The 67,232-nt window shown below is 37.6% G+C and overlaps 2 protein-coding genes across 3 annotated transcripts; one reads left to right on the forward strand and one right to left on the reverse strand.

Annotated features, from left to right (window-relative positions):
- The first annotated feature begins 33,995 nt into the window (after positions 1 to 33,995).
- LOC143575036 (proteasome subunit beta type-6) lies at positions 33,996 to 37,358 on the forward strand. Its single transcript, XM_077059501.1, has 8 exons — positions 33,996 to 34,146; positions 34,256 to 34,332; positions 35,141 to 35,196; positions 35,438 to 35,510; positions 35,630 to 35,741; positions 36,834 to 36,907; positions 37,016 to 37,090; positions 37,191 to 37,358. The coding sequence occupies exons 1-8, from the start codon at positions 34,032 to 34,034 to the stop codon at positions 37,320 to 37,322; spliced, it is 714 nt and encodes a 237-aa protein (XP_076915616.1). The 5' UTR covers positions 33,996 to 34,031; the 3' UTR covers positions 37,323 to 37,358.
- Positions 37,359 to 41,619: 4,261 nt separating this feature from the next.
- LOC143575037 (uncharacterized) lies at positions 41,620 to 43,671 on the reverse strand. 2 transcript variants are annotated; one of them, XM_077059503.1, is made up of 3 exons: positions 42,655 to 43,671; positions 42,493 to 42,529; positions 41,620 to 41,848 (listed from the first exon to the last, which is right to left on the reverse strand). In XM_077059503.1, exons 1-2 carry the CDS (start codon positions 43,494 to 43,496, stop codon positions 42,493 to 42,495), a joined length of 879 nt encoding a protein of 292 aa, XP_076915618.1. In that variant the 5' UTR covers positions 43,497 to 43,671; the 3' UTR covers positions 41,620 to 41,848. The 2 variants fall into 2 exon arrangements, with proteins under 2 accessions (XP_076915618.1, XP_076915617.1); XM_077059502.1 differs by lacking the exon at positions 41,620 to 41,848 and having other exon boundaries at positions 41,998 to 42,529.
- Between the last annotated feature and the right edge of the window lie 23,561 nt (positions 43,672 to 67,232).

Below are 67,232 nucleotides of genomic sequence, written 5' to 3' on the forward strand. Positions count from 1 at the left end.
TCAACACCTCAGGGTCTGATGGCAATGTCATCCACGCTTGTCTCATTTGTATCGACTGACCAAAAATGTTAAATGCTGCCAAAAACAAGGGATCTATAGGCTCTAAGCCAACTAATTTCAACTTATCATAACATTCGTCAGTTGATGGCTCTGTGCTTTTCACCATATGCTTGAGTGCTTGTTGCATATCTTTCACTAAATCATCTAGGGTAATGGTGGTTTTAGAGGTTTTGGCTTTTTTGTTACACCTAGCTTCATTATGATTAGAAGTTTGACCCTTATTATTGGAAGGAACTTCATCATCATTTTGAAAGCTTTGTTCATGAGAGTCTCCATCATCATCTTCCGGATTACAAAAGCTACCATCTTGTATCTGAAGTGTTTGGACATGTGGGGATGATGAAACTCCAGATGTTTGCGTAGATGTCCATTGATTACCACCTGTAGCACTAAGCCCTTCGAATAAAGCTATGTGAAGGTCAAGATGAGGCAACGGGCGTGTTTTTAATGACATTGCCCTCGGGTGACCCTGCGCCAAATTAATATGGACTATAATTTATACTTTTCACTCTAAAATATAACACAATACTAAAAACATAAAGAAATATACACCTTCTTAAAATCTTCCCATTCCTGAGGCGTTAAAGTGAACATGTTTGTTTCTGGGTTGTAAAGATTTCCAGTCTTGTTTCGCAAATAACACCATCCTACATATTTTGATTTCATGGTATCAAAAGCATTTCTAATTTGCTTTTGACTCAAATCCATGTGAAATTGTTCCTTGAGTTTCTTTCCTAATATAACCCAAGACTCTCTGCGCAAGCTTTGTCCATTTCTACCTACCCGCCCAATTTCTTCAAGACATGTTTCTAATAAACATTAATTGCGTCATCCGTCCATTGTTGTCGACCATCATTAGTTTCCATCTACAATTATATATATTCTTAACAATCATTTGTTCACAATACTAAAATAGCATAACAAAAACAATCAATGGTTCACAATACTCAAATACCATAACAAAAACAAATGGCTTAACAAAAACAAATCAAAGGTGGTTTGGGTCAAATACCATAAACCGACACACTCTTTTTTCTTAAAATGTATTTTCCTAAAGACGAAAGTTTATGGACCAAAATAAAAGAAATCATTTATATATGTTGACTTCTCTGAAAACTACTACCAATCTTGCCATATATCTCTGAAAACTACTACCAATTTCATAAATCTTCAACAACTCTCAAACAAAAACAACCAGACAATCAAACTCTAAAATACACACTTATAGCACATCTGGTACACTAGAATCTATCTACTGATTACAATAATCATAAAGACTAAAACTGGAAAACAAACGGATTCAAGAATCAAAACCCTAAATTAACAGAAGATGAACAAAATTGATGTTTGAGAGAGAAACTGAACGGATTGTATGAATCACGATAAAACTTCTCGACTCTTTCAATTTATATAAGCAGACCAAATCAGCCCAAAACACAACCACCAGAACGAGGTGGTCGAACGGCGGTGGTCGAACGGTTTAATGATGAAGCAGCGGGGGGTCGACGGAGGTGGTCGAACGGTGGTTATGGCGGCGGTATGGCGACCGAACCAAGGGAGAGAGCAGGAGGCGGTATGGCGGTGGTTATGGCGACCAGAACCAAGGGAGAGAGGAAGAGAAGGAGTGTACTTGGAGGAGCAGAGGCGGTGGCGATGGCTGCCGGCGAGTGGAGGAGCGACGGAGGCGGTGGCTAGGGTTGGAAGGGCTGGACGACCGGTTGTGGAGGATGAAGACGTTTGAAGCATGTTTCAATAGCTTTTGTTTTAAGAAGTTATAAGCTGTTTGCAGATCTTATTCTTTTAAAAAAACAAACTGTCTTCACAGCTGATTGTCTGCGTGTCTGCAGACATTACTCTCCTGAAGATGTTTGAAGCAAAAACAAACATCACCTTAGTGAGGAATGTTGAAAAATATTGTTTTTAATTTGTCTTTAAATTCCTTTACATTTAAGTTGTCAACCTAAAACAACTATGATGTTTACTTCCGGTTAAAATAAATATGAAGATTTAGTAGTAGAAATCAAGCATGTGTGTCATGGATCGATACTTGGTTCTTACCCATACTTACTATACTACACATACGATAGGTACAATTGCTTATTTGTGTGTGGTCTAGCAAAGATAAAAATCATTCTTATAAATTTAAAACTTGACTTTGTTTGAAGCAAAACTTTCTGAAAAACTAACAACTTTTTCATATTACAATACTACTTGCACACGCACATCAGTTTCGTTTATATATATATATATATATATATATATATATATATTAACTAAAGTTTAAAGTAGGGATGAGCTCGGGATGGTACCGGTACAGATCCTGAAATTCGGAAATAGTTGGTACCGTACCGAACCATACCAATACCGAAAACTCAAAACTTGGTACCGATTCGGTACCGACAGTACCAAATCGGTACCGAATTCGGTACCGGTACCGGTACCAATCGGTACCCGTACCGAAAACGCTCATCCCTAGTTTAAAGTGCTAAATTTGGGTAGGTCATGATTTTATATATTGCTTATTTAATTTGCTTCGATATATAAAAATGAAACCGTCCAAACTTTATACACTTCTCTATACGGAATTTATCATCGCAGTTTTACGTTGTCATTGCCGCCTGCTTTCTTTTATATAGCAAAGCGTATATTTTTTTAATGTATACGAAGACATATTTTATGACATAATAAAGGCAATAAGCACTAGAGGTGCACAAACCGGTTTAAAACTCAAACCGGTTTGGGTTAAAACCGGTTTGGTTTAATCAACAAAAGTCAAAGCCGATATATAATCGGTTTTGGTTCAGGTTAAAACCGGTTTCTTACCATGGTACGATCAGTTTCGGTTCGGGTTTGATCGTTTTCTATTCGGGTTTTGACCGGTTTCGGTTCGGGTTTTGACCGGTTTTGGTCGGTTTCGGTTCGGTTAACCGGTTTTGGTGGAGAAAATTACAAACCGGTTCTGAACATACGGTTTCAATCAGTTCCAAATGGTTTCTACATAATCGGTTTCAAACTAGTTCAGTTTTCGGGTCGATTCGGTTAACCGGTTTATTTGCCCACCTTTAATAAGCACTATCTCAAACACCGTAAACACGTAAACATGTTTTCAACTAAAATGGTGCCTTGTTATCCACACTAAATTGAGTTTCTTGTCACATAATATTCATGTATGGAACCGTTTACAAATGGCTTAAAGTTTATTACGAGTTTCACTTTTCTTTTGATTTTTCGATTAACAACTAAATATATAAATGATTTTTTTTTTAATTTTGTAATATTTTCAAATTTTGCAATCCTTAAAATACATAATAATGTTTTTCACATTTGATAACCTAAGATATTTTTATGATTTTATAATATTATATTATGAAACTTAATGCTTCACAATTTTTTATCTTTCTACTAGCTAGAGACTCGTATAATATATAGAAGATAACTATAATATTTAACTTTCTAAAAACATTTTCCAAGCTAATTATAGTAAAGAATTGAATAATTCTTGAAGAGTAAAGCGTTATGGGCCATTCCAACCCGGCCTAGTTTAACTCATACAAAATTACTCTTTTGATTTTGTGTATCTTCGTGCAAATATTTAGATACACTAATTGATGTAACGTGTGTTCATTCATTGTAGAGGGGTGACTGTGTGACTAGATTGTGCGTGAACTTGTTTCTTTGAAAGACTTACCTACAACAAATAAAGAGGCCATGAAAAAATATGGGGTGACATTAGTGTTTATGGAGACAAGTACATGTCAATACTGACAAATTTAATACAATTTTATAACCTATATAAATTTTGTCACACCCCGATCAATGTTGGCGGGACATGTTACAAATTCAATTGTTCTAACGAATGTTGCAAATTAACGAATGTGACAAATTTTTTAACGGCATACTAATTGTTCTACTTTTAGTAACTAGAACTAACAAAATGTCAAATTCAATTGTACATGAAATGATCATTGCAGTGGAATAAGTAAACCAATCTAGGATATGAATAAAAAACAAAGCATTCATCATGGATTTCATAAGAGGAAATTGCAGAAGGTTATGCCCCTCATCAACCTTCGCTCATCTTCTAAGTATAAAGAGATCTATTCAGTTTGTACAAGAACGACTGATAAATCATGGGACTCTCATGATCTATTATACAATGGGGGTTGCGGCGCAGCTTGTTGCCCGTTTGCCTGCCACTTTATTGTAATCGTTTTATAGTAAATTATATAAAATGGGTAAACTACTAATGAGCTATAGTATGAAAACAACATCTACGTGATTAACAAACTTGATTCTCAGTTGTTATAAAACAAGTTATCATCTTACAAAGTGTGTTGTCACATCGAAAAACTAATTACAAAGTAAATAAACTAAAATAATAAGTCAATTGAGAACAAGTTATACGATGTATATCAGTTTTTTTTATACATAACAGTTGTTGTATCTTAATTAGTAGTTCTTCAATTTTCAGTTGTTTGTTGTAAGTAGGAGTTCTTTCTTTCTGTTTTTTTTCTTTGCATCAATTGTTTTATAGAGGGGTGTAGTTCTTTCAACACTTATTATTTATTTTAGTACATAACAACTTATTTTAGGATCAACTGTTTGTTCTTTGGCTCATTAGTTCTTTTTAGGTTCAACAATCTCCTTCTAATCTAATGATTCCAGTTATTTTTTGACTTCACATTTCCTGTGATCAACCTTTCCTTAATTTGTCCTTTGAGTTGTAACTAAAAGTTAAGATCTAAAGTGTCAATTTCTTCCTTTTCCAAGGGTAGTTCCAAAGTATCATTTTGTTCTCCAAGAGTCAGCCCAAGTAGTTCATAGTAATTCACAGTTATTGAACCTTTTAGACTCACCATGTTGCCATTCAATAGTAATAGTGGATGCAACTTTGTTACTTTTTCATTTGATAATACTTGGTATTTATAAGTCATGACTTGCATTCCGAGAACTTGGTGTATGTTTAGCAAGTTGGTCTCAAACTTCAACGGTTGCCTTGAAGCATATTCTATATATTGTATACTCTTTTAAACTTCTTCTTTAGTTGACCCCTTTCTTTTTTTATTATTCTGGATAAGTAGCCCATTTCCTTAAAACAAGTGTTGATTGCTATGTAGCAATAGTTTTCTTTAGACTTTTGGGAGCAGTTTTTTTTTAGGGATATTTATAGTGGATCCTGAAAAATATTCACATTTTCAGGCTGTACTTTGTTACATCCAACGGATTCCTATAATTTTTTTTTTCTTATCATCCCATCTTACCATTTGACTCTTAGAAGCCAGATTGACATTATCATTTGCATCTTCATCATTAACTGAGTCTTATTTTTGTCATCCACAACCACATATTTGCCTTGTGTTTCCCAATTAGGTGGTGTAGGCATAATGTTTGGATCTATGGATGTAACACCCCGGCTAAAGCAGAAATGCCCGAGTGTGGTATACAAATTGTTCAAGACGCATGCGACACTATTAAGTGACAATATTATCATTATTTAATTTACAAGTCAAATACAAAAGTTTGCAACAAGGAATACAAGGAAAATATAAATACAATAAACACTTTGTCCATTTGTTTAAGTAGCCTAGGTCTATTGTCTTCTTCGTGTGTCATCTTCTAGTAACCGTACCTGTAGCATATGCATAAAATAATGTCAACTATATGAATAGTTGGTGAATTCACACAGTTTGATATAAATATATAAAAACCATACAATTCATGAACAAGTGATAAACGACCAAGTAAAGTCCTTTCTAGTTGGTATCAACCAACGTATTGGATAATCACGCAAGTAAGGTCCTTTAGAGTTGGTAACAACCAACATACTCGGATAATGAGGCCATTTTCCACTCGTAACAAAATGGTCCTGAGTGCAAAGGGGAGCGTATGATCATACTTATTGAAGCTACCACATGCAAGTAAATTCGAGCAGGTAATCAAGTAACACACAAGTTCATATAGTGAATTGTAGTTTGTAAGCGGAATCATAATACTTTTGAATTTATAATAAAATACATATGCAACCCCCAAAAATATTAAAAAAAAAACGTTTAAAATGGGGGTGTGAGAAACTCACCTTGAAGTTGAAAATAACTTGGAATAAAATCGAAAGTGTGTTAACGAAACGAAAGCAACCAAACTTCACGAACTATAATTAAAACAAAACGAAGTCTAACTAACGGGATTGAAAAGTTGTATATATATATATACACTTTATATAATACATGAGACAAGGGTAAATTAAGACACTTGATTTTAAGAGTTCTACAAATCCTAATGCATAAAGTATATGTGTAAGAAGGGATAAACTTGTCTTTTAACCACAATTCACCTAACTTACAATTTTGCCCCCTCATCTTTAACCATATATGTTTTTAATTTTAATCTTAAACTAATTTCCCACCACGATTTTTAAACGATCGTAATTTTTTTGTACGCTAATATTTTTGTAAAAAAAGTGCAACATAAAATCGAGAATTTTATTCTTTTTAATTTGAGTATGATATTGTTATAATTTTTTCAATTTTAAAAAATTAATAAGTTACGTAGGGGTGCTCGATGTCGGTTTTTTATGGTTTGTAAGTTAAACTTGTGAGTGATATGGTCTAAATTATATATATTTTTATATAAATATTTCCTACACTTTTAAATACTTTGAGCTAGGTTTTTGTTCATACTTATTCTTAGTTGGTTCATATGTGGATTTTAAAGGTTTCAAGAGATAAGGAGCAAAATTATAATATATATCTTTTACTTGGTTTAAGACGAACGGTTAAAGATTTAAACAAATTCTATATGTTGATTTTCTTTTATGCTAATTATATGCAAAAGAAAAATATATATTCTTAATCATGCTATGATGCATAATTACATATTTGAATGAATTATTATTTAATGTGAATTCAACTCACTGATGTTCGTTTAAACATGTGACATAGAATTAAAGAATCTGAAAAATAAAGTGGAAAATTACTAGCATAATGGAGCTGAAGTTGTCCCACATCACAAAGTTATGGATCGTTTATATTTTTTTGTTATTACTTAGTGGCCTAGTAAAAAAGAAAAGAGGGGCCCGCTAGTGAAATAAGAAAGCCCACGTGAGTTCTGGACCTTTAACCGACTACCAATCATATATATATATATATATATGAGACTTGGACGAAAAAGGAAGAAGGTTCCAAGTAGAGTTTCGCAGCCGCAAAGAAAAGAAGAAAGGAGAGAAGGGCATATCGGTTCAATCAGATAGTATCCGGGTTCAACACCTATTCATCCAAACATTCTTATTATTTGGTTTGAATTTATTATTTTCGTCATGAATTTATTGTTTAAAACCTATTTACTTTCTTTTGTTCTTGAGTATGGTTGTTGGCTAAACCATTAGACTGCCTAGGTTATTATGAACCTACTTTGATGTTTTGATTTGACTTGGGATTATTTATCGTTATGATTTTTATGGTTTAGTAAAAGATTTATTTATATTAAATTGATGCGTATGAATACTTAAGATTGTTTGATGAGTTTTATTCCATAGCTTTCTTTGATTATTGTTTATCATATGATAGGTTGCTATTAGGTCAATTACTTTGTGTTCTTGATTATTTTATGATTGATGTCATGATAAGATCATAGGAATAATATTGTCAAATAAACCTAAGTGTGTTGCTAACCTAAAATCTGTAAAGTGCTAGGTTATTGATAGATCTTAATTATTTAATCTTGCTAGATTTAGTTCTTCGTAAGGAGTACGTCTAGGGTTGATTATTTATTATTGTCTATTGAATCAATTAAATATTGTGAATTGCCTTTGATTTTCGCGCTGTAAGGTAGGATTTCGTATAAAGGAACTAAATCATAAATAATTAGGTGACCGTAAGGGAACTTGATTTTTAATACTGGTGTGCATTAAAACTTGTTAGAAACCAATAGGTGTCTCTTGAGAAGGGTCAGAGGTCCTGCTCGGGTTTTCTTTTAAGTGTCTATTTTACGATCCCAGTCGATAACTAAATGTTTTCCCGGTTAAGTCATAACGGAAATTTAGGGGATTCTAGCCTAGATAGTTTTCTCATCACCATCTTATTTATAACAAACTTTTGCTTTCGCTTAAATTACTTGTTTTCTTAACTAGTTTTTAATTATAGTATTAAATTAGTATTTTAAATAAAACCCCCAGACAAATATAAATTAATAAGTCGTGTGTAGTCGAGCCTAATTAGCTAATAAACGTAATTTAAAGAGTCTCGTGGGTTCGATATCCGGACTTACATAGCTTTACTAGAGTCGATCGGTTCACTTGCCGGTTAGTAGTTTAGTCGAGTTTTAGAGAGTCTGGAGTATTACTTAGTGTTTATTTTTAGTTAATTTAGTTAATAAATATTAAACTACTTTTAGCACATCAAGTTTTTGGCGCCGTTGCCGGGGATTCTTGGCGATTACGTTATTAGATTTGTTTAGACTTGCTTGCTTTATACGTGCTATTTGCTTTATTTATTGTTTTGAGTCGTAGGTGTCTAATTTTAAGTGTTAGTTATTTTATTCTATTTTTAGTTTTTTTTTTTATTTTCGAGTCTTTTATTAGAGTCTACCAATTTTGTTTTGAACACGGGTAAGTAGCTTCACATCTTCGTTCGCAAGGACCGCCGTTGAATTGTTTTGGACCTACTCCGTTGAAGTCCGAGGCAAGTTCGTCAGAAAAGCAACCGATCACCATAGATACTTCACCAAAGTCATCACCCGCCAATTCACCCGCAAATTCACCACCACCAAGTCCTAGACCCGTTCCGATGGCCGAGAATAATCGCACCGTGTACCAGCAAGCTTTTGAAGGGTTCCATGGAGATCACTCACCCATTGTCGCTCCTGACATTAATAACCCTAACTCGTGGCAGATCCCATCCTATTTCATGAACAACATCACAAATCACCACCAGTTCGCAGCCCGCTGGAACATTCACCACATGGGAGGCACTTCGCAATGCATTCCTCAAGAAGTACTTTCCACCTGCTAAAGCCTCTCGCCTCCGTGATCAGATCCACTCCTTCCACATGGAGCCGGATGAGGCGTACTACCAAGCTTGGGAACGTTTTCAGAATTTGCTTTCCCGTTGTTGTCAACATGGGCTCACCCCTTAGGCCCTTGTTGAGAAGTTTTACAATGGGCTTACTTATGAGGCTCAAGCAAGGTTTGATACAGCTGCTAGGGGCAATCTGATGGACAGGAAAAACGTGACTGAGTGTAACGAGATGTTTGAAAGTTTCGCGCAATCTGAGTACGCAAAGAAGCTACGAGGCGGGAATTCAAATCCCGCCACCAGCACACCCTCATCTGCTCGAGGTGTGCACCAGGTTAATCTAGACACTGGTATGGCTGCTGCTTTGGAGAATCTCACCCGAGAGATAAAAGAGATAAAGACTAAGGTGGATAAGTGTGAGATGTGTAGAGGTGGTCATGGTACGCTGGATTGTCCGTTGATGAATAATCAGGATGTTGATTTTGTGGCTGGTCAGAACAGGTTTCATAATGCTTACAACAGCAACAATCAGAACTGGAACAGCTACAAGAATCAGAATCAAGGTCAGAATAACTCGAGTTGGCGTCCGGCCGGTGGGCCACCTGGCTTTCAAGTATCGATTTTTCGTTGACCGAACCAAAATTGAATCGTTGAAAATTGAAACCGAGTCGTTACCAACTCTCTTATATATAACAAAATAGGAAAAATGATAATTTTAGCTACATAAATGATAAAGATTAATGGAACACCTATGATACGAAATTATAACAAGAACGAAGATTATAAAAAAATCATACTGGAATTAGGTTAATTTAAAGTTGCAATAGCCATGTTTACTTGTATTAAAAAAAACTTTGTTTATTTATATCTTAACTATATCTAATATATATATAACAAAACTTGTCAAATACCAAATAATAAAAGAGATTAAAATGCATACAACATTTAAGTTTAGTCTGATTTCATATGGCTGGTTTTCAGCATAATCCGTGAACCAAACCTTTAGCTATGGTTTTAAAATTTTGAAACCAACCAACCGAGTGAAAGTAAAAAAAAAACGACCGTGCAACCAAACTGATGACTGGTTTAAAAGGTTTAAAGGCTTTAAACCGAACCATGAATACTCTTAATTGTTATGTGATTCTCAGGGTTTGCTTTCGAACACCCGCCGCATCATGCGGGCACCTGCCTAGTGTGTGTGTGTATCTCAAGTTTCGTTTAATGTATTTTATATTCGTTGATTTTTATTGAATTCGATAAATAGACCCGATTTATCATTTACGCGTATTCTTATTCATTATGCGTCATTAATATTATATTCACGACGAGTTACGTTCGATTCCTTTTCATTTTATTCAATTTACGAAACTCTGGGATTTAAAGTTTCTAGTTAATCGATCCTCTCACAATCGGGTATAATATAATTTATATCCAAGTTTCATAATCCTTTTATTACGTTTATAACATATTTCGAAGTTTGGGATACAATTTGTAAATTATATTTAGTTTTCTATCCTAAAACCATATCAAAGTACAGGGTCTAAAAGGTATTTATATTCAAATTCTGTTACTAAAGAATATGAAAGTTTAGGGACCAAACATGTAATATCAATTTAAAACTTTCCAGCAGCCCAACCCCCCCTCCCCGAAATCCTTTTTTCCGGCGTGGAACGTCGTCCGGCGACCTGAGACATTTCCGGCAAGCACAGCGATATCCGGCGACCATATCACCCCCCAAATCTCGCCCCTTTTGACCAAGTAAATTCATGAAACAGCTTTAGTCTTCAATAATAAATAATAATCAATAGATTAATTGAGCTAAATCATCCAAGAAACACCCGTAATCACCGCGGAACTGCTGGAATCTATTCAAAACGCAATTAACATTAATTAAACGACAAACGATCCAATTGATAGTATAAATATACCCATAATATCAATCTAAACTCGTCCCAATCTTCTATTCCATCTACTATACTCTTGATATCACTTAATTAATCCGTTTTAAGTTCGTATTCCGACAACTATGGTTCATCATCAAATCGTCACTATTACAGGTAATTGATTTATGCATTATGGTTATTTTTAACAGTAAATCAAAACAAAATGGAGCAAACATGGAACCAAATTGAACGATTAAGGATCCTAGATGTAGAAGATGAATATGAATGTTAATATATATAAAAATGTTTCCATTCTTAATCCAAATAAACAGCCTGGTCTAGTGGTTAAGACATAAGACTGTGGTCCTAGGGACCCGGACCCGAAACCGGGTCTGGACGTATTTTTGGTTCCATTTTTTAAGCCTTTTCTTTTATAATATAATCAATTAAATTATTAAAATCATAATAAATCGGAAATAATTATTTTTAACTTAAATAAATTTTTTATAAATTATAATTTATCATTTTTAACTAAAACCCAACGTCCACATTCGTTAAACCATTAAAATCAATTTGTATTTTCGTTACTTTAATTTATTAGTTTTAATCCGTTAAACGTTAATTAGATAATTTTAAGTCGTTGAACTTGAATTCGTTAAACTTCAATCCGTTAGCTTATAATTCATAAACTTTAAACCGGTAGTTCATAATTCGTAAGCTTCAATCCGTTAGCTTTAAATCCGTTAAATATAATTCACTTATATTTCGTTTAACTTTAATTCAATAACATAGTTGTGATTGTTCGAGATAAAATTCCATTTAAAATCCGTACATTATAATATCGTACTCTCATATTAGTTATAATATTAAAATAATACAAACCGTTAAAATTTCCGTTAAGACTTAGAATAATATTAAAATACTCCGTGCATTAAATAATAAAAGTTAACTAAAATAATATATATACCCAATAAAATTAAACAATAATTAACTTTAATAATCCCGTTAAATTAGTTTTTGAATTTCGTATTTATTGTTTTATTTATAGTTCTTGTGGATCGTTTGTTTCGGTTCCTTTGACGCATTTCCAGATTTCTTTTTTGTTTTCCGCGTTCATCATCTATTGCAAAGGTGAGTTTCTCAACCCCCCCCCCCTTTTTACTCTTTTATTACCTTTGGGGGTAGCGCAATTGAGGAAGCGAAGCGGGCTATTTGTCTTGCCTCGAGCCCATAAGAGAAGTACTGCTCTAGACTAGGATGGTACTGTATTCTACAAACTTCAAGCATTTACAATTTCGCTTACAAACTACAATTCGTTACATGGACTAGTGTGTTTACTTGCTTACTTGCGCTGATTTCAATTTCAAGTTGTTGCCTTAATAAGTATGATCATACGCCCCCCTTTGTACTCAGGACCATTTGTTTCGAGTGGAAAAGGGCCTCTTTATCCGAGTACGTTGGTTGCCCCAACTGGAAATGACCTTCGTTTATTCTTTACACTCAGGACCATTGATTCGAGTGTAAAGAACCCTTATTTGCGCTTTTCACAAGTTTCATGGAATTGTATGATTTTTATGTATCATATCAAACTGTGTGAACTCACCAGCTATTTATATAGTTGACATTATTTTATACACATGCTACAGATACAAACATTAGAGAATGATACTTGGAGAAAACACTAGACTTAGGTTATTTAAACAAACGGACAATTTGTATAGTTGTATTATTGTAATTCTTTGTTAAAAACTTGTGTATATGATGTTTAAATCAATTAATGAAAATATTATCACTTAATAGTGTCACATGTGTTCTGAGCAATCTGTACATCACTCTCAGGCACTTTCGCTTAAGCCGGGGTGTTACACGAGATTTAACTCACAAGTAACCAATAGCTTTGACTTCTTTAAACACATTATGCGGGAGAACCCGTGTTCCCATTATGCACTCTATCATTCTGCTTCTACCAAAGACATCAAATAGTTATCAAGCACATCACGTGAAAAGATTTAGACTTTCTGTGGAAGCCGCTAAGTGTTTATGAAGAAGATCCACCAAGTCTTGCATACGAAATGCACAAATCGAAGGAACTTTGCATGATTGGGAAGTTAAACACCACAATACTTGAGCAACTTCATGCCATTGGCAAGTGCTCTTTTTAGTAAAATTGTTCACGATATGGAGTCAAACTTTGACATGACAAGTAGACAAAAGGTCATTTTTGAGTGTCTACGAGCACCACATGCTCAAGATTTTCTTCTTGCTATCCCTATAGATGCGTTAGGCCAGCATATGTCTCCAGCGGAGTATCGTACTATCCTTAAGTATCGCCTCATGATTCCTCTATTCCCGGTTGATGAGATATGTCATGTTTATCGTAAGCCGTGTGTAGACTCATATGGGGAGCATGCGGTGCATTGTAAATAGCTCCCGGGGTTCAAGTACCGACACGATCTGGTTAGGGATGTGCTCTTTGACATATTCAGGCGGGCCAGAATTTCTGTTAAGAAAGAAGCACATGTGAATTTCCTGACTGACCCGTCGGAGGGAAGATCATCTCTTCGACCGACTGACATTTTGGTGTTTGGATGGATAGGAGGAAAACATGCTTGTGTGGATTTAACAGGGGTTTCTCCTCTAGTGGGCTTAGGGAATAGTGGTTTCACAGCCGATCAAGCTGCTTTGAAAGCTGCTTCAGGGAAAGTGACCAAACATGAGAAGGCGTGTCTTGACAACCAAAGTGTGTTTATTCCTTTTGCTTTTGACACTTTTGGTTTCCTCGTGCCTGAAGCTGTGAAGCTACTTACCCATGTTCAACGGGTCATGCATAGTAATGTTATGACTCCAAGATCCGCAAATGTAGTTTTTAAAATATTAGGTTTTGCAAATTCAAAGGGGATAGCGGCGCAGCTTGTTACCCGCTTGCCTTCTATTTCGATGTAATTTAATTTTCAGTATTTAATCATGTATGCAAATTGGGAAATTAAACATCATGTTTGCGAGTCTTTCTACCTGGTAGGGCAGATGGCAAAACCCCGGCGTTGAAACCCGGATGTTGGTAACACCCGAGCGTTACGACTATGAGTCGACACGAATTCGGTCAGTACCAGCTGCTTTCGTTACGATATAGACACCGTTGGAAAATTTGAGGGTTAAAATCCAAGCGTTGTCGGTCCCGAGCATTGAAGCGGTAACTTTACACGAATTCGATCAGTTTTTATTTCGTACCTTACGGTACCGGAACGAAAAAATATAAAACTTGAGGTGGACCAACGACCAAATTTTTTTTTGGGGGGGGGGTCGCTTGGTAGCGTTGTCGGTCATGGGCTTTAAATAAGGTTGTGAGTCTGTGCGAAATCGGTTGGTTCCTTTTAGATTTGTCATAGTCTGAGAAATAAAACAAAAAAAATTGACGTTTAGTCGTTTTCCATTACGTTTATTATGGCAACTGAACTAAAAAAAATTCACCGACCAATACATTTATTATGGTAACTGAATTAAAAAAAATACCAATCAATACTGTGCCGCCAAGTGACCCAATAAGTCACTTGCGGAACCAAACTTGTTAAATATATATGTTAATAATGTGTGCCGTATATTCATGCCATTAAAAACAATATAAATAATATTTGCAGCATATATTTATTTAACGCGCATGTTTATTTTTTAAACGGATACATAGATGTTTTAAGATGAACTAAATTGCATGTATAACACATAATTATATATATATATATATATATGGGTTATGTTCAAATAAGAAGTTTGATTTTCCTAAGAAGGCTAGGAAGGAGAGTATTTTAGTCTAACGCTTTAATATCAAACCCACTTACTTTAATCTCAAAATCCACTTATATTAATTTCAAAAACCCATTTACATAAAACCCAATTACATCTTCACTTATCTCCTACAACCACCACCACTCCACCGCCCACCGCCACCACCTCGCCGGAAAAGTTTGAAAAAACACAATGGAAAACACTATGAAAAACACAACGTAAAAAACACAATAGAAAAACACTATAAACAAAAACACAATGATAAAAACACAATAAAAAACACAATTGTATGATACAATGTAAAAAACACAATGAAAAAAAACACAATAAAAAATACTATTGTATAACACAATTTTATAAAACACAATTTTGGTAAAACACAATTTGTAAAAACCCACTTATTTTTTTTCAATTTTTATAAAACAATATGATACTCATATAAAAGATAAAAAGACACTCGTTAGTACGTTGAATTTGTTTTTCAATAAAAACGTCGTAAAAAAAGTTATGGACGTTTAAAAATGATGGGGGAATTTGGCATGTGCCTTGCATGTGGAGAGAATGTCAACAAATGTGGTATTCCTTTTATACCATTTCCCTTATTTTCTCACATGGTTTCTACCTAAACTAATCTCAATCCTTCATGTTTAAAATCAATGGACAAGATTACTTCTTATCCTTCCTACAAAAACTATACTTCCTATTATAACCTAACCCATATATATATATATATATTACTTTCTTTATTATATAATTATCCCATAATGATATCAATTAGGTTTAATATAATTCTCACATTTCTTTGCACATATTTTTTCACTTAAGCTACACCATTTCCCATGACCACTGGTCACAACAACAACAAAGTTGTGTATCATCTTTCGTTTTAACACACTGTACAGGATCACAGCTTTTTGGTGGTGATACAGCAAAGGATATGATGTTACTAACTTCATCTTTTCACCTATAAATCCAAAAATGTTAGATGCTGATTAGGGTGTTATAAAAGCATGACTTGAAAAATACTTAGACTAATACATAATGCTAGAAAAATAAAGCAAATATTGTAGCTTCATGAAATTTGAAATCCCTTTACATTTAAAAGGCATAAAAACAATCTCTCAGAATTATAACTTGTGTTTGAAAAAAAATGAAGTGCAATTGATGAATTAGTTGAAAAGCTTTGATCAAGTAAAATTTCATAAATGTATAATTTTTGTTGACCCCGTCTTCTCTCTAAAATGCAGGAGGCCTATTGCTTTCTTCCTCTGTCAAGTAGGACGAGATTTAATATTTTTCTTTTTTGTAGATCACATTTTATCAAACAATGTGACGTGATAATTTATTGATTTGTAGGAATTGATTAGTAAAAATATATAAAACAGTCTAAATCGTATAAAGGAAAGATAAAGTAAAGCTAAAGTTGTATATATTCATATAAGATCATACATGTTTGTTTAACTCCATCAACTATAAATTATTTATTTTATTGTTCTTAGTAACTTGGATGAGTATATCTAAAAAAATATTCAAAATTGAATTTTACTTGAAAAGTTGAAATAGTCTGAGGTGTCTTCAATTGATAAAAAATAATTAATAAATAAAAAACTTACACTGACAAGAAACCAACAAAACGAGAAAGATTAAACACGATACCAACAAATGAGCCATGAGTCTCACCATTGTTTGATGTATCTTTGAGATTTTAGTTTGTCTAGTAAACGTGAATCTCTTAAAGAAGGGACAAAATTATGATAAAGATACAACTTATATTTATACACACATTGGCTATTGAGGTGATGGTCTATTTTACCCATTTTAAAAGACCTTAAGTCACTAAATCATTTATTTATTTGTGTACTGTTTTTTTTTATTAGTGTATATAGTGTACATGCATGTATTTATTATTAAAAGTATAATTGACGAATACATGCTTTTTTATATAGTATTTTAATATTACAAATGCTAGGAATATACGAATTATAATTTTATAAAATTAAGTTATAAAAAATGAAACGAAGTTTATTTCGTATTTGTGTTTCAAATATATCATGTTGCAACAAGTTATAAATATTTCTAGAATATTTTGTAACTTCTTGTTTTGATATGTTCACATCACGAATTGCTAAAACTTTTAATAAGAAATTGTTCATATATGCATATTTTTTAACAAAACAATTGTGAATACAAAATAAAATATATCACACACACACGCATTTTGGTAGGTCATGATTTTATATTTTGCTTATTTAATTTGCTTCGATATATAAAAACGAAACCGTCCAAACTTTATACACTTCTTTATACGGAATTTATCATCGCAGTTTTACGTTGTCATTGTCGCCTGCTTTCTTTAAAATAGAAAAGTATATATTTTTTTAATGTACACGAAGATATATTTTATGAAATAATAAAGGCAATAAGCACTAGAGGTGCACAAACCGGTTTAAAACTCAAAACCGGTTTGGTTTGGTTTGGTTAACAAAAATCAAAACCGGTTTATGATCGGTTTCGGGTTAAAACCGTTTTCCTATCATGGTACGATGGGTTTCGTTTCAGGTTTGATCGGTTTCGGTTTCGGGTTTTACCTGGTTTTGGCCGGTTTCGGTTCGGTTAACCGGTTTGGAACCGGTTTTGGTGGAGAAAACTACAAACCGGTTCCAAACCTACGTTTTCAATTGAATCCAAACCGGTTTCTACATAATCGGTTTCAAAGCAGTTCGGTTTCGGTTCAGTTTTTAGGTCGGTTCGGTTAACCGGTTTATTTGCCCACCTCAAATAAGCACTATCTCAAACACCGTAAACACGTGAACATGTTTTCAACTAAAATGGTGTCTTGTTATCCACAAGAAATTGAGTTTCTTGTCACATAATATTCATGTCTGGAACCGTTTACAAATGGCTTAAAGTTTGTTATGAGTTTCACTTTTCTTTTGATTTTTCAATTAACAACTAAATATATAAATGATTTTTTTTTAATTTTGTAATATTTTCAAATTTTGCAATCCTTAAAATACATAATAATGTTTTTCCATTTGATAACTTAACATATTTTTATGATTTTATAATATTATATTATGAAACTTAATGCTTCACAATTTTTTTATCTTTCTACTAGATAGAGACTCGTATACTGTACGAGTTTCAATAGAAGATAACTATAATATTTAACTTTCTAAAAATATTTGCCAAGCTAATTATTGTAAAGAATTGAATAATTCTTGAAGAGTAAAGCGTTATGGGCCATTCCAACCTGGCCCAGTTTAGCTCATACAAAATTACCTTTTTCATTTTGTGCATCTTCATGCAAATATTTAGATACATTAATTGATGTAACGTGTGTTCATTCATTGTAGACGGTGACTCTGTGACTAGATTGTGGGTAAACTTGTTTCTTTGAAAGACTTACCTACAACAAAAATAAAGAGGTCATGAAAAATTATAGGGTGACATTAGTGTTTATGGAAACAAGTACATGTCAAAACTGACAAATTTGATACAATTTTATAACCTATATAAGTTTTGTCACACCCCGACCAAAGGTGGCGGAACATGTTACAAATTCAATTGTTCTAACGAATGTTATAAATTAACGAATGTTACAAAACAATGGCATACTAATTGTTCTAACTTTTAGTAACTAGAATTAACAAAATGTCAAATTCAATTGTGCATGAAATGATCATTGCGGTGGAATAAGTAAATCAATAAAGGATATGAATAAAAAGTAAAGCATTCATCATGGATTTCATAAGAGGAAATTGCATAAAGTTATGCCCCCTCAACCTTCGCTCATCTTCTAAGTATAAGAAGATCTATTCAGTTTATACAAGAACAGCTGATAAATCATGAGACTCTCGTAATCTATTATATAATGGGTAGACTACTAATGAGCTATAGTATGAAAAAGGCATCTACTTGATTAACAAACTTGATTCTCAATTGTTATAAAACAACTTGTCATCTTACAAAGTCTGTTGTTACAACGAACAACTAATTACAAAGTAAATAAACTAAAATACTAATTCAATGAGAACAAGTTATACGATGTATATAAGTTTTTTAATACATAACAATTCTTGTATCTTAATTAGTAGTTCCTCAATTTTTAGTTGTTTGTTGTAATTAGGAGTTCTTTTCTTTCTTTATTTTATTTATTTATTTTTTGCATCAACTGTTTTACAAGGGGTGTCGTTCTTTTAACACTTATTATTTATTTTAGTACATAACAACTTATTTTAGGATCAACTGTTTGTTCTTTGGCTCATTAGTTCTTTTCAGGTTTAGCAATCTCCTTCTAAACCTTTCCTTAATTTGTCCTTTGAGTTGAAACTAAATGTTAAGAGCTAAAGTGTCGTTTTCTTCCTTTTACAAGGTAGTTCCAAAATATCATTTTGTTCTCCAAGAGTCAACCTTTTAAACTCGCCATGTTGCCGTTCAATAGTAATAGTGGATGCAACTTTGTTACTTTTTCATTTGATAATATTTGGTATTTATGAGTCATGACTTGCACTCTGAGAACTTGGAGTATAATTTTAGGAAGAAGATGTGTAAGTTTAGCAAGTTGGTCTCAAACTTTAACGATTGCCTTGAAGCATGTTCTATTATATATTGTATATACTCTTTTATACTTCTTCTTTAGTTGACCCTTTTTTTTATTATTCTAGCTAAGTAGCCTCTTTCCTTAAAACAACTATATTGATTGTTATGTAGCAATAGTTTTCTTTATAGACTTTTGCGAGCAGTCTTTTTAGGGATATTTATAGTGTGTCCTGACAAAGATGTACATTTTCAAGCTGCATTTTCTTACATCCAACGGATTCCTATTTCTTATCAATCCATCTTACCATTTGACTCTTAGAAGCCAAATTGACATTATCATTTCCATCTTCATTATTATTGAGTCTCCTTTCCATCATCCACAACCACAGATTTGCCTTGTTTTTCCCAATTAGGTGGCGTAGGCATAATGGTTGGATCTCGGGTGTTCAAAAAATCCGAATTCGTGTCCGAAATATTCGGAAATCAGAATTATCGGAAAATTCGGATATCCGAATCTCGGATATCATTCGGATTCGGATAGTAATTTGAAAATTTTTGGATATTCGGATATCCGAATTATACGTAATATTTTTTTAATTATTAAATAATAAATACTATTTATAAATTATGGATAATTTGAGTATATTTTGGATAAAGTTTCAAATATTTCGGATAATTTTACGGATATTTCGGATAAATTTTTTATATATAGGATAATTTTTCGGATATGTTTTGGATATTTCAAATATTTCATATAATTCTCAGATATTCGAAATATTTTTTAACTTATTTAGATTTTTTTTGTAATTTTTTTTTTTAAATCCGGACATCCGGGATTCAAATATATGAATTCTGGATATCCGCTTTTAAACACTCCTGCTTGGATCTTTTTCATTTTTGTTATTCTTATGAGCTCAGCTTCAATATCTTTGGAGGTCCAATTTTTAAATTTTTAGCATAAAATTTGTATTTGTTGAGGCCTTAATCAAATCTAAAACATCATTTTTGACAGCTTGTCTCAGTTTTAGGTCTTTGATTTTTGTTATCTTTGATAGTTCTTGACATTTTTTATATGCACTTTGCTCCATCTTTTTAACCTTTCGTAGTTCATTAAAAAGAATTTGAGCAGTATCATTATTAGTCTTTACTTAGCACTTATGCCCTGTTTATTTGTCTCTGCTTCCTTCAACTTGATGTATTTCTCAACATTTTTGGGTTTCTTTGCATATGCTTGTTTAATTGGAGGATTAGGTCTTTATATGCACTTTGCTCCATCTTTTTAACCTTTCGTAGTTCTCCTCGAATAATCATTTTTCTTTTTCTTTTTTTGTATAGAATAAGACCTATCTTCTTTTTCCCCACAGTTGTTAGAACAAAAGCAACTGGTATGGTTGGTATATCACCTGTTGTTGTCTTGTAACATCCCACATTGATTGGGGAGGGGAACAAAACCTTTTCTATAAGGAGGTTGATACGTTTCTTATTATAACGCTTTTTGGGTGCTTAATGGTATTGAATGAGAAGATAACTTCATAATTAAGCGTACTCAGGTGGAGTAGTATTAGGACATGTGACCTCTTGGGAAGTTTCCACCTGGCCAACTAAAAGCAAATCCGTGAGGTGATGGTGGTTCGTCCCGGCCAAAGTGGACAATACTATGGTGCGGCAATTATCTGGGTTGTTACAAGTGGTATCAGAGCCAGCGTCGGATCAGTGGTGTTAGGTCCCGCGAGGACGCTGGATCCTAAGGGGATGGATTGTAACATCCCACATCAGTTGGGGAGGAGAACGAAACCTTCTTTATAAGGAGGTGGATACCTTCCTTGTTATAACTCATTTCAGGCGCTTAATGTTAGTGGATAAGAGGACAACTACACAGTTAAGTGCGCTCAGGTGGGAGTAGTATCAGAATGGGTGACCTCTTGGAAAGTCTCCAGCTGGGCAACCAAAAGTAAACTCGTGAGGCGAAGGTGATTCGTCTTGACCATAGCCGACAATATTATGGCGCGACAGTTTGCTGGGTTGTTACATGTCCGAAAAGCTGGTGTTGTTGGGACAAGAGCTATTTGAATGTGGTTAACAACAAATGGTGTTTCCTTAGCAGACGGTGGAGCAGTTGTTTGCTCAGGAACAACTATGTCACTAATAAGTAATAACAATTGATTTGCCCTTTTTGGTTAATAGTTGTGGTTTCAACAGTTACCGTAACAGTCTTTTAACACTAGCCTTTGATTTCATAGTCCTCTTTTTCTTTAGATTTGAGGGTCCAATCTCATTAGGCTTTTCAAACTTCTCTCTAACTATTTCCTTTTCTTTGGACTCAGTGTTTTTCTTTAAAATACTTTTGATTCCAACTTTTTTGCTGCAACTTTTGTAGTTTCTATATCAACAGTTTCATGCAGTGGTGTTTCGACAGCTCTATGAGCATCATTCATGGCATTCTCATTTTTTTTGGTATCACCATGGGGTGGAAACCATGGAGCAGGAGGAGGGATGCCTATCAAGTGTGCAAGCTGGTTTTTTGAACTAGCATGCGTTTCTTGAACGTACTAGCCAGATGATCAAGAGAATTTGGAAGCATGGTAAAATGGATGTTTTGTTTTAGCTGATAAGGATGTTGGTCCTGTCCATGATAAAGCTCAATAGCTCTAAGAAAAATGTCTTTTAGCTCTCCATTCCCACGAAATGAGATGGTTTAGGCCTTAGGAATCGTTTAGCTTTATGTAATTGGAGCATGTTTGGGATTGAGTTTAAAAAATACTTATTGGCTTATTGGTGTTTTTAGAAAACAAATAAATTAAAATGTGTTTGACAATCACAAAAATCTTTCTTATTTTAGCTTTTTGAAAGGGTTAAAAATCAGTTTCCAAAAGCCTTAAATCCTGGCTTTTCAAAATAGCTTTTTGAAAAAGCCAATACGTCCATAAGCATTTTTCAAACTCAATCCCAACCATGCTCTTGGTGACTTTAATTGAATGACTATGGTGTTTATTGAGTTACAAAATTCACTCTTGAGAGAGGCCAACATATGGGTTTGATCAAAGGGCCGTTGGACTTGAGCTTTAGGCATGTAGGTGATGATCTTCTTAAGATTCAAGACCTTAGCACTCAACTTATTATCTTTATCTGTCAATCCTTGGTAATTTGAAGCATCATCCAACTTAATGGAATATGTGCATCCCTACCACTAGCAGTTGCATTTGTAAGATTATCAAAATTATGTTTGGGAACCAGCTTCCAACTATTTCATATGTTACCATAACATCATCAGTTGTTGCCATTGGTGGAGTCTTGGCTATAAAACTATATTGTCCTTATAGAAATGATGTACTAAAAGTAGTTATAAAATTATAAAATAAATTTACGCTAATCTAGACACTAAGTAATAATTCTAGACTCTTAACTTAATTAAAACTACTAACCGGCAAGTGAACCGGTCGACTCTAGTACAGCTAAGTAAGTCCGGATATCAAACCCACGAGACTTTTTAAATTATGCAAACTAGCTAATTAGACTCAACTACAGACACGACTTATTTGTTTATATTTGTTTAAGGGGGGTTCTGTTTAAAATACTAAAACTAAACTAGTTTGTAAACTAATTTAAGAAAACAAGTAAATTAAACGAAAGACAAATTTGTTGATTTTAATCAAATGATAATGAAGAACTACCTGGGCTAAAATCCTCTAACTTTCAGTTGTCAATTAACCAGGAAAATATTTAGTTATGGAACTGGGATCGTAAATAGACGCTTAAAAGAAAACCCGAACAGGACCCCTGACCATTTTCAAGAAGACACCAATGGGTTTCTAATAAGTTTTAACGCACACCAGTTTTAAGAATCAAGTTTTCTTACGGTACCTAATTAATTATGAACTAGTTCATTTATACGAAATTCTACCTTATAGCACGAAAATCAAAGGCAGTTTAATATATTTAATTGACTAGATAGACAAAATTAACCAATCAAACCTAGACGGACTCCTTACATAGAACTAAATCTAGCAAGCTTGATCAACAAAGACTTATCAATAACTTAGCACCTTACAGCTATTTAGCTTAGCAGCACACTTAGGTTTATTTGATTAAATAATATTATTCCTATGATCTTTTTGCAAATCAATCATAAAATAGTCAAAACACACAAAGTAGATGACCTAATAGCAACCTATCGAATGACAAACAATAACCAAGGCAACTATGTGACATCTGACCCGATCCGACCCGACCCAGGTACCCGTTTCTCTGACCCGATCTCTCTTTTATTAATTAATATTTATACTTATATTTTTACTTTTAATAATAATATATATTTTCCTTCCCGCCTCTTTCTCTCTCTTTCTTTCCGCCGTCCCGTCCCTCTTCCTTCTCTCTTTCCGCCTTGTTTCCCTCTTTTTCTTCTGTGCTTGTCCTTTGTTCCTTCCCGCCTAAGGTTGTCTGCGCAGCTCCACGCAAGGAATCCTGCGTGAAGACCACCTGTTTCAGCGATACGCGAGACGAACTCTTCTCGCAGCGCGCTAGGAATTGTAATTCTTCTCGCAGCGCGCTAAGAACGGTAGTTCTTCCCGCGACGCGCTAAGGATTGTAGTTCTCGCAGCGCGCTAAGAATCGTAGTTCATCCCTCGACGCGCGAAGAATTATAGTTCTTCCCGCGGCGCGCTAGGAATTTTAGTTCCTCCCGCGGCGCGCTAAGAAATGTGATTCTTCCCGCGGCGCGCTTAGAAATGTAGTTCTTTCCGCGACGCGTTAAGGATAGTTCTGTCTGCCTTCGCGCTCGCGCTCTCTTGACCTTCTGTGTCTGCCTTCGCGCCTTAGCCTTCTCGCGCTGAATCCTTCGAGTTTTCTTCTGTTTAAATCTAGCCGTTTGCTTTTGTGTTGTCTTATCTTTTGTGCTGTTGACCTAATCTGCTGTCTGAAAAGTTACTTTCGGCGCAGCATGCGCACCAACCCCATTGGTTGGCAGAAAAAGTGACTGACATTATCTTTTGAGATCTGCTTTTGCCATGCTTGACCAGTACCTTTATCTGATCCGCCCATGCCTGTTACTGTTCCCTGTCAGCTTTATCTTGCCCCCTGCAGCTGCCATATCTTTCCATATCTTTTGCTTTTGGAATCTTTTACTTTTTAAGATCTTTTCCCCTTTTTCTAGGGATTGTGTCTCCTAGGGTTTTTCTATAAATAATAATAATATTTCATAACACATCACACACAAAACACTTAATCTCTCCTGCTTTCTTGCTCCTTGCTCTCTCTGCTGTCTTCCTCTCTGCCTCCGTCTTCCTCCTTGTTCTTCCTGCTTTTCCGGTAATATATATAATAATTTACTTATTAATTATGCTAACTTATAATCAAGACTTAAAACCAATCGTTAAAACAATAATCTTTAATTATAGGTTAACTTTGCTTGTTTAAGAGTTGATTCTTGCATATCTATCACCGCATCGTTTATCAAGTGAGTTATCTCGTATCTAATCCCTTTTTATTTTAAATGCTTTGGGATGTTCATGTGTTCATACAAAACTTGAGTCTTAAACTTGTTTTTGAACTTTAGTCGCGCAGTATCCCATGTGTTGAGGATGTTTACTTGGCTGTTTATTTGTATGTGTGTATCATTAACCGCTTTGTTCGGCCTATTCCGCAGTTCCGTTGGTACCATTAGTTGAACACGGGAGACCTATCGTTTACGGTTTTCTTTGTTTACACTTGCACAGATGTTTTCTCGTTTTTATGCTCAATTGGGAGCATGGATTGAACTATGATCTATGAACTATCTTAGGCTTGATCACAATCTGATTACACCCTTGTTAAACTCTAGACATACACGTGTTGCGCGCAGATTTACTGTGATTATCTATGATTATCTATTAAACTTGATTTCTCACCAACACGCAAGTGTTTGACGTTTATTTTAACACATGTTCAGGTTTGCAGTAGCTGTTTTGGAGCTTGTGGACACGTAGGACGTTTTTACTTTTGGACCTAGAATTAAAATGTATCAAGACAAGTTAATGTTGTTTGAATGTTATAATTTATAATATATTGATTTATGTTTGATTTATGTTCTTTATTTTCCCCGCTGCGCGTGCGCGATAAAATGTGTATTAATAAATATTGACACCAATAGTGTCGCGAGTAATGAAGCAATATGTGGCGCCCCGATGTATAATCCGCCTTTGGTCGGGGTGTTACAGATTGGTATCAGAGCTCGTTGACTTTAGGATAGGTGGTTAGACGTAACGGCCTAGAATACCTAAGAGTCCCTTCTCGCGCATGAGAGAAATCTCATGTTTGCGCGCTTATTGTTAATTACTCGTTATTTATGAATATGCTCGCACTTGCGCAGTATATAAATTTTATGTTCTATTTCGCGATATTTCGATTTTTGTTGAATTTCGATTTTTATTGATTTTACTTACATATTCGTTTGTTGGGATTTGAAGATCCGAAAAGTCATGGTGATACATGAATAGTTGATTTTCAATTTCCATTTACGATTATGTTCTGAGGTTGGAGACTTGAAAAGTCATGGTGATACATGAATTGTCAACCTCCAATACTCATTTTCTTGTATGTTTTATATTGAGGATTGAAAAGTCATGGTGATACATGAATTGTCGATTCTTGATTCGAATTTGTTACCTTTATTAAGTCTGCATTTAGGATCATTTATTTTACTTTAACTTTTGATAGTATCTAACTCCGTGAAACCAAGCTTTATAAGATTAAAACTTTGCGCTAAAACCAAGATATTAATTAAAATTTAAAACTTTTATAGAATGCCTCCGCTATCTCGCCGATTTCAGAGAAGAGAAGCCTCGCGCATGCGTAGACAGCAACGTTCCCAGGAAATGGCCGCCGCGATAGCCCAAGCCTTGAGCCAAAACAATACCTCGAGTTATAACATTAAATCCTTTAACGCGGGTAACCCTCCAAAGTTCACAGGTCTTGAAGGAGCCACCGTAATGCTCCAGTGGCTTGAGAAAATCGAAAACACTTTCCTCCACACCCAATGCCCCTCAGACAGACGAACCCTATATGCTTCCAGTGTCCTGGAATCCAGAGCGCTTACATGGTGGAATGGAGTAGCTCATGCGCGTGGCGCAGAGGCTGCTTCTAGCATGACATGGGAGGAATTCAAGGAAATTCTTACGCGAGAATTCTGCCCTCCCAACGAAGTTAAGCGCCTGGAGGAAGAATTCTGGAACTTGAAGCAATACAGCGGTGAAGCGCGCGAGTACGCGACGCGCTTCCACGAGCTAAGCTTACTGGTCCCTCACCTTGTTACCCCTTCCCGCCGAGCCATAGAGAAATTCCTTGGGGGTCTCCCCATGGAAATTCAAGATTCTGTATGGGCCAGAAACCCAGTTACCCTCTCTGACGCCATCGAATTGGCCGCTGTGCTCAGCGACAACCATGTCAGAGCAGGAACCCTGTTCCTGCGGGGAACTGAGAAGACCAAACCCAAGACTGTCCCTGAACCAACAGAAACCAAACCAGAACCCTCAAACCATAACCAGAAATGTAGGCGCAGACAAGCCTATGCGCTTACCAACCCGCCCATTACCCAACAACCCATTTACCAACCTCCAGTTTACGCGCCTAACCCACTGTCAACCTACCCAGCACCTCCTGTAGTCCACAACTATGCCTTAACCAATCCAGCACTTACTGCCCCGCCAACTAAGAAGCCTTACACAGGAAACCAACCCTTTTGCCCAACCTGTAGACTTCATCACCCACCTCGAGTCCCGTGTCGACAATGTAACCGATGTGGCCGCGTAGGTCACTCCGTTGAGTACTGTAGAACCCCTCCCTCCAATCCGATTGCGCCAACACCACCAGCCTACCCGCAGAACCCACAGCCAACTTACCAAAACCCACGACCCAGATCGTGCTTTAACTGCGGTGATCCAAGTCATTTCCGGAACGCGTGCCCAAGGCTACAAGTTCAGATTACTCAAGCGAATCCGGTGAACCAAATTTCGAACCAAGTGACGCGTGGCCGAGCTTTTAACATAACCGCGCACCAAGCGCAGGCGAATAACGACGTAGTTAATGGTACATTTTTGCTTAATGGATTTTATGCATCTATGCTTTTTGATACTGGCGCCGATCGAAGTTTTATCTCTCGCGCCTTTGAGCGGAAGCTTGCGCGACCGCGCGATAACTTAAAAAGAAGATTTTTCAGTTGAATTGGCTAATGGCGAAACTATTTTAATAAACGCTGTGATTAAAGATTGCACGCTGAACCTTAACGAAAACGATTTTCTAATTGACCTCATCCCTATGCCTCTTGGAAGCTTTGATGTTATTATTGGTATGGACTGGCTCTCGAAGCATCGCGCCGAAGTTATTTGCGCCAAGAAATTGATTCGCATACCTCGAGAAAATGGTGATCTTCATATTTACGGCGAAAAACCCTCCAGTGGTCTTAAGCTTATGTCTTGCGCCGAAGCCCAAAGACTCATGCGGAAGAAGTGTATTGCATTTCTAGCCCATGTGGTTAAACCCGATGAAGGAAAGAAGCTTCGCGATATCCCTGTTGTGCGTGATTTCCCTGAAGTTTTTCCTGATGATCTTCCTGGTATCCCTCCCGCTCGTGAAGTCGAGTTTCGTGTTGATCTTGTCCCTGGTGCTTCCCCCGTTGCTAAATCTCCTTATCGTCTTGCACCCGCTGAGATGCAAGAATTGGCCAGCCAACTTCAAGAGTTGACTGCTAAAGGATTCATTCGCCCTAGCTCTTCGCCCTGGGGTGCTCCGGTGTTGTTCGTTAAAAAGAAAGATGGATCGTTTCGCATGTGTATTGATTACCGCGAGTTGAACAAACTCACCATTAAGAACCGGTATCCCTTACCGCGTATTGACGACCTCTTTGATCAACTCCAAGGTGCCTCTTGTTTCTCGAAGATTGATCTCCGCTCTGGCTATCATCAGTTGCGTATCCGCGATGAAGATGTTCCGAAGACTGCTTTTCGAACTCGTTATGGCCATTTTGAATTCTTGGTCATGTCCTTCGGTCTAACCAACGCACCCGCCGTTTTCATGGATCTTATGAATCGGGTGTGTAGGCCTTTCTTGGATAAATTCGTGATCGTGTTTATCGATGATGTTCTGGTGTATTCTAAGACCAAGGCCGAGCATGAGCAACATCTCCGATTGGTATTGCAAAAGCTTAGAGCCGAGCAACTCTATGCTAAGCTTTCCAAGTGTGAATTTTGGTCTGATGAAGTACAGTTTCTTGGTCATGTTGTAAACAAGATGGGTATTCATGTCGACCCATCCAAGATTGAAGCAATCAAGAACTGGATTACGCCATCCTCTCCTTCTGAGATCCGTTCCTTTCTGGGCTTAGCTGGTTATTACCGGCGTTTCATTTCGAACTTCTCAAAGATCGCTTTGCCTTTAACAGCTCTTACGCACAAAGGTAAACCATATATTTGGGGCTCGAAGCAAGAAGAAGCCTTTCTGACGCTCAAGCGTTTGTTGTGTGAAGCTCCTGTTCTTGCGCTACCTGAGGGTAATGATGATTTTGTCGTGTATTGCGATGCATCCAACCAAGGTCTCGGTTGTGTTCTTATGCAACGAGGCAAGGTTATCGCTTACGCATCAAGGCAACTCAAGGTTCATGAAAAGAATTATACAACTCACGACCTCGAGCTTGGTGCAGTTGTTTTTGCCTTGAAGATCTGGAGACACTACCTTTATGGTACTAAGTGTATCCTCTACACTGACCATAAAAGCCTTCAGCATATCTTTGATCAAAAGGAACTTAACATGAGGCAACGCCGATGGAACGAACTCATCAGCGATTACGATTGTGAGATCCGGTATCATCCTGGTAAGGCTAATGTGGTAGCCGATGCGCTCAGCCGAAAACCCTGCCAACTTAACTGTATCTTGCCGCGCACCCAGCTTCACTTCGCGCCGATTCAAAGCAACCTTGAATCGCGTATTCGTGACGCGCAGCGCATCCATCAGTAATGGCAACCTTCGCGCCGAGTTAGCGTGTGGCGCGGAAGCACTCTTTGTCCCTAATCTGAGTGGAATTCTCTGCTATCTCAATCGCATCTGGATTCCCTTTGATGAGAATCTTCGCGCTGACATCCTGAGTGAAGCGCACAAATCTCGATATTCTATTCATCCTGGCGCTGATAAGATGTACAAGGATTTGCGCATTTCTTATTGGTGGCCTGGCATGAAAAAGGATATTGCTGTGTTCGTAGCTAGATGCCTGACTTGTTCTAAAGTTAAAGCTGAACACCAACGCCCATCTGGTTTGCTCGAACAACCAGAAATTCCTACGTGGAAATGGGAAGGTATAGCGATGGACTTTATTACCAAGTTACCTTTGACAGCAAGCAAACATGATAGCATTTGGGTAATAGTGGATCGATTGACTAAATCTGCTCACTTTCTGCCCATTCGTGAAAAACTACCGTGTTGAGCATCTCGCGCAGCTTTATGTCAAGGAAATTGTCTGCCGCCATGGTACTCCTTTGAGCATCATATCCGATCGCGATGGCCGTTTTATATCTCGCTTTTGGAAATCTCTCCAATCTGCGCTAGGAACTCGCTTGGACATGAGTACGGCATATCATCCTCAGACTGACGGTCAGTCTGAGCGAACTATTCAAACTCTTGAGGATATGCTCCGATCTTGTGTTCTTGATTTTGGAGGTAATTGGGATTCACACCTGCCTTTGATCGAGTTTTCTTATAACAACAGCTATCATTCCAGTATCGGTATGGCCCCATTTGAAGCACTTTACGGTCGTAAATGCCGCTCCCCGATTTGTTGGAGCGAAGTGGGTGAAACTCAAATCACAGGACCCGAACTTGTTCAAGAGACAACCGATAAAATCGCCAAGATCCGTGATCATTTGCTGACTGCCAGAAGCCGACAGAAGAGTTACGCAGATCGTAGGCGAAAGCCTCTCGAATTTCAAGTTGGTGATCTTGTTCTCCTCAAAGTGTCGCCTTGGAAAGGTGTTGTCCGCTTTGGGAAGAAGGGTAAGCTTGCTCCTCGTTATGTTGGTCCATTCAAGATTCTCGCGCGTGTGGGAAAAGTTGCCTACAGACTTGACCTGCCGCCCGCGCTCAGTAATGTGCATCCAACGTTCCATGTATCCAATCTCAAGAAGTGTTTAGCTGACGAGAACCTTCACATTCCACTTGATGAAGTTCAAGTTGATGAAACTATGCATTTCGTTGAGAAGCCTGTTGAGATTATGGATCGCGAGGTTAAGCAAACCAAGCGCAGTCGTATCCCTATCGTGAAAGTTCGCTGGGAGTCCAAGCGCGGAGCCGAGTTTACATGGGAAAGGGAAGATCAAATGAAGATCAAGTACCCGCACCTGTTCTCTGCGCAACCTACTTCGAGATAAATTTCGGGACGAAATTTCTTAAAGTAGGGGAGACTGTGACATCTGACCCGATCCGACCCGACCCAGGTACCCGTTTCTCTGACCCGATCTCTCTTTTATTAATTAATATTTATACTTATATTTTTACTTTTAATAATAATATATATTTTCCTTCCCGCCTCTTTCTCTCTCTTTCTTTCCGCCGTCCCGTCCCTCTTCCTTCTCTCTTTCCGCCTTGTTTCCCTCTTTTTCTTCTGTGCTTGTCCTTTGTTCCTTCCCGCCTAAGGTTGTCTGCGCAGCTCCACGCAAGGAATCCTGCGTGAAGACCACCTGTTTCAGCGATACGCGAGACGAACTCTTCTCGCAGCGCGCTAGGAATTGTAATTCTTCTCGCAGCGCGCTAAGAACGGTAGTTCTTCCCGCGACGCGCTAAGGATTGTAGTTCTCGCAGCGCGCTAAGAATCGTAGTTCATCCCTCGACGCGCGAAGAATTATAGTTCTTCCCGCGGCGCGCTAGGAATTTTAGTTCCTCCCGCGGCGCGCTAAGAAATGTGATTCTTCCCGCGGCGCGCTTAGAAATGTAGTTCTTTCCGCGACGCGTTAAGGATAGTTCTGTCTGCCTTCGCGCTCGCGCTCTCTTGACCTTCTGTGTCTGCCTTCGCGCCTTAGCCTTCTCGCGCTGAATCCTTCGAGTTTTCTTCTGTTTAAATCTAGCCGTTTGCTTTTGTGTTGTCTTATCTTTTGTGCTGTTGACCTAATCTGCTTTGTCTGAAAAGTTACTTTCGGCGCAGCATGCGCACCAACCCCATTGGTTGGCAGAAAAAGTGACTGACATTATCTTTTGAGATCTGCTTTTGCCATGCTTGACCAGTACCTTTATCTGATCCGCCCATGCCTGTTACTGTTCCCTGTCAGCTTTATCTTGCCCCCTGCAGCTGCCATATCTTTCCATATCTTTTGCTTTTGGAATCTTTTACTTTTTAAGATCTTTTCCCCTTTTTCTAGGGATTGTGTCTCCTAGGGTTTTTCTATAAATAATAATAATATTTCATAACACATCACACACAAAACACTTAATCTCTCCTGCTTTCTTGCTCCTTGCTCTCTCTGCTGTCTTCCTCTCTGCCTCCGTCTTCCTCCTTGTTCTTCCTGCTTTTCCGGTAATATATATAATAATTTACTTATTAATTATGCTAACTTATAATCAAGACTTAAAACCAATCGTTAAAACAATAATCTTTAATTATAGGTTAACTTTGCTTGTTTAAGAGTTGATTCTTGCATATCTATCACCGCATCGTTTATCAAGTGAGTTATCTCGTATCTAATCCCTTTTTATTTTAAATGCTTTGGGATGTTCATGTGTTCATACAAAACTTGAGTCTTAAACTTGTTTTTGAACTTTAGTCGCGCAGTATCCCATGTGTTGAGGATGTTTACTTGGCTGTTTATTTGTATGTGTGTATCATTAACCGCTTTGTTCGGCCTATTCCGCAGTTCCGTTGGTACCATTAGTTGAACACGGGAGACCTATCGTTTACGGTTTTCTTTGTTTACACTTGCACAGATGTTTTCTCATTTTTATGCTCAATTGGGAGCATGGATTGAACTATGATCTATGAACTATCTTAGGCTTGATCACAATCTGATTACACCCTTGTTAAACTCTAGACATACACGTGTTGCGCGCAGATTTACTGTGATTATCTATGATTATCTATTAAACTTGATTTCTCACCAACACGCAAGTGTTTGACGTTTATTTTAACACATGTTCAGGTTTGCAGTAGCTGTTTTGGAGCTTGTGGACACGTAGGACGTTTTTACTTTTGGACCTAGAATTAAAATGTATCAAGACAAGTTAATGTTGTTTGAATGTTATAATTTATAATATATTGATTTATGTTTGATTTATGTTCTTTATTTTCCCCGCTGCGCGTGCGCGATAAAATGTGTATTAATAAATATTGACACCAATAGTGTCGCGAGTAATGAAGCAATATGTGGCGCCCCGATGTATAATCCGCCTTTGGTCGGGGTGTTACAAACTATGAAATAATAAAACTTATCAAACAATCCTAAGTATTCATATGCATCAACTCAATATAATTAAACCTTTTAACTAGTTCATATAAAACATAACGATAAATAAATCCCAAATCAATATCAAGCGTCAACAAAGGTTCATTACGTGCCTAAGTAGTCTATAATGTTTAGCCTATCATTATAAAATCAAACAAAACAAACTTAAAAGAAATCATGGTGAAAAATAATGTAAACGGAAGAAAATAGGTGATAAAACCCGTAGTCTTCGTTCTTGATCGAGGAGCACATCACCGAATGATTCATAGCCTTCAAACCCACCAAAAGAGCAATCCTAAGCCCAGGTAATCTCCAAATTCGTCTGGCTCTTTCAGGGTATGCTTAGGGTTAAGTTTAGAGGTGTTTATATAGGTTTTCTAGGCCCAAAACTGATAAAAAAACGTGGAACAATCTGGAAACTGGGTATAGCCGCGTCGCGCGATGAGGAAAAGGTGTTGTGGCCGCGCAGCGTGGCGGCAAAAATAGAGGGCCGGTTCGGTTCGGTCCGATTCAATCCTAGTTCGGTCCAGTTCGATTCTGATCCTTCCGGTTCTCCGTTTTAGCTCATTTTAGCTTGTTTTTCGCTCTTCATAACCACGATCAACCTCCGGAACCTACATTATTCAGATATGTTAGTAATATACAAATTCTAATAAAAATCGAACAAAAACTAATAAAATATTATATAAACTATACAAAGGAATTCTATATATTTAGCGTTATATCATGAAACAGTTGTGCCATTAATAGTAGTGGCTGCTCCAGCTAGTTCATTCAAAGTATCAATGATACCTTAAACAATAACCTCCTTTGGTTCAGGGCTAGTAGTGGTTGGTCAGCCCTAGGAGACGGACTTCGAGCAAGAGTGCAAGGTTTGCCCTCATCTATTTGATGTGGTTCTCCTAGTGGGGATGAAGGTGTAATCAACTAAGAGGAAGTACCAACAGTCAGTTATATCCGATATATTTGTGTTACATAACCTTCCTCAGCCAACTCAACCACATGAACTAGGTTACCTAAAGAATTTAATAATTTATGTGTTTCCTCATTATCATTTTACAACCGTAACAATTCGAGTGGTTAAATGTTAAAACTGGGGGTTAATGAGTTAATGTAACAAGTTATTATTACTACAAGGACTAAACAAGTAGCCCACCATAAGTAAAAGGTTTCGATAACTTGCTGTGAAAGAAAGTCAGGATAATTATAATAATAATAACAATAATAAACAGAACATAACCAGCAACAAATCTCTGCAAAAATTAGGGCTTTTTTCTTCACTGCTTTCAAATTCAGTTGAACCAACGAAGACGATGGATCACGATGCTACTGCTGACGTCAACGCGCCACACTCCATGGGAACAACAATCATCGGAGTGACGTACAACGGCGGCGTGATTTTAGGCGCCGATTCGCGTACCAGCACCGGTAATTTGACCTGAGCCTTAATATAATAATAATAATAATGAATTTGTTTAAGTAGTTGTTAATATGATGTGTATTGATTTGATAATTGATGATTGTTGATTGGTGTTAGGGTTATACGTGGCTAACAGGGCGAGTGATAAGATCACGCAGCTGACTGATAATGTCTACATCTGTCGATCTGGATCGGTATGTGTCGAGTGGTTTAAAGTTTATGTTTTTGTTGTTAGTGTGTGTTATGCCAGAAGTTTAATTAATTGTTGAGCACTAAGGAAGGTGTAATAATGTTTAATAAGAAGCTTTTGGTCATGGATTAGTTTAGGTATAGGCATTTGAAAAGAAAGTGTAAATCGTGAAACTGCGAAAGAAAGACACAAAAGAGTTTAGCTTCTAGGGTTTATGCCTTATGGACATGGATACATTGAAATTAGTGCTTCTATCTAGTCATTGAAGTTAGTTTAATGGTACTTGTCATGTAATTGAGCTGCTTGTTAGTTTTATGGTTCACTTATTTGTAGTTTCTTATATGTTTGTAACTTTGTATGTGGTTAAATTAAGATTTTCTTTTCGCCAAAAGTTGAATGCTATGTATTTAAATGTCTTATTGTCTCTACTTACTTATTTGCTAAACTATTGTTGTGAATATGAGAAGTTATTAACTTTTATGACGCACATCTTCTTGTGTTTCTTTTATAAGTAAGGAAGTGTCTTACAGCCCAGAATCCGCTTTACTATATGGGTTTATAGTGTCATAGCACAATTTGTACACGTTTTAATACCAAAGTTGTATATATTTCGTAGAGCCTGGATAATTTTAGGGGTTCAAAAGAACAATGTGTATCATGAAGTGAAGAACTTACAAATTATTTGGTGTAACTAAATACACTATATTGAAGGAAAGAGGGATATTGGTTCCTGTTGTGTAAATGAGTAAAAGCTAGATTTTTAATGGGGGCGTACGTAAAGTTAACAGCTGTCTTGTTTCTTGGTTTTTCAGGCTGCAGATTCTCAAATTGTATCAGATTATGTTAGATACTTTCTTCACCAGCACACGTGAGTTTATTACTTGCTGTTTCTTTGTATTAGTAGATTTCTTGTAAATATGTTTTTTTAAAGTAAGTTGATGTTAAGCAAAAAAGATTATGTCGATGTTTAAGTGCAAAATATACAAAGCAAACTATCTTGATCACTATTAGGTTTTCTTTATGTTTGTGGTGTTTACGATATGTGGAGTCCAATTCCGCTTTATCGGTGTTAGTTTAATTTATGCTATTTTATCTATGCAATTCAACAGGATTCAGCTTGGTCAACCCGCTACTGTGAAAGTTGCTGCAAACCTTGTTAGGCTTTTATCTTACAGCAACAAGGTTTGAATTCTTTATTTAAAGTTGTTAATTGATTAGTACTTTCTAGATATCTGAATTTGGCTGTTGTGGTATACCATTTTGCTAAGCTTTTCATATTCTTATGCTTTATAATTTTGCAGAATATGTTGCAAACCGGTATAATTGTTGGAGGATGGGATAAATATGAAGGTGGGAAAATTTATGGCATTCCTCTTGGTGGAACAATTCTTGAGCAGCCATTTGCAATTGGAGGTTTGTTTGCATTATCTTTTTTTAACAGTTTGCCAATTTTTGGACACCTTTGGGCAAGTTTTAACAAAGAGCTTATGAGCTTTAATAGGAAAAGAATGTTGACTTTCGGTTAGATAACTAAAAATGATTTCAATAAATAAAATTTGTTTGTTTCAAAATGGACCATTGCAACCCATCGTCTTCTTGGTTGTGCAATCCAACATGAAATCGTCGAGAAGAAGATGGCTGTCTAAGCTCCATTCGGTTAGATAGCTAAATTTAGTTTGTTGAAATCGGATTTAGACGTCTAAGCGAAAGTCAAGATTCATTTCTTTTTAAATATCCATAAACTCTTCAAATTTATGTAATTTTTCTAGTTAATTTTAACTGCTTACATTTTCATACATGTTTTTGTTAATTTCACATGTAAGTAAATTTATTTAATTTTTCTACTTAATTTTAATTGCTTACATTTTCATACATGTTTTTGTTAATTTCACATGTAAGTAAATAAAATTTTAAATCAAGTTCAAGAAAATATTTAACTTATTCATTATTATTATTATTGTTGTTGTTGTTGTTGTTATTATTATTATTTATTACTATCATTTAGTGTTTCAAAAACATTGGGTGTTACCTAATGGTTAATGGTTTTCATATATAAACCTCTATTTGACCGTTTTTATGTCACGAACAAGATTCTATTCCCAGGATATGGAAGAAATTGCTTAGTTCAACTCCCATGATTTTAGGTCTTTCATGCCACTATCAATGTAAAACACTAGAGTCACTTAGGCAATGCTTACCGTCATTCTTTTTTATCTTTATCTAATTATGATATTATACATTGCAATTTCTTTGGTGTTATCGATTTTAATTTTTTGGTGTGAATACCATAGTAGGCATGTTTGATCATTTGACGTATTTTTATTTAGTATTTTTTTTAAAGCGGCTAATGTGACTAGTTAGAAGCAAAGTATAGTTTTAATTGATTCGTTTACTTATAAATAGGCGGAAATTTTCATCTCTGATTTTTGTAACTGCACATAAATTTCAATGCCAGCCGTTATGAGGTTAAACTTTGGGTTGAGCTCAATTATTAATGTTGTGCAGGATCTGGATCCAGTTATTTATACGGGTTCTTTGATCAGGCATGGAAGGAGGGCATGACCCAGGAAGAGGCTGAGGTAATTTTGAATCTTTGATATTATATTATCACAATTCACAAAACCTTTTCTAGTTTGGTGATGTAATATATTAAGGCTAAATTATATCTGCATTTTGTCTTAGTGCAGCAACTGGTGGTTAAGGCTGTTTCACTTGCCATAGCACGAGACGGTGCTAGTGGAGGTGTTGTTCGCACCGTCACCGTAAGTTTCCTTTCTTTTGGTTACAATAAAATGGACCGATTCAGGTCATGAAAAATACTAACTTAACCGACCTAATATATTTTCTTTTATTGTTTTGCAGATAAACTCGGAGGGGGTTACAAGGAAGTTCTACCCAGGTGATCAGCTTGCTTTGTGGCATGAGGAGGTGGAGGCACACAACTCATTGTTGGATATCCTCAATGCTTCAAATCCCGAGCCAATGAGCACCTAGGTTATGTTTGCCTGGATATGGAACCGGAACTCACTCTTGCTTAGTAGTTCACTTGTCATGACTCATGCTGTTTGATGTTGCTTTTTTATCATATGTATTCTGCATAAAACAAATGGTATCTCATCTTTTTTATTTTAGTTGTGAGGATTATTAATCGTTCAACCTTTGCGTTTGATTAGTTAACCGCTATTTAATTTTGAAGGGTTTTGGATTTTTATTTTGTTAGCATATTAGTACATATGAGTTAACAGGTGAACCAACATCAACCCTTGCGTTCATCACGATGCCAGTCGAGCTGATTCAGCTTGTAAAGTTAAATTTGAGCTGAAAACCAAGCTCGAGCCAACGTGGTTTTTTAGTTGATTTTTATAAACTTTTATGCAGTCTCAAGTAAGAAGTTAATAGTGTAAAATTATATCTTTATCTTTAAAAAGGTATCAAACTATCAATGTTTAATAACACTTTTAAAACGATTTAGTGGGAATATACCTGATTCAAAAAAGTTAATTATGCTTATGCTTTACTTAATTTGTCTTTAATATGTACAACTATGAAATGCTTTTTTTTTCAATTTTGAAATTTTAGTGTTCATTTTCCTAAGTTCTAAATTGTAAACTATGAAATACCTGACCCGTACTATAATTTGGGTCTTGATTTATTAATAAAAGTTTATTTTATTCATTTATCATGTGTTAGTATCGTTACAACTCGTTTAAGTATTTAAAATATCAAGTTTTAGCGTTAAAAGGATCAATATCCAAACTATAGACTTGCAAAAAGCAAAAGGTTGGTGAACACACCACGTGTCGTGCGGTGGGGGAGAGTGGTTCACACCGCATACCGCAGCCTAGTGACATCAGAAGCTGCAACAGTTTGTTAATCAGCTCGTTTATGCACTCGTGTAAAGCTTGTTCTGACTCGTTTATCCTCTAAAACTCATCATAATCCCTTCTAATGCTTAAACCATTTATTCTAGAATATTCCCCATCAATTTCTATCTCTAAATATGAATTTCATTATCAAATGTTGGATAATTATCAAGTTTTTGTGTTATTACCATCTATTCAAGATTAAACGAATTATCATTAAAATTGATGATAAGCATCAGTTATAAATCCGATCACTATATATACTAAGGAGTATTTTCGTTTTTTTCTGCTACTCAACTCATTACTTTTGATTATTCTAGCGAATTTAAGTTCAAGTCTCATTGTTATTGTTCTTCAAGGTTCGACTATTACAAGTCAAGCGGGGTTTTGTAAGTTTAGTTAATCAAGTTCTACATCTAATTACCGGGTAAGTTTATGTTTTTATGATTTGTTATAAACCCTAGAATGAAATCCCTCAAATCCTTTGAAATCCATTGAGGGCTTTCATTACGGGGTTTATGTTGGAACTCATTTGGGGCTTTTTAATTACACTAAGAATTAGCCCGAATTAGCTACTGACTTTTCGATATTTTATGTTTATAATTAAGTTTTGGATGTGTATCTCATAACGACATTCGGACCGACTATGAACCGAACACTCGTTTAAGTGCTATTTTCTTTATTTTTAAGATCAAATTCAGATTTGTTATTAATTTTTGTTCGTTTTAGTTTTATTTTAACTTTCGAACATTTACCTAATTTTTAGGGAATCAGCAAGTTCAGTTTGGTCAGCTCACTCAAGTTGGTTTTCTTCTCTATTCTTATTTCCTTTCACTCGTCAATAATATTTCACATCCTCAACCACAATTCTAATTTACACGTTTACGTTTATTACTCAATTATATGTTACACGTAATGTGCTAAAGTGTTTATTGTTTTATTGTTGGTGACCTCATCTTCATCCCCATTAGTAAGATCTTGCGCCATCTAAGTAGCTTAACTTAGTGTCATGATGAACGGATTATTATTTGGTTATTGTTGCAATTTAATTGTTGTAGTTTTGTTGTAGTTATGCATTTGCATGGGAATTGATTTTATTTATTATATGTATTAAATTGTGTTTTTGCTCACCAACCGTGTATTGATATATTATTTTCATAAATATTGCATGTACTTATATGAGATAGCTGAAGACAAGCAAGTAGATATTTAGATAATACCATTAGGTTATCAAAATACTAAAACAATTTATTTTCATATTTATTTGATTTTGAAAATTTTGGGATAATGTTTGTTTGGATTTTGTGATATACATTGATCATTTAAATTTAAATAATTAGATATTGCCATGTTATTTATGATACTGTCTTGTGAGTTATTGTGCGATCAGTAACACCCCGACATTCCGTCGTAGGTTGGAGTGTGATAATAGAGGCATACATTGCTTGCCTCATTCTCCATTTTCTATTTTCTTTTATTTAATACAATTTTTATATTTAATATATATCTTAAAAACCATAATATTTAATAAAAGAAATCAAAATGCATAAATTAAAAAAGCGGAAACGATTTCATTAACTAAAAGAAATACAAAGCATAAACTAAAAAACTAGAAAAAAAAAACTAATAAAAAGTAAACATAAATAACTAAAAAATTCAAAAGTTAAGTTATTTTTGGCAATTTTTCGTTTCAATGCCAACGTCAAGTCGAGCTCTTGTCCGTGAAGATGGCTAAGATCTCGCATTAAGAGATCGAAATCTTTCTACTCGGACTCGTCTTTCCGCTCGGCCTCCGTTAAACGAGTTTTTCTCATTCTATATTGGCCGCCTCTTCGCTTGTTTTGTTGCCTCATTTTCTTCTCAATTTGCAACTCTTTAAAACTTGTAAACTCATCATTTATAAAAGCTAATTTCGGTTTATCGGTTGAAGACGATCTCATTCCCTTTCCCTTTGTCTTTGGCTTATCCTTTGCCTTGTCCCCCCAATCGGACGTTCCGGTTCAACCAGATAGTCATCGCTAAACACATATTAAGATCTTGGTTACAGCGGGCATCCGAACCACCCGTGCTTAACTCTCCACTTTTGGACCTTTTTGTCCGCTTCACCGACTCGACTTCATTCGGCACTTGATGCTACTTCGAACACAACCGAACAATTTCCCAAACTTGTGGGTAGGGGAAGACATTCTTACATTTGGCAACATATCATTCGTTTGCCAACTTGTAAATATCGGCGTCATTAATGCCACCTTTTGGATTACTCTAGGGTTGATGTAAAGATCGTTAAACCATCCTACCTTGCTAATCATCTCCCTCCACTTTTCAGTTATCGAACCATGTGACCGATAGGCCGGGACTCGTAAAATTTCATGATACTTCTTCGTGACTACCTTCCAAGTGTGTCACGCGCGTGACCCCTGCCATATCAAATGTGATGTGGGGCGACCCATCATCCACCTCATCTCACGCATGAGAGGAAATGGGGATGAGCAAATTCGGTGTCGGTACCAAAATCAGTACCAATTTGGTACCGTTGGTACCGAATCGGTACCAAAGTTTTGAGTTTCGGGATCGTTACAGTACCGGTATTTCCCGAATTTTTACCTTCAATACCGTACTGTCCCGGTACCAAGAATTTGTAAATTTCGGGATCGATATTTTCGGTACCGATACCGAGCTTATCCCTAGGTATACCCCCAATCTAATACTTAACTGTGCTTTTAGTTATGTGAAATTAAATAAATAGCTTATTATAAAAACATTTTGTATATGAAAATAAATGTAATTAAATACTCTCCCTCGGCTCAAGAATTTTAAATGATTCTTAGGGACGGTCCCCAACTAAGAATTGATTTTTATTATTCTACGTTAGTGTTTTCTTTTTACTATTGTAACTTTATTTGTTTTTACTGTACAGAAACAATATATTTTACATCAACTTTTCCATGTTATATTACGTTTATTAAAAGGTTAGCGGTATATAAACATCATTGTTATACACTTATACCATTCATTATTCAGACACCACTACTATCTTACGGGTCATATGAGATGAGACATGAGAAAATGGTCACAATTAGTTGTATCCATTATAATATATTATATGTGACACTACTCAGTTTGTTATAAACTAGCCAATAAGCACGACTACTTTTATACCACAATTTTTATTAGAACCACGTACTTTTAGTTTTTACTAATCCATAACCCAACCCGGTGGCCCACACCCACTAATTAACTTTGTACATATTTGATAATATTTTAGTTTACATTTATTTTTGCTCTTTATCAGCCATCAAAAGTAACAATCAAACACCTCCAACAAAAAAAATGCAAAAGCTGAAATGTTAAAAACCAAAAACAAACACAAAACAAGGTGTTCATGTATTCATACAATAAAAACTTGCACCATAGCCAAGTTGTGTGTATGTTCTTGCATTAGTTTGGAATCAGAAAATGATAACAAAAGACTGCCCCTATCAATGTACATGGGTTTCTAAGTTTATTCAGTGATCCACGAGCGGTTTTTCAAAAAACAAAAAACATAATTCCACGAAACCATCAAGTAAAAAAAAAGCAGCAAAATCAGCACTACACAGGATCACATATTTGTCTTCTTAATCTAAATGCACGCCTTCCAAACAAGTAATCTTCAGTCTACCACAACATCCACAAGAAAATTTAAATATCAAGTCAAATGCAACTAAAAACAAGAAATGAGAGCTTATCTATGTTACAATATCATGTTGTGTAAAACACTTTTTGTCATAATGTATTTGCATTTTATTAATAATTAGTGCGTCAAATACGATCAAGATGATATTATCACAATTTATATAAATTTCCAAGCAATTTAGGAGGTTGTATGTGCCCAACACGACCCAACCGACTTTGACCCAAACAGGCCGGGTCGGGTCAAGTTTGAGTTCATCAGAAATACTTTTGTCATAATGTCTTTACATTATGTCACCATTTAATGCGTTAAAATAATCAAGATAATATAATACTATCGCAATATTTGTGTAAATTGGCAAGAAATTTAGGAGGTTATATGTGCTCGGCCTGACTCGACCCAGCACAGACTTTGACTTGAACCCGTTACTTTGAAAAGATATTGCAGTTGGATAAATACAACTTAAGAAAATGACACTTCATTCAATCTTTAAAAAGGAACATTAAAGACGTCTTGATATGAGATTCTGATATACGGGCCCGGGACAAAATTTCAAGTTTTTATTGCAACTTGTATGTAAGTATATCCATAAGCAGATATTATTTACGCATTAACTGATGTGTCTTACCTAATTATCATAGAAGCGAGAGGGACGTCTTCGCGAACTGTTGCATAAAACAAGAGCAAGAATGGCCATCAAATCATGTATGACAAAAACATATCGATTTCTGAAACATAAACATGATTATGAAAACATAAACATCCAAAGACAAAAAGAAATCATGCTGACCTGCGATGGCCAGTTCTACCCCTGGGCATCCTACTCCTAGTCACAAAGTCATCTTCTGCCACATCAGCTCTGTATTCTGCAAACTCTGCAGACCCCACAGAACCTTCATCAGAATTAGAAGTATCATAACTCATTCGACGGCTTCCTCGCCTTGATTCACCAACTCTCGTCCGTCTTCTGTTCTTAGAACATCTGAACTTATCAAACACTTGATACAAAATACATGAAGTCCACCAGTTTCCATTAGCACCAGGAAAATCTTCATATTCATCTCCAGAACCATTATCACCGTATTCTATAACATAATCTCCCAAAACCACGCCATGTGGCACTTCTGAATGTATAGTACTCAAAACATCAATAATCTCAGAAGATTGCTGAAAGTTTTCCCAATCAAGTTGTCTCGCAGGATCAATCTTTGATGGGCATGCATGAGGATGCTCCACCTCAGCATGTTCCCGAAGGTCCATAAAGTTCCCACTAAACGTGCATTTTTCAATTTCACAACAACGTTCTTTCTCGTTTAGTATAACTCGAGCATCATTTATAACAACCCAGCCAGTAACATCACCTCTACAAAGAGGGCATAATGGTTTGCTAGAGGAATCATTTATCACGGTTGACTCATCAGAAGTCAAAAGTGAGTTTGACTCGGGTGACACTTTGTTAGCAACTTGGAAACGGTCCAAACAATTTGAGTGTAGATGATTGGTGCCACACACGAAAGGTCGACATCCTTTATTGAAAGAAGAACATTGAAGAAGAACACAGTTATGTGGGAAGGATAAACATATGGGACATGTGATATCTTCCCATTTGATATCAAGGTGAAAGTTTCCCATAACAAGTGTCAAGATGGAGCTTTGTGTAAATCTTCTAGAAAAATGTGTGTATCAACATTAATAATCTGAATGCATATGATGTGTAAAAGCTCTTTCTTGATTAAAAAGGGTTGTATTATTGCATAAAAGACCAGAACCAAATCACCAACAAACAATTATGCCTGAAAAGAAAGATTAAAAAAAAATAAGCAAAATTACACCAAGGGCTGTAAACAAACCGAAAGTTCGACGAACTGTTCAGCAGGAAGTTCGTTTAAGTTCGTTCGTTTAATAAATGAACGGACGTGAACAAGGAATTTTGTTTTGCTAACTAAATGAACAAACGCGAACAGAGGCCATGCTCATTCAATCGTGTTCGTGAACGTTCGATAATATGCTCATTAATCTTTGTTTGTTTATGTTTTGTTCATTGTCATCATCATCATCATCATCATCATCATCATTGTACTCCGTAAATCCCGTCAATAGCAAAGCTATGGTGGGTATGAGGAGGGTAAAATGTAGACAACCTTTTTTACCCCCTTTATGTTGTGTTCGTTAAAGGTTTCTAATACTTTTTAATGACTTTTCTAATCTTATCATATAAATTTAATCAAATTTATTAGCTATAAAACAAATATATTTGTGTGTGTGTGTGTATGAGTATTATGTGATAAATTAATATATGTATAATTAACATAAGAATATGAATGTTAAAAAAACACCAACACAAACGTGGTAGCCTGACCAAACTGTTGAAATTGACCATTCTCAAATTAACCAAATAAAATAAAACATTAGTTACTTTCGTTTGCGTTCGTGAATCGTTCATGAACAAGTTCATTTCCTTAATGAACGAACACAAACAAGAAATTTCGTTCAGTTAGCTGTTCGTGAACCATTCATTTGCCCGATAAACTCTTAACGGACGAACAAGAACAAGGACTTGTTTGGCTTAATTCATTTACAGCCCTAATTACACACACCCAAACAGATCATGAAACATTCACAATCCTAATCTCCAAACAGACAGAGTTTTTGAATTATAAAAAATAGACCTGCTTATGACCCAGTTCATAAACAACCAAGCCTACTACATCCCCCAAAACAATATAAATATAAAAATTCATAAAACCTAATAGTAGTAGATCCACATGCTATTTCCCTATGGCCTATACTCCTAATACACCTAAATTATATTCCATATACACTAAATCATATTTACCTAAATTAGCCCTAAAACAGCACCAAAAAAAAATGTCACAAATCAAAAACCAAAAAATCTGAATTATCCGCTAAAACCGATCAATCGATTAGCAAACATCATAAAATGAACCAAATTAGATCCACAAACCCTAGAAAAACAAAATCCTTATCACCAGCTAACGATTAGTAATACGCAAACATAAAATGAAAGCAATCAAAGGATTAATATGGACTTATGAAATGAAAGTAGTTCATAAACAACCAAGCCAGATAGATCCTGTTAATTATCTACATCCTCCAAAACATTATAATAAATTCATAAAACACTACTAAATCATATGCACCTAAACTAGCCCTAAAACAGTATAACCGCAAATGTCAGAAATCAAAAACCGCAATTAACGGCTGATAATATCAACATGAATGCTAAAATATTAATTAGCCAGTCGGTTACGAAACGTAATCGAAATAGATCAAATTAGATCCACGAACCCTAACAGAAAAATTAAGCAATCAAAGGATTGAATTGAAGTGGAATTGACCTTGATGAAGAGTATAGCATCTGAAGGGAGTTAGGGTTTAGTTTAGTGATGATGACTGATGACTGAATCCATCGGAGAAGAAACAAAGTCTGAAATGAATGGAGATGGAGATGGAGATGGAGATGACTTACTTTTTTCTATTATTATTATTACTATTAGAAGTCATCTCCTCCTTTACTTTGGTAACGGAAGGAAAGTTAACATAACATAATAAATAGTACAATAATACACCGTGCCACTTGACGCGTGTGAACTGGATAGAATCTGTAAATCCTTAGCCCTGGTCGGATTTAAGCACGGGATTGAAGTCCTGATTCATCTCTTTACCTAGATATTCTTCAAGCTGGCCCAAGTAAAAATTGAACATGTGTCTCCACTAAGAAAATGTATGTCTCTTGCTACTAGACCAGCTTCTCAGAATATATTGTATTCTACATGTCTAATATTTATTATCTTGCAATTATAATAGTATTATCTTTCTCTAGTTCATCCTGATAAGAATCATTGAACTATTTAACACTTTTTCTTAGTAACTTTTTATTCAAGTCGTTTTAGGGTTGCGGTGTACAACGGCAGGCTATGATGATCGACTGAGCTTTCTACCAATGCGTGGCTTAAGAGATAGAAGTGATAGCCGTAAAACAGTTTTGGTCAATATGACAGTCAATAGGGCGATGGCAATGGTTGCTTTCGTACAATACTCAAGATGGGAGGTTGGGTTCAGGTCCTCACGAGTGGTTCTGCTGTAGTTGGGTAAAGGGAATCAAGGAAACGATTGAGATATAGTGCACGGGTTCATGCATGTCTTGAATTCGTTAAAAATCAAGTTAATGGGTTTGAAGTGATTTTCTTGTGAGATTTTATGCCCTTTGTTAATATGTTTAGACTTTAGACAATTAGTTTGTTATTTTGTTGCAAAATGTAAAGGTGTTATTCAGACTTTGGTTGAAGTGATAGTTCGACTTAAATATGCTATTGGTTTGAAGAATTTTATTCTCACTAAATTTTACGTTTATCCTCCACCTATGGTATAGTGGTAGAAAGACTTGATTCTTCTGCGAAAATCCAAGTTTGATTTTCACTTGTCTCACTTTGAATGGATATTGGCAATAAAGGATTTGCGCTAGGCCTTGCGAGGTTGTTAGTTTGGATCCAGAGCTTACCCGGGTTTTCGTCCCACCGTGTGTTTCGTCAGAGAGTTACGCCCTTATGGCGACACGACTGTCAAGTGGCAGCCAGTGGTATGGTTTCTCGAGAGAACGACCAAGCCAAACTCTGAAGCAAGCGTAGACCCGGTTAAAACAACATAGTCTAGCTAGAGCGGAGCAACAATGCTCTTCAAATTATAGAAATAAAAATAAAATATCGTTAAAAGAAAAAAAAAGTAAACTCAGCATTTTAAACGTTGAAGATTTATTTTTAATATATTTTTTTAATGTAAGCGATAAATTGACTAAAAAACATGTGGGAGACTGGGAGTTGTGTGGTTGAAGTCAGACGATAAATGGAATATTATATTCTTTTGTCGGTTGATTTGTTAAAAGTTACGTGTCACATAAAATTATTGAACAAACAACTCAACTCAATATAATTTTTCATTACAACCACCAATTTTAGAGAACTGCCGGCTAGAAAAGCTATTCTTCTCCAAAGGCAACAAAATTACGAAAGGCAACAGAATTTTCATATGTCCGGTATGCATAGTTGATAATTAACGTTTAACGTAACTTAATTTTAAGAATTAGTATGTTTTTATATGAAGTGAGTACGAACGGTTTATTATAAGGTGTGCTTTGAAATTTTAAAAGACCTTTTATGTAACATCTTAATATTGTAATAATGATTTATCTTTCATACAAAATATTATCCAAAGTTATAGTTTATTCAAGGTTATGCGAATGTGATTCATGTGATCTATTTACGAATTCCTAATATTATTTTGTTAGATATTTAAAGAGCTATATATCATGGTTAATTACTTTAAAGGAATTTTGTAGTTTTGGCTATATATGTATAGAAAAATACAATTTGAAAAATTAAAAACCAAATAATTAAATTAGTGATACACTTACATAATCATTAAGTTAATTAGTTCCAACTAGAGGTGCATAAATCAGTTAACCTATGACCGGTTAATTTTCTAACCGGTTTTTTTTTTTTTGCGGAAAAGAATCGGTTAGACTGGTTAGTCGGGTTGGGTACTAACCGGTTTTTAATAAAATAATAAAAAAATCAGTTAACCGGTTAGTAACCGGTTTTGAAATCAATAATATAAATCAATCATTAACTGACGGTTAGAATCGGTTAGTAACCGGTTAGGATCGGACATTTGGACCGGTTACTAACATGTTAACAATATCACATATAAGATTGGGCTAGCAATAAAAAAAGAAAAAGTAAAGAATTGATGGCTATCATGGATTCATGGGCCGGCTTACTGAGGCTTTAAGAATTCAGCGTGACTTTATGAAAACGTGTGTCCCGTAGTCAGAACAAAGATCTTTCTTATATAAGTGGTAGACTAATTTGTCGATAAGTTGGCGGTTAAAATTTGTCGATAGTTTTTGTGTTTTCTCAATGGAAAAAACCAATGCAGAAAACTACATTAAAAGTAACAATATTACTATTAGTCGTAGTTACCACTATAGAGTCAAGTTGCCATTGATCCAACATAATACTAATCTATAGTAGCACGCCAGTGATTATTACGTTTCCATTTGCTACTGATTACGCTTATTATTGATGAACCATGTTGTTTTTGGACCCGCTAGAGTGTTGCCCCGAACCATTCCAAGAGGACGGTTTGGAAATTCGTGGTCACTGGGGGGCTTTTAGCCTTGAACCACCGTGTTCCAAGGTGCCATAAAATGAGAGCTGTTGTGTACAAGTGTATACTCCACATATCTTAACTTGTAGCAATTAATTCTCTTTTGTCTTGAGTAAATTGAATTAAAACGGCCTTAATTACACTAAATTACCAACAAAGTACACAAGATAGCTATCATTGTAAGTTTTATATAAATTGAATGTAATTCATATCTTGTATTATATATTTTATTTATAACCATCATATTGGTAAAATTTCAAATTCAAGTATTACAAACTATTTCTCTTAAATTGTTGAAAAAGTTATTAATTCAACAAACGAGTAAGAAAAATAGATTGATTCATACCTATTAAAATACACAGGACTTGAACAGAACCAGCCAAAAGCTTCAGTTAATCAATTATTTGCCACCATCCTTTAATAATGTTTGAATAATGTATAAACTCTGCATTCAAACATTTACTAATCCTACAAAGGAAAAAGTAAAAAAAAAAAATCATGAATATTTTGGAACATATTTAAACTTTAAAACATGCCAAAGGAATATGTTGGTATGGCTTGATGGTAGGTTAAAGAATAATAAGCAATAAGGTACCATACAAAATGGGCTTATTCCATAGTGTTATCAGGTAGCCTATGGGCCTTTAGACATCCCCCACAAGTATAGCATAAAGCTTTGATGCTTGATCTAAAAAGCTTACACAACCAAAGAGAGTTTTTGTATTACACATGCATCATGCATGCATACACTTAAATACATAAGTATATAAAGTGATATGCAACATCAATGTCAATATCAAACCTACTATCCTAATATTAGATCCTGATGATCAGAAATAATTAATAAGTGTGTAAACCACTCGAGTTCGATTATACTTGAGTTTGGACCATTAACTTAAAAGAGCTCGAGTTTGGTTAATTTTTTAGAACGGTTCTATTTATTCTAGAAAACACTTGATTCAAATTATTTCCCAAAGTAAAATCAACCATGTTTATTATTGTTGATGGCAATGAAAAGGATCCAAATTCAAATTTAAATAACCAAAAATATGAAAATATTGATTTAAGGGTGAGTTGTACGGGCATACTTGATACAACTTTCAATGCACATTGTACCAGTTACATATATATTTTCTTTGTTATTAAATTAAAAGTAGTCTTCTCACATGGTACCTTGCTGGCTTACTGGCTTATGTGGTCTCTTCTTTTGAAAAGAATTTTTTTGGTGGGTTTTTATTCTTTAGAAACACACAAAAAAAAAAGTGATAGACAGGGCATATAATCAAAGATTTACATTGGAAGCTGGTAAGCTTTGGCATTTGACACACGCCATGTTTATGACCAATTAGAACTTTCTTATGATGAATCTATCAACTTTCTTTCTATTCAAATTTTCGTATCCCTAATAAATCTTAATACTGTCTTTTTGGCACAAATCAATAATTTTGAATAAAGTATGAGACCACTCATAGTGGGACACATTCCCACCCATAACACACCCCCGCGGGGGGGGGGGGGGGGGGGGAGCCCCCACCTTCAAAACCTTTAACCTCACAACGGTGGTGTTGAAAATTTGTGATTGGTGGGATAATGAATGGTGAAGAAGTTTTTATGTTTTTTTAATAATGATATAAAGGGGGTTATTCACTACACACCTATTATGCATAATGCGTTTATGGTGATGTGGCGTCACATGACGCACAATCTCTTATAGAGGCGTTATTCACTACACACGGTCTAACATATACATTTGTGTAATATGATTTTGGATTGCCAGGGTTAAGAGGTATGATTCACGAAGCACCATTAATGATGCTGAGGGGACACAAATGATGTCACTAAAAGTCTGAAACATCATGCCACCCTTCCAATGGCCACTAGTGGTTGGGTCTTCATGGGCTATACCAAGATACTACGACCAATCAAATATTTTTCATTTTTTTTGGGTATTAAAATAATATAAAAAATTGAATGGTAGAGAATGAAGTATAACATTGATTGAATGGTGAGGTTGAAGGTAGAGGAAAAGTTGAGAAGACATTATGTGACAAATGGTCCAGAGTGGTAAAAAATGAAATATAAAGCATAGCCTAAGACAAACCATAATGGTTAATGCTATTTAAGGGGCATTTTCCGTCATATCATCAACACATTTAGTAAACAACTTGTTTGATGGATAATGATCATTCAATAATTATCATTTCAAGACGCATATGAGGGAGATGGTGTAGGGGCTTTATCTGCCCTAAAATGCCCCATTACGCAGGTCCATGCAACTATCTACCTTAAAATGCCCCATTACACAGGTCCATACAACTTGGCTAAAACTTTAGCATCTGTATCAAAGGTTAACAAATCGATGCTTAAAGCCATTGTGTATTCTGACTGCTTGGTGGGTGAAGAGGTAGGTCCCAGCAGAGCCCAGTTGGACCCGCAAGACTCACCTTGAAGAGGGACGTCTGCACAGAAACCAACTGGATCCGCAGGACCCACCATGCTCAGAGACGTGACGTCCTTACGCGCAGTACGCAAGCTGTTCCCGCAGGAAATGCCTCCCAATGGTGAAGTACTCTGCCTGTTCCCGCAGCTGCGGATACAAGCCATCAGGGAAGGCTGTAGGTTCCTGAACGCGGATCGTACACGGGAAATCTCTAACAACGCAGGTGCGGAATCCCTGCGTATATAGGTACGAGTGTAGATATTGTAGAGATTGAATACACGAACAATGAACACGAGCTATAAGGTAAACACGTTATATTGAATAACTAAACACGTGACAGTAAGTCACTGTTACAGAGAACAAAACGAAACAAAGCGTAACCAAAAACCCTAACTCACGTCCTCTTCTGTTTCGGCTGAAACAGTGTATTTAAACACGACAACTTCGCCACTGGCGAAGTTGTCAGTAACCTCGCTAAATCAGCAAGTTCGCCATAGCGAACTTGCTGATAACTTCGCTAGTTTACAAAACAAAACATAAACAAACCATTAACTATATTACAGACTCGATAACAAATACTAGACTATGAACTACTGACAAACATGTACCAACAGACTCCCCCTTGGCAGTAGCTTCATATCTTGATCTCTGAGTCTTGTAATCTTGCACTTTCACGCGTGCGCCCCTTCTCTCACACAAACCGACACAACTCCTTGATATTTCCTCGCTTGATCCTTCCAAGCAGGAATGTAGAAGATCTTCTTGTTGTTCAGCACTTCCAGATCAGCCTGCGATAGATTAACAAGATGCATCGGGTCATAAACCCGAAGAACTTCTTGTTCGTCCTCATCTTCCATAACCGCCTCAGCTGTCTCGCAATCCACATACCACCATTTCAGATCTGTTAGGACATTCTTGGGCATGACTCTCATTGGTACTTCCTTCAGATGTCGGACTGGTTTATACTTCATAACCATCCATGGTTTTCCGTCAGCCCTCATTCCCCTATCTTTATCTTCTATCAATCTTCCTTTCTGAGGCTTTAGCAGTTCAAACTTTTTGTCTTTGATGGCTTCTTTCCAGACGATCTTTTCAATAATTCTCGCCATATTATCGTTACTTCTGTTAATTAGCCCCAGTCTTGCTAACTCTTTCACCTCGCATTCCGGTAGGGAGTTTAGAGATCTCAATAATCTTTTAAAGTATTGAATGCCGTCGTACCTTTTGATCACAAATAATTTCAACTCTTTGTCGTACAACCAGCATATAATACCTTTCTTCGACTCTGCATAGCCCTTTATATTATACGTCTTTCTAAACATTGTTGGCACTGCAGGCTTCTTAGTTTTAACAAACCATTGAGCACACCCTTCTTTCCAATTTGGTTGCTCCTCCCATACCGTATCATCTACCACATTCTCATCTCCCAAATCTGCTCTTTCAACAGCTGGAATCTCATGTTCCACTGCGTCATCCACGATCTCTCCTTCTTCCAACACATTCACCACATCAATATTTTCTCCAATCCTTTCAATTTCCTCCACGGGCAACACATCATCGTCATCATCATTCACAAAGTCATCAACCTCCTCCTCATCTAACTCCTTCAAAGCATCGATGACGTCTTCAACATCAGCATCGTCATCAACATCCACAACATCATCACCCGCTGCATCAGTTGACTCCCCCTCAGCTGTGGAAGCCCCAAGATCCTGAGAGGTTCTTGGCAGCTCACCACCTGCACCCGAAGGTGCGTTGGGATCATCGTCATGATCTTGTCGTCTCTTTGTCCTCAACTCATCGCCCCTGCAAGTCGTCTCCCCCTGAGATGCCAAGAATTCCTTGAAGGCATCGATAGTTCGTCCGTGTTCTACCAGGAGGGCGGCTTGGATTTGATTGGCTTCCACCAGGCGGTCAATGGTCTTCGATTGTTCAGCAACAATACGCTCCAGCGAAGCAATCCGTTCAGAGTCTGAAGCAGGCGATGGAGTTGGTGGAAAAGTAGCAGCTGAAGTGACCGCAGGTGGTACACTAGGTAACCCTGCAGTTGTTGTAATTGTTGAGTCGACGAAGCGTGCAACTACCACCGGGGGATCAACCAGTTGGGGTGGTAGCGACACAACTGCTGGTGCCGACGCCTCGACCGTAGTAACCTGTGCAGTAGTAGGCAATAGAGACATACCTGACAAGGCAGGCGGAGCAAATCGTACGAACCTTGAAGTCTCCCCCGCTCCAGTGGCCATACCTTGTCGTTCTCGACGTGAGCGTTTCAGCACAAGTCGGACTGCCTCTTCCTCATCTTCATCATCTTCATCCTCATCCACAGCCCTCGGCCGCTTACCCGATATCCTCTCCCGAGTCACCAACAACCGTCTGGCCTCAGCAAATGTTTCATCCAGCTCGGTTTCAGCTACCGAAGTAGCCGCTGAGGTAGTACCCAAAATCTGAGAACCCGAGAGATCCATATCGAACAGACCGTGTCCACTGAAGGCAGCATCCAGATCAATGTTTGCAGCAGCAGACACAGCCTGCGATGAAGTAGCTGGCACAGCAGCAGAAGTGACAACAGGCGCAGCTGATACAGCATGAGGTGCTGCCGCCTGATGTGGTTGGGGATCCCTGAACTCGTCCCCTCCTGCAGGAACATACTCCGGGTTAATGAGATACCCGAACAGTGGAGTATGCCTTGGACGGCGTTCAGGGTTGCTTCGAGTGCTCGACGTTCTGCACTGAGCAAAGATACGTTTTGTTACGCACTCAACGTATCTGATAGGGCGCCGTTGCGGTAGAGACGGAGCGACATGATTAATAATCATTTGAAGAAATCGCGGATACATTATAAATCGTTCTCGCGCCGTCGCCCGTCTCTGACGATCAATCTCATAGAAAATCATCTGACTAAAAGAGTAACGACGATTGTAAGTCAGGGCCGTCATGGCAGATTGCATCGTCGCACCCATCCCGTCTGTTCCTGCTTTCCTGCCGGACATGCACACAATTAACACGTGCATCAGAAAACGCCATTGGTCCAGCAGAAAGCCTTTCCTCCTCTGCGAGTCCCCCAGCGGACCCGAATAACCCATTCTCAAGTATGCTCCGTCACGGAAAGGAGCTACGAACTCCGTTGGGTCGTCTCGTGTCTCGTTGCCGAACTGCAGAGCCAACCGAATGTCTTCCGAAGAAAACTGTATGTTTTGACCATTGACGGTTGCTCGCATCACCGGAGGCTCAGGTCTGCAATCATAATACACCGTCTGCCAGAAATCTTGTATGTTAGGCAGAGATATGGGTAGTGTATTAGTGATCGCGTGAAACACCCTTGATCTCTGGAGAAATGTGATAATCTCCCTGTAGTCGTCAACGCCTCGTGCGTCAGGATCCAAAGTAATGTATTGGTTATGAGCTGGAAAGAATTGTCGTTGCTCATCACCATCATCACCACCAGTTCCTCCAACTGCAGCCATATCTGCACAAAACAAATCAAGTTAGAGACGTTTTACGTAACTCACAAGTTCGCAGTGTAGCAAGTGCGAAGTTGTGATGTAAGATACACAGGCGAAATTAAAGTTGAGGCGAAGTTGGGGACAACTTCGCTTCATCAGTAAATTCGTCTACAAAACAGTTAAAAGAAAAGGATATAGGCGAAGTTAAGGATAACTTCGCCAAGGCGAAGTTACAGTTAAGTTCGCCAAGGCGAAGTTGTGGATAACTTCGCCAAGGCGAAGTTGATGATAACTTCGCCACGGCGAAGTTGTGGTTAACTTCGCCCAGGCGAAGTTGTGGATAACTTCGCCCTAGGCGAACTTAAGTGTCTGGCGAAGTTGAGATTAACTTCGCCAAAACCATAACTTCGCCTGAAACAGAAACGGCGACTGTTCGGATTCGGAGGTCGAAATCCGATGTTTTTGGACCGATTAAACGATATACACAAGAAGAACATCATATTTCAATGGTGTATGGACGTAAAGGTCGTCCATGAACACGTAACGTGAGGTCGAAAACCTTGGTTTCGAGGGTTCTTCGAGTGTTCGACGACCCGAGGTCTCGAACCGGATAAAATTATAAAGAGAATGAAAGGATGTTTTGACAACACATACCACAAGTAAAGTAGAAAACACAGGAACACAAGATCGAAATCGAAATTGAAAACTAAGATCGCCGGAAAAATTTAAGGGTTAAGTTCGCCGGAAAAAAAAGTTAATAAAAAATTTTACTGTAGAAAACCCCTTTTATAGGGCTGAGTTGGTTCAGGCGAAGTTATTCTTAACCTCGCCTAAGCGAAGTTAAGTACAACTTCGCCGATTCAACAACTTCGCCCGATAATTACAAAAACAGCCCTTTCAGTTTGAAAAAACTTGAATATATCTTATAAGTTACCAAAAAGAGTTAAACAAAAATGATCAAGACCCAGTAACCAACAATAAAAATATAACAACAAAAACAGAAAATACTTATAAAATTTTAACGAAATAAGGGATCAAATTTCAGTCTAGTCAGGGACCACTCCGTTTTAGAAAAGATCCGAACAGGAATCATACTAACTATGTGACTGTCACTTGGATCCGTGTTTGGCTGTATTATGACATAGAGAAACAGGTTGTAAGCATGTAATAACTTAAATGGTTTTCATTGTTTCTGTGATACGGATTAAGGTTCAGTTAAGCTCAAAAATTTAAGTTGGCAACAATTCAGAGGTAATGATGCCTTCTATCTATTCTCAAAGCGTATTTGGCTATACCCAAGTCACCCCGAATTGACTTCGACCCATAGTGTCTGATTAACTTGTAGATACTCGTTGTCTGCTTCCCGTTTTCTTCTTACTCCAAACTTGAGAAATCTTGAGAAGTGTCGGTTCTCGTGTTTATTGTCACTACTTCTCATAAGTACATTTTTTTTTTTTTTTTTTTTTTTTTTTTTTTTTTTTTTAATCACACATAAGAGTTTTCATCGGAGTACTAAACTACTGCAAGTCCCGAATCTGGATCACTGCAGTGTCTTGAAATGCTTTCTTCACGGGAATCAGAACACTCACGGGCTCGTGTATGACTGGGTAGTTGCTTTTCTGCCTATCCTTCGAAAAGATGTGTATGAAGACATGCAAAACTCTTAAGGAGTTTCCACATTAAATTCGAGTAAATTTAGGTTAGTATCACATACACTTTTACGCACCATTAAAATTACCATGACATACAATGACTGTTCTAAAGCCTTTTAAGCTTAATAACTTCACTAGTTAGGCACACATAGTCAGTATACATATCATTTTCCAAGGGTGGATCAATTTTCTTTTAAACACAGCAAAGAACTTCTTACGAAGTAATAGACTTGAAAAGTAATTTCATTTCCCAAAATAAAGTATTGAATTCAATTGCCCCAATCATGTCAAAGTCATCAGGTAAACGGCTATCCTGAAGATCCATTGGATCAGCTGGACCGACCACATGCAAGTATGTGTCCTTCTTACTAAGAATGACCGACTAATTTTCAGCAACTGAAAGAAAAACATGTCAACACTGCCCCAGTTACTTTCAGTCTTCCGGTTAATGGCTATCCTCATTTCCTAAGTCGAAAACAAGGACCAAAACATATCCGAGGAGATGTCCATCAAACCGAGGTAACCGACTAATTTTAAGCAATAAAGACTCATTTTTTTTTTTTTTTTTTTTTTTTTTTTTTTTTTTTTTTTTTTAAATCAAAAACAAAGACATGGTTACTCGGGATTGATCATCCCATTTAGTTCAATTAGGTTTTGAAATCTGGATTTATCAAACGCTTTTGTAAACAAGTCAGCAAAATTTTCAAGTGTATCAACTTTTTCGATCTTGATCAGTTTCTTCTCAGCACAATCCCGTATGAAGTGATGACGAATGTCAATATGCTTAGTTTTACTGTGCTTCACGGGATTGTTAATTACTGAGATGGCGGCAGTGTTATCAATTAAAATAGGAGTGAGTAAGAAATTCAGACCATAGTCGCGCAATTGTTGCTGAATCCATAAAACCTGAGAGCAGCAGTTGGATGCTGCCATGTATTCAGCTTCGCAAGTTGAAATTGCGACTGATGTCTGTTTCTTGCACTGCCAGGAAACTAATCTTCCTCCAAGAAACTGACAGCCTCCTGTTGTTGACTTCCGACTCTGATTACAACCTCCATAATCAGAATCAGTATATGCCACCAGTTCAACGTCTCCTCCCTTTGGGTACCACAATCCTAGTTTCGGCTTGCCCTTGAGATACCGCAAAATCCTCTTCACACCTTTCATGTGAGATTCCTTTGGGTTTGCCTGAAAGCGAGCACAAAGACAAACAGAAAACATTATATCAGGCCTAGAAGCAGTTAAATACATTAAAGAACCTATTATCGCCCGATACAGAGTAGGGTCCACATCTGCGTCACCATCTGATTCAGCTCCCAATTTGTGATTGACGCAGATTGGAGTGTCATATGGAGAACTGTCCTCCATCTTGAATCTTTTCAGCACATCATGAACATACTTTGTTTGATGAATGAACATTCCATCTTTCTTCTGATCAACCTGCAATCCTAGAAAGAAAGTTAGTTCACCCATAGCACTCATCTCGAATCGTTTCTTCATGACAGCCTCAAAATCTTGACACATGGATATTCTTGATGCAGCAAAAATGATGTCATCCACGTAGACTTGAACCAGTAAGAAGTCACATCCTTCTCTCTTCACAAACAGCGTACTGTCGATCAAACCCCTTTCAAAACCATTTTCCAGCAAGTAGTCCGATAACGTTGAATACCAGGCACGAGGTGCCTGATGTAAACCATATAACGCCTTGCTCAACCTGTATACATGATCAGGAAAGTCTGGGTCAGGAAAACCCGGTGGTTGCTCAACATACACAACCTCGTCAACTTTCCCGTTAAGAAACGCACTCTTTACATCCAACTGAAACACCTTCATCTTTTTGAAAGCAGCAAACGCCAAAAACAATCGAATCGCTTCTAACCGGGCAACAGGAGCGAAAACCTCATTGTAGTCAATACCCTCTTGCTGATTAAAACCTTTAACAACCAGCCTCGCCTTATTTCTCACAATAATCCCCTTTTCATCTCTCTTGCACTTGAACACCCATTTCGTGCCTATAGCGTGCACATTCTTTGGTTTTTCGACCAAAGTCCAAACTTCCATTTTCCCGAACTGAGCCAACTCTTCTTGCATAGCTTCGACCCACGAGCTGTTCTTCAAAGCCATTTGATAATTTTTTCGGTTCAATTTGGCTTATAAAGCAGGAGTACAAACATTCATTCATTATACCTGTTTCTTTTATGCTTGAATAAACACAGGTGTGCTCATTCAGGCTACTTCTGGTTTGTACACCCGAGGACACATCACCTATAACATTCTCCAAAGGGTGATCTTTGTGAATTCTCGTGGTCGGAACAGCACCGACATGTAAATTGTCTTCCAAGTTTGAAGAGATCTCATCTATGGTAGTTTCAGGCTGAGAGTGAAAAGGATTAATAAACTCATCTTCAGTTGAGGCCGCAGGGGTATCGATAGGGTTTGATGTGGAAGGCTGAGATTTTTCTGTCATCTGATGTTGCACTAGCTCCTCTTCCTCATCAAATATCATCTTCGTCACAACTCTTTCGTCTTCTTCAGCAATTTCCAAATTAGGTACGTTAAACGACTTAAACAGTTTAACATAGTCAAAAAGCTCAGCAGGTCCATTGCTTGGTTTTGGCGGTTGATAACTAGTAATGTCGGTGTTACAAACCACCTCCACCTTGCAAGTTGTCGTATTGAAGACCCGTCTGTTGGGAGTCCCAACAACATAACCGACTAGAATTCCCTCATCGGCTACTTCACCAAATTTCAAGTTAGTCTTCAAAATCGAACAAGGAGACCCAAAAGGTTCAAGACCACACAAGTTGGGCTTCCTTCCGTGCATAAGCTCGTAACAAGTTTTTCCAAGTCTCTTAACGGTTAACACCCGATACAGAACATAGCAGGCTGTAGCAACTGCTTCAGCCCAGAACATCACAGGAAGCTTTGAGTCGGCCAGCATAGTTCTGGCTCCTTCAATCAACGTTCGGTTCTTCCTTTCAGCTACTCCGTTCTGTTGTGGAGTATACGGAGCGCTATATTGATGCTCAATACCCTTCTGAAGACAAAAGATTTCCATCTCAAAGTTCTTGAACTCTGTCCCATTGTCGCTTCTGATGAATTTAACTGATTTACTCATGACGTTCTCGACTTTTGTAATTAGATTCTTCACCATCTGAGTCGTCTCGTCTTTCGTTTTCAGAAAATATACCCACGAGTATCGTGAGTAATCATCAGTTATCACCAAGCAGTAAGAAGTACCGCCTAGACTTTGTACATTCACCGGACCGAAGAGATCCATATGAAGTAGTTCTAGAGTACCAGCAATTGAGTTGATCGTCTTGGTGAGATGGCTTTTCTTGTGTTGTTTTCCCTTCTTGCACGCTATGCATTTATCTTCAAAGTTAAAACTCTTTAAGGGAACACCCATCACAAGCCCATTTTTGACAATGAAGTTCATCTTACGAAGATGAATATGTCCCATTCTCCTGTGCCATAACTCTGATTCTGATTCGCTTGCCTTTGTCATTAAACAGGATTCTCTGGTGGCCATTTCAGTAGACCTCATATCCATCACGTATGTATTCGTTTCACGTGGAGCTTTCATTACTATCCATTCTTCTGGTATATGAAAACCAGGCTTCAATACAATTGCTTCATTCTTAGTGAAATGGACAGTATATTCTTTATCACAGATCTGCGACACACTCAGCAGATTGTGCTTTAATTCCTCCACAAAATTTACATTTTCAAGTGTCATTCTCCCATTCGACACTGTTCCTCTCCCAGTTATTCTTCCTCCGCTTTCACCAGCAAAACTAACTCTAGCTCCCTGAACAGGTTTTAAATCTTGCAACAAGTGTTTGTTGCCAGTCATGTGCCGGGAACAGCCGCTATCTACAATCCAAAGATTGTTGGCAGCCCTGTTCAACTGTTCCTGCACATTAAAACAATGAGTTAGAATCTTGGGACCCAAGACCAGTTGGTCTTGGATCGATACATCCCGTACCCTGGCTTTCTCAAGTTAGCGTCAGGATAATTTCTGTACGTCCTGTTAGGGAATCTCCCTGCAGATTGAGTGTAATGCCTTCCAAACCTTTGAGAATAGAAAGTGTTATTTCTTGTGGTTTGGTTGTAAAAATGAGGTTGGTTTTTATGAAAACTTGAATTCGTTACATTTTGGCAATTTTTAAAGTTTTCATTTTTAGCTGGAATAAAATGACGCTTATTCTCATTTTTATTTGGCTTCACATCTCTAAATCTCGGTTTCAAAGGACAATCTGCAACAAGATGTCCTAACCTGTTACATCTAAAGCAACATCTACTCTCCATTTTCTTGTCAAATGTTGGTTTGGATGTAGAGGTAGTATTACCAGCCGTTCGTCTCACATAAGGTGGGACGTACGGATTGAGTGGAGAACTCTTTTTAGAAACTTTATCATTATCTCCACTGGTGGGTAATTCTACCTTTTCTTTTGTCTGACCAGATTCGGACAACATATCCGAATCTGATGAGACTGGACTTGATACAGAAATATTCACACTAGAAACAGGCGAACTTGTTTCGCCACAGCTAACACTTGGTTTGACACTAGTAATTCTAATTGGGGTTGACTGAGCAATCTCAAAATCAACAGATTTCTGAACACTTGGATTATAAGTGTAATTATGGTTAAAGGGTGGTGGAACCTCGTGGTATCCGATTCCTGCCCTCTTTGCAGAGGTACTTGGATCACTCACAAGGTGATCAAGGATAGCCGAGGAGTTTCTGAACTGCTCAAGTTTGCGGTTCAGTTCCACCACCTTTACCTGGTGGTCAGCAATCTGTTTATCTCTATCAGCAATCAATTTTGTCTTTTCTTCCAAAACCTCATAACTAAGATCAATAATTTCTATTTTCTCAGCAAGTTTAGTTTTAAGACTTTTAATGTCTTTTTCACAAGCCTTTATCTTAACTTTATAACTGTTTTCTCTTGCTTTAATGAAATGGTGATCTTCTTTAACAGTTTTAAACTCAGCATCTAATTTGACATACTGATCAGTTATATTGGTTAGTTGCTCAGTCAAATTTTCACAATTAGCACAAATAATTTTGGGACATACCTTGGATCTACCATCCTGATCGTTCGCCATGAAAGCAGTTTCTTCTTCATTTGCTTTCTTCTCTCCATCAACCTTCTCAACTTCTACAGCTTCAGTCTCAGCCATGTGTGCTTGTTCACCCAAACCACTTGAGTGTTGGTTCCAGTTGTATTCTCCTGCCTCTCTAGTTAACATGGCATTGATCTCGCGGTTAATTCCAGAGTGTTGGTTAGGCCTAACTTGTCCCCGTTCAACTCTCTCATTCCTACATTCCCTAGCAAAGTGCCCGAACTGTTGACAATTGTAGCACCTTACTTTTGATTTGTCAAATCCAGGCCTACCACCAACAAACTTTCTTCCTGTTTTGTTCATAAAACGTTTTACCCGTCTCACGATCATTGCCATTTGCCATTGCAAATCCATTTCTTCCAAATCGTCAGCATCAATCTGGTCATAATCCTCATCAAGAACGGCAGGGTCCACAATCTTCCCCTGGATATAATTCTCGTATGAAGCAATAAATGAAGCGTAGACTGCAAACTGCTCTTCAGCAGATTTTACACTCATAGGCATCTTGGTGTAATTATTGCTTGTGGGACCAGCTGAATAACCACTTGTAGAGGATTGAGGCTTTGAAGCACTAGATCCTCCAGCAACAAAACATACGTCCCCATTTGAGTTCACAGAAACATTTCCTTCATGTGCAGAGTCAGAACCTGACTCCCCCTTCGAATAAAATGCAGCAGATTCAGGCCTTGAACTTGAGCCTGAGTTAACTTTAGCACCATACATACCAGGGTCTTGTATCTGGTCTGTGGGTGTCTCCTTTCGAACCATATTTAGCTCATACGTTCTGAGCTTGTTCACTGCAGTTTCTAAGTCACAGTTAGGAAAGTCTTTGTCTTCCCTCATTAACACGGTATACATTTCCCACTTCGGTGGGAGAGCATCTAGAAGCTTTTCAACGATCTCCTCCTCTCGATAGGCAATTGAATAGTTGCTAAGCTCTGTCATTAAGTGATAGTATCGGGTGATAATATCATCTAAGGATTCATTCTTCAAATATTTGAAGACGGAGAATTGGGTTTTTAAAAGTTTAATTTTTGAGGCACGTATACCCACGTTCCCCTCGAATCTGTTTTCCAGAGCATCCCAGAGCTCTCTTGCAGAAGTGTACTTTCGGAATGTATGAAGAACTTCTTGAGGTAGTGCCATAGTAATAGCAGCATGGGCCTTACTCTCAGCCTCATACATTTTCTTCTCCTCGTCATCCATCTTACTGTACTTCTTCACCACATCACGTCCTTCGTATTGCATGGTTGGAGGTACATATCCATCCTGCATGCACACCCACATCTTGGCGTCCTGATATTTGATATACTGGATGAACCTGTCCTTCCATGCCACGAAGTCCGTTCCCTTCATCAACCTCGGGGCCTTAGTGGCTGACCCCGCCTCTACCTCCATCTTGACTAAATCTGAGATGTTAATCGCGGACATCCTTGCGAAAACCTGAAAAACCTGAAAAACACAAAAAAAAAAATATTAAAACAGCTCAGATGGCGAAGTTAAGAATAACTTCGCTGGAAGTTAACTTCGCTGAACAAGAACTTCGCTGGATCTTAAATTCGCTTGACTTGGCGAAGTTAAGAATAACTTCGCTTAGAATGAGCGAACTTAGGATGTAAGCGAAGTTGGGTGGTAAGCGAAGTTACGGATAACTTCGCTTTGGCGAACTTATGAGGTAAGCGAAGTTGTGGTTAACTTCGCTAATCCTTATATCTTCGCCGAAACCCTAATCTCCAGTGACGGCAACTTCGCCTGAATTCAGCAACTTCGCCCGATGAACGCGAAGAACAGTTCAGATCTGAAACTCGGATTTTAACGAGAATTTTGAAGGTTTAAAGGCTTAAACACACTGGTAGGTAGCTAGAATGAATAAACACACCAAAAACTCGTCCCGGTAACACCCGAAATGAAACGAAATCTACACCCGCGTGAAATCCCGAACCTCACAATCGAGCCGATGGCTCTGATACCAATTGTAGGTTCCTGAACGCGGATCGTACACGGGAAATCTCTAACAACGCAGGTGCGGAATCCCTGCGTATATAGGTACGAGTGTAGATATTGTAGAGATTGAATACACGAACAATGAACACGAGCTATAAGGTAAACACGTTATATTGAATAACTAAACACGTGACAGTAAGTCACTGTTACAGAGAACAAAACGAAACAAAGCGTAACCAAAAACCCTAACTCACGTCCTCTTCTGTTTCGGCTGAAACAGTGTATTTAAACACGACAACTTCGCCACTGGCGAAGTTGTCAGTAACCTCGCTAAATCAGCAAGTTCGCCATAGCGAACTTGCTGATAACTTCGCTAGTTTACAAAACAAAACATAAACAAACCATTAACTATATTACAGACTCGATAACAAATACTAGACTATGAACTACTGACAAACATGTACCAACAAAGGCCACCCGCGCAGCAAGGCTACACGCACAAGGCACTTAGCTCTCAATCACTCAGTTGTCACCTGAAGGAATGAGCAAAGCCGGGAACAATCCCGCACAAAGGCGGGAGGGGGAATACTCCCGCCCAAATAAGCCAGTCCGTACGATACGGGAAGATCTTCTGTACTGTACCTGACGAGGTATGGGCAAAAGATCTGACCAAAGATACGACAGCTCATTGACAGCAGTATGGCGAGCAGCATGCTCTTGTACTGTATGTCACTATTAGCCGCTGCCTACTCACAAACTCCTGTCATACCACGTGCATAGCCGGCAGTTGGTGGAAAAGGAATAGTACACAGCAGGCCTGGTCACTATCAGCCGCTGCCTACCCACCAACTACCAGCAGGGCACGTGCGTAGGCCACAGTTGGTAGAACAGGAATACTATTCAGACGGCCACACCTCCTTGGAAACCTACCTTCGGCTATAAATACCCCAAATTGTATGATCATCTCATCTTATCATCTATCATCATATACTATCTCGTATTACATATTATACCTGATATCTACTCTAGCAATCTCTTAATATACATTTATATTTAAAGAGCAATCTAGTCTGATTCTCACGCCGGAGGGTGGTCACAAGGAGGAACCCCCCCCCCCTTCTTAGTGACGAGCTCACGGTGTCTGTTTTGCAGGTTATCAGAAGAACCATCTTTGTCGGGTCTAACCCCTCGTGGGAAACATCTATCTAACCCCCAGGTTATCTGTAATCTGCCCGGGGTCCGGTTAGTGTTTCTTCATTGGCGCCATCCGTGGGACAAAAAAGCTAGAACTTCATTTCTTCAGTTTTTTCAAACTTCTGGAAAGATGGTTAAAGAAACTCCGGTAACCACAACCCCAGCTACTGGGGGGAATACCTGCGACTACACAGTTTTTACGAACACTACCCCGGTTACCCAAGCCGGGGCAAGTGCAGTAAATTTTACGAACACTACCCCAGTTACCCAAGCTGGGGCAAGTGCAGTAAATAATCGCTCACTGGGATTCACTGATACCCGGTTAGAGAGAGAACGAACGAGGCTCCCCCGCCAAACACTCGATGAAGTTAAAGCGTGGGCGGAGGCACGTCAAAAAGAATTCCAAGCCGAGTTGGATGAACGCTTACGTTCACTCCAACAGCCTGAGGAATTCGGAGAGTACTGGGACAATGATTCGGAGGAATCCGATACCGACGCGAACCCTCGCCATAGGGCAAAAGGGAAGCGTAAGGAAACGGACTCCCAACCGAGAAGGCATTTTGAAGAAACCTTCAAACCAAAAAACACAGGTGGAAATCCACGTGACTTCTCGAAAACATTTACACCAACTGCCGCAAATGCGGGAACGTCCAAATTTGCAAGGAACATTGCGGAAGCAATCGTCCCGAAAAGTGCCAAACAGATGTCCAACATCGGCACTTACGATGGTATATCTGATCCAGACGATCATTTGAACAGGTTCATAGCGGGGGCAACCGTCAGTAGTTGGACGGAACCTACGTGGTGTTACATGTTCCAAATGACGCTTGTTGGGGCTGCTAGAGCGTGGTTCGATCGTCTACCGGTCCACCACATCTACGGTTGGGAAGACTTCCAGCAAAAGTTTAGCCAACACTTCAGCCAGCAAAGAAAGTATACCGAGGAGCAATGGACAATCCTCAAATGCATTCGAGAGGAAGATGAATCTTTGCTAGACTTCATCACTCGCTTCAACTCAAATAAGCTAAGTCTGGGTAATATCAGCGAAGATCTTGTTCGCGCTGCTTTCATCCAGGGCGCGAACGACCCAGAGCTCATCCGCACCTTAACGGGTAAAGATGGCATGCCATCCACATGGGATGCCATCATGACAGCAGCAAAACGCTTTACGGAAACGGAGAAGCAACTGGGTAGAGATCTTCCCCAGAGCACAAACCTCTACACCCAGAAAACAAGAGAAGACAACGTCCTTACCGCCCGATTAAACAAAAAGCGGAAGCTAGGCATTTGGCAGTCAAGGGTAAACTTTGACACCTCATCCGGCTTGCAACATCGGTTAGGCGGAAGGGATAACGTACAGTCGAACCAGAACTCCAGATGGACGCCACTCACCAAAAGCGTCACCGAGATATTCGCCACTGAGGAGCTCCCATGGCCAAAGGCTCCAATAATCCGACATCGTCACAATGCTGATCGGAGCAAATACTGTGACTTTCACAGGACAAAAGGCCACAACACTGAAGAATGCACAGACGTTAAGGACATGGTCGAAGCATTTGTCAGAGATGGGACGCTCGCGCACCTCGTGGCGCAATGAACGCTGAGCAGGCTGATGCGTGTAGAACCCCAGCTGGGGAAAACACGAATAAAATTGCAGCTTCAATGTGGAGACTACATGCTACGTAAAGAACGAGATCCCGAACCAGGTGCATATCGGCTCGATGGCACTCCCATCCCAACAACATGGAAGGGAGCTCAATTACACAGTTTGCATGTAGATCAATTCCAAATTTGTAAAGAAAAGGCCCAGAGCCACTTCTAATGGAAATGATTCTCCTTAGAACATCGACGCTGATGATTTTACATTTATACTTTATGAACTTTCAACACGGATATGCCGGTTTTCACCGCATAATTACGTGGAAAGTCGTTGCGTGGGGAAGGCGGCAAAACCCGCATAAACCCAAAAAACGGCAAACCTTCACGCAGGTCAGTTGAAGGGTAAAGTTCAGTCATCCCACTAAATGAAAGTGTCGGTCTATCCGCATGAATCATGATAGAGGAAACTGAACACTAACCTATTAACAACTGCGCGTCGAACGGTTAATTTATTCAACACGGATATGCCGGTTTTCACCGCATAATTACGTGGAAAGTCGTTGCGTGGGGAAGGCGGCAAAACCCGCATAAACCCAAAAAACGGCAAACCTTCACGCAGGTCAGTTGAAGGGTAAAAGTTCAGTCATCCCACTAAATGAAAGTGCCGGTCTATCCGCATGAATCATGATAGAGGAAACTGCACTAACCTATTAACAACCGCGCGTCGAACGGTTAATTTATTCAACACTAATATGCCGGTTTTCACCGCATAATTACGTGGAAAGTCGTTGCGTGGGGAAGGCAGCAAAACCCGCATAAACCCAAAAAACGGCAAACCTTCACACAGGTCAGTCATAGGTAAACTTTGGTCAACTAAATGAAAGTGCCGGTCCTAACCGCACAAATCATGAGAGGAAACCGAACCTATTGACAACCGCGCGTCGAACGGAAAACTTATTCAAAACAGAATTTCTAACAAAAGGATGAGGAAAACCTACACGCAGGTCAGATGTAGGTAAAGTTTAGCCATCCTACTAAGTGCAAGTGACGGTCCTACCCGCACAATCACGAAAGAGGAAGCAAAACTTCAACCTATTATCTACCACGTTCAAAGGTTAACTTATCCTAAACACTTAGAAATTTCAAAAAGGATGAGGAAAACCTACACGCAGGTCAGATGTAGGTAAAGTTTAGCCATCCTACTAAGTGCAAGTGACGGTCCTACCCGCACAATCACGAAAGAGGAAGCAAAACTTCAACCTATTATCTACCACGTTCAAAGGTTAACTTATCCTAAACACTTAGAAATTTCAAAAAAGATGAGGAAAACCTCCACGCAGGTCAGATGTAGGTAAAGTTTAGCCATCCTACTAAGTGCAAGTGACGGTCCTACCCGCACAATCACGAAAGAGGAAGCAAAACTTCAACCTATTATCTACCACGTTCAAAGGTTAACTTATTCTAAACACTTGGAAAATTGCTAATTTAAACTAAAGTATGCAAGTCATATAACGTTTATAAAGCAAGGAATCCAGTGAAAATAGCGGTCTTACCCACACAAAGATTTATATTTCATAATATTCATTACAAGAATGGTCGGGTAACTACCCGCCTACAAGAATATAAATATATACAAGCTAAACCTATCCTAGCAGTGGGAAGGGATCTTCAGGATCAAACTTCAGGGCCACTTCCACTTGGACCAGCACCATCAGTAGAGCGTGGCGGTTCAAGGAAAGCTTTAAGGATAGCTAGCCCATCATCAGCAGCAGCAGCT

The sequence above is a fragment of the Bidens hawaiensis genome, unplaced genomic scaffold (assembly GCF_021521415.1).
Source record: "Bidens hawaiensis isolate Kalapana, Puna unplaced genomic scaffold, B.hawaiensis_p1.1 tig00027287_1, whole genome shotgun sequence".
Taxonomy (NCBI): Eukaryota; Viridiplantae; Streptophyta; class Magnoliopsida; order Asterales; family Asteraceae; genus Bidens; species Bidens hawaiensis.

What these genes read in the sequence shown, in the direction of transcription:
- LOC143575036 (XM_077059501.1), top strand. Translation starts at nt 34,032, where the DNA reads ATGGATCACGATGCTACTGCTGACGTCAACGCGCCACACTCCATGGGA. An exon ending in ACATCTGTCGATCTGGATCG is followed by an intron (nt 34,333 to 35,140) that starts GTATGTGTCGAG and finishes TTGGTTTTTCAG; the next exon opens with GCTGCAGATTCTCAAATTGT. An exon ending in GTGTTGTTCGCACCGTCACC is followed by an intron (nt 37,091 to 37,190) that starts GTAAGTTTCCTT and finishes ATTGTTTTGCAG; the next exon opens with ATAAACTCGGAGGGGGTTAC.
- LOC143575037 (XM_077059503.1), bottom strand. Translation starts at nt 43,496, where the DNA reads ATGGGAAACTTTCACCTTGATATCAAATGGGAAGATATCACATGTCCC. An exon ending in GGTAGAACTGGCCATCGCAG is followed by an intron (nt 42,530 to 42,654) that starts GTCAGCATGATT and finishes TTTATGCAACAG; the next exon opens with TTCGCGAAGACGTCCCTCTC.